The sequence below is a fragment of the Nicotiana tomentosiformis genome, chromosome 8 (assembly GCF_000390325.3).
Source record: "Nicotiana tomentosiformis chromosome 8, ASM39032v3, whole genome shotgun sequence".
Taxonomy (NCBI): domain Eukaryota; kingdom Viridiplantae; phylum Streptophyta; class Magnoliopsida; order Solanales; family Solanaceae; genus Nicotiana; species Nicotiana tomentosiformis.
Window position 1 is genome coordinate 23,281,859 of NC_090819.1, and position 52,053 is coordinate 23,333,911.

A 52,053-nucleotide genomic window follows, 5' to 3' on the forward strand; every position below is an offset into this window, starting at 1 on the left:
TGCTTAAGATTATTCGAATTGATAAAGGAAAAGCTTGTAAGTGCTCATATTATGGTGACACCTGATTGGAGCCAGCCATTTGACATAATATATGATACCAGTGATATAGCTGTGGTGGCAGTTCTAGGGCAAAGAAAAGAGAAAATGTTTAGGCCCATTTACTATGCCAGCAGAAAGTTGAATGATGCTCAAGTCAACTATGCCACTACTGAGAAAGAGTTCTTTGCTGTGGTCTTTTCTTTTGACAAGTTTAGATCATACCTAGTGGGGAGCAAAGTGATTGTACACATGGATTACTCAGCCTTGAAATATATGTTGAGTAAGAAGGAGTCCAAGCCACGTCTGACGCGGTAGGTGTTGTTGCTCCAAGAATTTGACTTGGAGATCAAAGATAGGAAGGGCACAAAAAATTAAGTCGTCGATAATCTATCTCGACTTGAGAGACCTATGGTTGAAATAGTTGACGTAAAAGAAGAAGAGTTCCCCGATGAGAAGATTTTCTCCATTGTTGTGGTCTAAGAAAGACTGCCTTGGTATGATGATGTAGCCAACTTTTTGGCTAGTGGATGGTTGCCGCGTGACCTCTCTCGTGATCAAAGAAGGAAGCTTCAAGGTGAGGTAAAAAGTTATTTTTGGAATAACCCTCTCTTGTTAAACTGTATGCAGGTGGTGTGATTCGAAGGTGTGTGCCTGAAGGAGAGATGGCAAGCATTCTGTTTCACTGCCATGATAGAGCAGCTGGAGGACACTATGGTAGAAATTGCACTACAGCAAAGGTCATGGAAGCCGGTTTCTATTGGCCTACTTTGTACAAAGACTCACGAGCGTATGTAGCTGCATGTGACAAGTGTCAAAGGGTAGGTAATATTAGCAAGAGGGATGAAATGCCTCTCAACTCCATTCTGGTATGTGAATTTTTGACGTTTGGGGCATTGACTTCATGGGCCCGTTCCCATCGTCACATTCTTATAAGTATATCCTAGTAGCCATTGACTACGTCTCTAAATGGGTCGAAACAATCCCTACTAGGACCAATGATGCTTGGATGGTGTATGAGTTCTTATGGAAGAATATCTTTACCCGATTTACGACACCTCGAGTGATTATCAGTGACAATGGGTCTCACTTTGTGAACAAGCATTTTGCTGCACTGCTGTCCAAGTATGGGGTCACACACAAAACATGAACCCCATACCATGCCCAAACTAGTGGGCAAGTTGAAATGGCTAACCGTGAACTTAAACGAATTCTTGAAAATATAGTTAGTGCTTCTCGTAAGGATTGGTCTGTAAAGTTAGATGAAGCTCTATGGGCATATAGAACTGCGTTCAAAACAACCATATGGACTTCACCATTCAATTAGTGTACGAAAAATCGTGTCATCTACCTGTTTAGATAGAACATAAAGCTTATTAGGAAATTAAGTTGCTTAATCTTGATCTTAGTCTTGCAGGTAAACACAGGTTGGCGCAGATGAACGAATTGGAGGAGTTTAGACTGGACGCGTATGAAAATGCACGAATCTTTAAGGAAAAGACAAAGAGATGGCATGATCGTCTGATTAAGCTAAAGGATTTTCATGAAGGGGACAAAGTCTTACTATACAATAGTAGACCTAGGTTGTTACCCGAAAAATTCAAATCAAGTTGGACAGGTCAGTATATGGTAAAATACGTCTCACCGTATGGGGCAATTGAAATACAGGATGAAGAAGCGAATGGAAGTTTTAAGGTGAATGGGCACATGTTGAAACAGTACCTTGTTGAAGGATTTGACAGGCAATCCTCCACCATCGTGATCAAATGAGCCTAAATGACGGAGTCAAGCTGACGACTATAACTCAGAACTACTACTAACCCTCTTTATTTATTTTGTAAGCTAGTTAGATAATAGTAGTTTAAGATTATTAGAGTTTAGGAGTTTTGATAATTGTTTGAATAGGTGTGAGCATGAATCGAACACATAATAAGTACAAAAAAGAGTCGGGGTGCGACCCATAGGCTAAAAAGTGAAAAACAAATCAGGACTCTAAGAAACGTGGCCTACCACGCCGCATACTGCGCCGTATGGGGCGCCGCGCTAGGACAAATGGGAAAAATCTGTCAGAATCGACTCTCTGAAAAACTCCACTACCATGCCGCATGGGGCGTCGCACCCAACGACGCGGCGGTACAAATTTTGCAAAAAACAAAAATAATATTTTTTTAATGTGAAACTCTAACACCCCCAACCCCTTTCCTTCTTTTCCCATTCTTTCATTTTACTGCTTCCCAACTATTCCCTCTCTCTCACCCCAAATCCCTTTCTTTTTCTTCAATTTACTTCCACTCCAACTCCCCACCTTTACCACTCCAATTTCAAGGTAAGTTCTCCTTCTCTTTCTTTTAGTATTTAATTGTAGATTTTAGTTAATTTTAGTTTAAGTTCTCTAACCCTAGGTAGTTTATTTTGTGCTAATCTTTTAGCTATTTTTTCTTCTATTTTGGCCGAATTTCTTGCATAAATTTGTGGGATTTTCAGTGTTCTTATTATTATGGGTGATTTTTGGTATGTTTTGATGGGTTGTAATTAATTTGTGTTGAAGCTTGGTGAGGGTGCCCAAGTGGCCGAAAATTAGTGAAGTTTGTATAAAATTTGTGCACTTGGTGCTATTGTGAAGATGTGGTTGTGGTGCATGGTGTTTTTGATGTGGTTGCATGATGATTCTAACCCACTTTGAATTGAAATAAGAAGGTGAAAGGTATGCCCACAATATATTTGTTGAAGTGCCTTAGTGACATAAAATTTTGTAATGTTGATAATTTTGAAGGGAAGTGCTTTGTGGGATGTGATGCTAGATGATAAGTGTGGGGTGGGAGGTCATGTCCGTATGTTGTGAAACTTTAATTTGTTAGTCTCGAGTGCTAATTGATTGACCATCCCATACTAATGTGTTGCTAGGTGCAAAATGGGGTATCCGATTCACGCTATGTGCTTGTGTAGTATTGTATTGTATCTTAATTTTGATAGTAGTGAATTGGACTAACTTTTTTTTTCTTTTCTTAATTACTAGTTTAGCTTCATAATTTTGTCTTTTACACTAGTGTAGTCCGTGGTTATGTTGTTGTAATATTATATTGGTGGTTGGGTGGGTTGTTGATTACTCGTGGTGTGCTTTCAATGGGGTGTTTGAGTCCCCGATATACATTGTACTTATGAACTTGCCAATAACATAAGTGCGGGGTGGTTACCCCGTTTGGTCCTGTTTATGTTTTAAGTGTTGTGGCTAATATTGTTCGTCTTGTGCAGGTACAATGTCTCATCGTCCTAGCAAACGTTCTAACACGGGTACCTCAGAGGCTGCCTCTAGTAGCCGTCGAGGAGGTAGGAGGGAACTTCCCTCTGCCCCAGTGGAGAAGGAAGAGGAGTGCATTGATCCTGATGCAGATGTAGTGCCAGGATGCAAGTATGGCATTCGGGCTGTGCCAGCTCATGCTAGGATGTGGTACCGGACCTTTGTTCCGGTGGTGAGTCCCGACCCGGAAGTTGGCATTGATGATGGTAAGCTAGCCAGGAAACACTCGGGGATTTACAACAACATCAGATACAGGGGTTTTGAAAGCTTGTTCCGTCCCGGTGAGTCGGTGAACGTGAACATGGTTAAGGAGTTTTATGTCAACTGGAAACCTGAGGCCAGTTTACATGCAGTGTATGAAGTGGAGGTGCGAGGCAAGATGATTCCATTTTCTTCCAAGGTAATAAATCAGATCATGGGATTCACGGAGAATTTGCATAAGTTGTTCTTGAGGTTACTGCATCGGCCCCCTATCCTGATATTAGACGCCAACTGTGTGGCACGGGATCTCTTGCCACATGGACGCGAGATGCTAATGAGTTCCACAAGGACATGAAGAAGTTCCATTTCCAGCGTCTCGCCAGAGTCGTTCTCCGTTTGATTAAGGCAAAGATCATGCCTACCTAGAACGACACTGATGTCTCCCGGTTGAAGGTGTGTCTCATTTATGCTATTTTGACTTGGATGAAGTTTGATCTGGGTAATATTATGCTTAATCACATGTCTCGAGTACGACCACTTGAGGCCCGCCGCCTATATTTCCCGAGTATGATCACGCGTCTTTTGAGGACTCACCATGTGGAGGAGGAGTTCCAATATGATCGGGAGATTCCGGTTTTGCGGCCTCTTAAGCATTTTAATGTCACAGCTGTAACAGACCCCTCTGTTGTTGTTGTTCTTGTAGATAAGAGATTTGTTCATGTTGATGAGACACTGCAGTTGCTATTTGTTGATATGCGCCTTCTCGCTGCTCGAGGGGAGGTTGACTTGGCAGAGCTGCAGGAGGACCATCCACTCTTCGCGGTCACGCAACAATGGTTAGGTTTAGCTGTTGGAGTACAGATGCCACCAGATGAGGACACCAACTTTGTTCCCTCTGATGATGAAGAGTACCTACACACTTTTGAGGGTATTTGATGAGGAGTAGGCCACGGGCCTCAGGGAGTTACCTTTTCACTCTTGTTTTACTGTTTTGCATTGGGGACAATGCAATTTCTTAAGTGTGGGGTGCTTCTATTTGATTGTATTTGTACTTGTTTTCTATTTGCCAGTTGGTTTTGTTTGATTTGTTTCTTGTTTTTTTTAGATAATATGGTATGTAATCATAACTCTGAATTCTATCGGCATGTAATAGCTAGTAATTAACTGTTTAGTTTCGACTTTTCCCGACCATGGATTTTGTCGACTGGCTTCTTAAGGGGATTTGAAGTCGAACGAGAAAAATACAAAATAAAATAAAAAAATTGAAAATCCAAAAATATGTCCTTTGTTTTATTTTATTATATTTTATTTTTCTTTCTTAGGCAGTATAGTAATTCTCCCTTGATATTTCTTTGTATCGCGATTCTTTTCAAAGGGTTTTACTTGAATCATGTGTAGTTAGTTTTTTGTTTTATAGGAATAAAGAATCTTGAGTCATAGTGCTAATTTGAAGCAATTTTCCTTGACTGTATATGCCTTGAGAGTGGTGAGTGCCTTAGTCGTGACGCCTAGGCTCAGTTCTTGACTTTTAGATAAGTGCCTTAAATTGCTTGATCGTAACTCTGCTTAACTACTTTGACTAGAGAGTCGGGAAAGATCCGATCCTGAGTGAGTTATGTGCCAATGTGTGAGTGAGTTTTTCGTTGATATTATATGCATGTCAGTTAATGTCTAGAACTTGCCCTGTGTGTTTGCAAAGCGAAATAACAGTCTTGTTCAGTCTAGGAAGTGATATAGGCATTTCTTTGTTGAGCTAGATATATGCTTTTTCTCACCTAATTAATGTTTATCTCAGTTAGCCCCTTTGAGCCTCTAATCCTATTTCTTTGGCAACTACACTACAAGCCTGACCCCTTTGTTTGAATTGACTATCTATTTGAACCGTTGACCTCTCTTGAGCACTTGAGTTTGTTATGAGCTTGTAAAATCTAGGTGGAGGTATGGTTGGTTTTGAGTGTAACTATAGAAAAGGGAAAGGTGCACTGTTGAAAAGATTTTTTTTATGAGAACCACTTGTAGGGAGTTGAAAAAAGAAGAAGAGAAAATCAGAATCTAGAAAAAGAAAAAATGTTGGTGTTTGTATATATTATAAAGAAAACTATTCCTTGCTAGTGGTAAATCTTGCTTTGTCTGTGCTTAAGGAAATTGGGAGCTCGGTGTTAATATGATGTGAAGGTTGGGGTTTAGTTCAACACAAGTATGGATTTTATATTGTGAAATCGTATGTATTAAAGTGCTCAGGGAGGTGTAGTCACTATATCCAATTATATTCTACCCGTCCCGCAACCTACATTAAAACCAATTAAAATCCTACTTGATCCTTGACTGAATGAGCTAAATTAGTAGAGTATTACACTACGGGAAAACATATGGTACGTCTTCTGTGGCGCATAAATTTTATTTTGGAGAGTGAGTGAATTCTATCTGTCTTGAGTCCTAATTGCTCTTGAAATTTATTGTATATGAAACTACTCTCTATTATTTGTGTGAGGGAATATGACTTGTGAAGGTAAGGTAAAGTCTTTGACCTCTGTGTTAGAGTAAGTGAACAGGCTGTCAAAAATGCGTGGTACTTTTGAGTCGAGTCTCGAGGTCAGGATGTTATGATATGGTGCTTAGTTGATTTTAAACATTCTTGGCATGATGTGTTAGGGATGTTGTTTAATGAAAAGGTCGTCCCTAGGTGAAATGCTGTTTGATTGCTCGATGACGAGCAATAGTCTAAGTGTGGGGTGTTGATGGTAGGCTAGAAACACGTATTTTAGTCGTAGTATTGCACTATAATTATTGCATTTTACGTGTATTTGAGCTTAATTGATAGTAAATTATACTTGTTACATGCTTTATGCCTTGTAGGAAGTGATTCTGAGCTATTTAGGTAATTTGGAGCAAAATAGAACAAGTTGGAGCTTTGATGTCTGAGTAGAAGCCCAAGAAATTAAGCCAGGATCACGTTCGGGAGTCGAGGACCAAGTCCGGATATCAAAAAGTTAACACATGAATTTATTCTGAGAAAAAGCGCATAGGGCGCCGCGAGGCGCAATGCGACAGTGCAAAATTGCCTGACAAGCAAAATGCGAGCTCTCTGAATTTCCTCACTAGCGGGCAGCGCGGCTGTGCAAAATTGTCAAAGTGATTTCCAAGTTCGGCTAGGAAAGTGTAGTTTCATCCGGACTTGTTTCTACACGGTATAAATATACCAAAAATACGATTTTGAAGGGACTTTTGACCTACGAAAGATTGGAGAACCAACCAAGGCAAGAAGACTCAAGAATTCATCAATATCACAACCTGCAATCGGTGCAATACGAGAGTTTGTATCGAAATCATTAGCTTTGATGTTTTCTTTGTTCTTAAACTTATTTGAGATGTATTACTCCATTGTTATGGAGTAATTTCCATTAGGGTGTTGCCAGATACAATGTTTCGATAACGTGATTAGAGATTCGATTCTTGATAATTGTTAGAATTAATTGTTGGAGCTTTAATTTGTATTGTGAGTTATTTATTGTTTTGCTTAATCGAAAGAGGAGTTTGATATTGAATTTCTTCACATCTTATGCTCTAGTTTAAATTCGTGATTCAAATAGGTAATCGAAAGAGCCTCTTGAATTGTTAATCGAATTAGAAAATAGGAAAATATTCGTGAGAAGTTACCCTTTAGATCATAACCATCATTTGGTTGTTGCAATTGTTTACCGTGTTTCAATTGGATTAATTATTGAATTAACGTTTAATCGAAAGAGGAACAGTAACTTCAAGTTCAATCTGATTATCGGTTGAATTCGTGAGAATCAACCATATTATAAAGTGAATTAACTCAAGAATTGGATCCCGAGTCGGTTATCTTTCACCTATCTAGTCAAATACCCTTATCCCTCTCATTGATATTTCTTTATTGCTCATTTGCTGTCTTTTGTGATCAATTGTTATTTGCTTAATTTTTAGTAGTTCACCGTAGTAACAGTTATCAAATCAAGTATTAATTTTCCTGGATAGTAATCAACTGGAGATTATTCGAACATTGTATAAATCCAATCTCTGTGGAGACGATAATAAATCTACACTATCATTGACTAGCGAGCAATAATTTTATGTTTTTTTGCTCGTCAGTTGTGCAAGAGAAGGTTTTTCGTATATATATCTCAAGAAAAAAACTTTCAACTACTATGAACATACTAAATTTTGTTTGCCAATTTAATATTCCTAAGGTTTCTTGAAGAAGCTTGTAACCAAGCAAGTAGCTTATGCAGATAACTTACAAGCAACTTCCTAAAGAGCTTTGCAATTAAGCACGTAACTTGCAAATAACTTATGTAGATAGTTTACAAGAAGCTCCTTGAAGTGATTGCAATCAAGTAAGTAGTTTGCAAGGAACTCGAGGAGACAATTTTCATGCAGCTCCCTAAAGAGTCTTGTAATAGGGTTGTTCAAAACCGAGCCGAAACCGTTAACCAAGCCGAACCGATGGCTTATTGGCTTATTGGTATCGGATTGTCGGGGTAATGGATGGTGAACAGATTGAGTTTTATAATTAACGGCTTAACGGTTTGGGGGCGAATTACTCAATTTTCTTATTGGGTAAGCCATTAACCCATTAAGAATTTTTATATTTATACTTTTACCCCTATATATATAAAGTACTATTGAAATCATAAATGACTAAATCTCTAATTTCTAATTCTCAATAGAACTGTCGTCTGTCTGTAGCTAACATCATTGGTAGTCGTCTTTGGCTTTTCATCAAGAAAAGCTACTACAACTGATAGAGACAGTTTGAACTATGCATTTGGCCGTTTGATATTAATTGTTCAAAAATTTTCTATTTGGTTTAGCCAATAAACCACCTGGTAATCGTTAATCCGATACCAATCCGCCCGTTGTCTTATTGGATGACTAACAGATTACTATATTTATAATCCGATAACCGATAAACGAAACCGTTAAGCGTAATTATTCACCCAATCCGCTCGATAAGCACCCATACTCGCGAGTAATTATGTAAATAGCTTGCAAGTAGTGGCTGAGCCAACTTATAGCAAGAGATGTCAACTAACACCCTTTCGTGAAAAAATAAATTGTGTAGGTAGGTAAAATTATTTTTTATATGTATATATAATATATGTTGAGTCTCTTTGATTTTTTCGTTTGTTTACTTTTATATATTTTGACACCCCTTAATAAAAATTCTGACTCCGCGAATGCTCGCAAGTAGCTCACTAAAGAAGCTTGCAATTAATTTTTTTTTCTTTTACAAATAGGAAGTTAAGTTAATGCATTTTATACAGTTTTAAGTGAAATAATATATCAGTCTTGCTCTATTTTTCAATGCTTTAGTTAGCTTCCCGGTTTTATTTATAACATCAATCTAATTTTGTAAAATGTACATTGACTTACATATTTAAGTACTCAAAACCTCTTCTTTTACATCAACTTGTGATAAGTCAAAGAAAATTATTTAGTTGAGGAAACATAATAGTAAGCAACAAATACGTGGTATAAAAGAGGAAAGTTACCAAATTATTGGGCGGCGGGGTGTGAAGGGCTTGGGCTTCACGTGGGAATAACAGAGAGGACCTTCAGTAGCACACGTGATTATGATAAATCTAACCCATATATTTACCGGGCCGAGCCCACGCCGGCCCTTTTTGCGGCTGACTTTAGAATAACACCATTTTTTGACGATTTGTCTCTCTTCATAGTCACGAGTCACGACATATTATTTGATGTAATTTGTACATTACTAGATTATATATATAAATAATACGATTCAAATGTCAGTATATTTAGTCGTACCATCTGCATGTGTTCGGATGCCTAGATTTTTGAGCACTCAACGGCTGTATATTTAAAGTTATGAGTTTTATATTATATATTTATTGAAGAAATAAGTACGTGGTGAAATAACTCAAATAAATACGGTAAAGTATTATGATCATAATTCAGTGAAGCAGTATTCTTTCATTCTATTTTATGTTAAAAAGCCGGTAAGAAGAAGAATACTTTTTTATATTTAAAATTAATTAAATTAAATTTATTATTTTATTTTTATAAGATAATTTATAATCAATTTTTGAACCGAATATTTTTTGAAAACAGTCTCTATATCCCTCCGGGGCATGGAGTGTTGTTGATGTTGTAAGACAATTTATAACCAAAAAAATTTGTAAAACTTATTAGACCATAAATTTAATTTTTTTTTTGCAAAAGAAGGGACGGAGAAGTAGTAAAAAGGAACAAATATCCGTGGTTCCTTTTTTCCAACTTCCAAGAAAAAAAACAATTGCAAGAAAAAGATAGTTGACCCCTGACTAAGACCTGTCCCTTTTAATTCTCCCTCCACTATTGACAATCATCATTTCGCAAAACAACACTCCATAACAGAAATATCTGTGATTCTTCTTCTCCTACAAATTTTCTCGGAGTTATACTGATTAGATACCATATCTATGAAAAGTAATGTACAAAGAATTATTTCTGGTTGTGGTAATAAAAAGTTACCTATTGGTTTTAGAATCTTGAGTTACTGTTGAGCTACACAGATTTTTACTGCTGTAGAAATGGTGAACGATAACGGAATCCAATACTAGGGAAAAGTACCCTTTTTCAGCCATTTCTATTTCAGGCAAGTCTTTTGATATCTCTGTTATTGTTATTTGAGCTGTGGGTTTTGGGGAAAAGCTGAACTTTGTTGCTTATTCTGGTCAGGGCGGCCCGATCAATTTCGTTTGGCCTAAAGCAAAATTTTAATAGGGCTTTAATTTTTTTATTAATAAAAAATATTTTATTTTTATTTGAAGTCTATTTTTTTAACTTTTTTAGATGCAAAGTTATTATTAATTTTTTTTAATCAATTTCTTTTTATAAGTCTTTCTCAATTGACAATATAATTAATTTATTTAATATCTTTGAAATATTGTTGATTAAGTTTTTATTAATTTTAATTTTGAAATACTTTTTTTCGCCGAAGCAACAGTAATAGGAGTTATTAATATTATTCTATAAGTAATATAGACATTTGGAAAATAATCAAACCTTTTTATTTGATTGAGTATATCAATTAAATTGTTATCTTCTAATTGTACTATTTTTTTAAATATTTTTTATTCAGAAAATAAATCTAAACTATCAATATCGGGTTGATTATTATGATTTAAGGATCTTTCAAGATGAAGGCAATATTTTTTAAATTTTCATCAACTAGTGATCTCATTTTTTACCACTAAATAGAAAATCAACAATATTTTCATATGCCTCTAATTGTTCAAATCTATTTTAACGTGAAAAAATAACCTTGCCTACTAGGTCCATAATAAGTTATTTTTTTGGCTTTTATTTTGGTCCAAAATAAGTGTCCTTTTATATAATCGAGAAGGAATTAACTTTATTTTTTCAAAATTTGCCCTTATTTACATATCTCAATGTGTCAAGTTAACAACATATAAATTTTAATTAAGGATAATTCCGTCAAAATACATTTTTGTTCTAGGAGTCAGTATTTTCTTAAGGGGCACAACAAAGGTTAAAAAGTCATGGACTAGAGGGAGTATGTATATTTGAGATTTCACTATTAACATTCTCATCAAATTGTTTTTTCCTATATATTACACTTTTCTTATGAAATTTGGGTTCGATATTAATTTCAAATGCAATTTCCTTGGCAGAAATTAAAGTAGTTGCAAATCCTTCATCTCTTTATTTGTTAAATAATGAAATCAAACATTTTCACTTCACATAACTTTTAAAAAAAATTTATACTAAAAAAAAATGGGGCCTCCACAAATGTGGGGCCTAAAGCAGTTGCTTTACCTGCTTTATGGACGGGCCGCCCCTGATTCTGGTTGTTTCATCTGGACCGCACATTTACTCCCTCTCCCGTTTTATGTGACACACTGCATATATCTCTATCTCATTTTATATGACACACTTTCCTTTGCTCTAATAAAGGGTACATTTTTATGTTTAAAAATAATTTAACATTAAACGTCCAATTTTACCTTAATGAGTTTTTTTATAGTCATATGAATGTTTATGACTTGTATTAGCTGCTATTTTCTTGTATACTGGTATAAAGGATTCAACTTTATGTGCCAGGGTATCTGGATTTTAGTTTGTGTTTCTTGAATTTCTTTGCTTGGTTGAGTTTTTCACCTTCTTGAGTTTATTTTCTCCAATGTGATAATTTACACTATTGCATAATTGGTTATTGCCAGACATATAGTGAAGAATCATATAGCCGACCCAATAAGCTTAGGTATAGTTGCTGTTCTTGTTGTATATTGGGTATTGAGTCCTTGATTTTAGTTTCCCTTGATAGATATTTAAAGATAATTTTATCCCCTTGCCCTTAGACCTTATTTCAAATCTCAGTACCTCAAAATTCTGCTTGATAGGAATGTTGCCCCAATTTAATGTAAAGTACTTTTATTTCAGTCAGTCCCTCGAGGATTAATCAATGCCGAATGCAGCTGGTATTTAATTGAAAGAGTCCATTTAATTTGATTCTTTGAAACATTTCTGAGAAATGAAAGATTGGTTAGAGAAAAAAAGAGTACTCTGAGTTTGGAGTGGTATGGAACAGTCAAAGGAGGAAGTAGAGGCAAATGATGTAGCTGCGAGTGCGCTACTTAAAACGAGGGAATGTGATATTTCCGTTGAACCATCGATTGGAACGTGCATAACTACCAGTCATGAGTTGGCGGAGGGATCAACTTCTGCTAGTTTGGCGATGATGGAGGATGATGGTACAAACAGATATGCAATGTCCGTGAAGGATCCTCAGCCTGCCGGTACAAGCTCTTATTCGATGAGTAGTTCAAGGCTCACCATTGAAGAGTTAGTTAGGAGTAATTACAATATTCCTGAACCAGTTACTCTTAGTAATTACTCTGATAATCGAGAAAAAAATCACAAGCCGCAAATTCAGTGGCAATGTTCCTATCAATTGGGGGGTGGCTCTAGAAATGCGAAGGACGATGTAGATCCTTCTTCCACAGACAAGAATTTGCTAGGGCTGAAAGAGCTGAAGCATGCATCCGATAAAGATATCAATGTAGGCTCTAATGCAGTCTCTTCCCAATCAAAAGAAGACCATAACCTAACCATTCCAAGCAGTAGATTACTTCCGGGAAATAGTGGATCGAAACTTTTATCTACATCTGGCTTTTCTAAGTTTTTCGCTAACCGATCTCTTAAAGGCAAAGATGTTGATGCACCAAAAGGCACTGCACTTCATAAAGAAGTTCATAGTGCCTCAATTCCGCAGAATAAGTATGAGTATGAGAAAGCTTCCATAAGAATGGTATCATCTGATGCATCGTTTAAGCCAGGCGCTAACTCTAATCAAGCACCGCTTAGTTGTAACAATCAGGAAAGAGAAAAACCAACTTCAACTCACAATGGAGTTACATTGAGAGAGTGGATAAACTTAATGGGATCACGGATAAAGAAAGCTGAGAGGATTCACATTTTCCGGCAGATTGTGAAGTTAATCGATATTGCACATTCCCAAGGAATTGCTTTCCAGGATTTACGGCCATCCTGTTTCATTTTACTTTCACCAAATGGTGTTAAATATGTCGGTCCATCTATCCAAATAGACTCCATGTATGTCGTAAATCAGAATACAAATGGGAAAAGGCCATCCAACCTGGAAATGCATGCTCAAAACAACTTGGGTGCAAAGCAGCGGAAAGTCAGTGATTACGTGGACTTGATGAGAGAGAAGCCTGAGTATGTTTCTGGGTATGTCGTTAGAGATATTTATGGTGAAACCAAGGGACTGGAGTCTGACATTAATCACTTGGAAAAGAAGTGGTACACTTGTCCTGAAGAACTCAACTACAGAAGCCTAGTATCATCTAATATCTACAGTCTCGGGGTTCTTCTTTTTGAGGTGGGTAATCAATTTATCATACAGTAGATGCTGAATTTATGAATTCTCCTTTGTTGTTAATGATTTTTTTTCCTCTTGATTCATTTAAATTGACGGTGGGTACAAGGGATGTTTTGTTCCACAATGTGCTTTGCTGAAGGGTTAAGATAAATTATCTTTCCTCTTACTAATGCCTGTTGTTTCTATTAGTTGCTCTGCTGTTTCGAATCACCAGCGGCACATTCTGCAGCAATGTTGAATTTGCATAGTCGAATTCTCCCACCAAATTTCCTTTCTCAGAATCCCAAGGAAGTTGGCTTTTGCTTCTTGCTGCTTCATCCTGAACCTTCTTCTCGTCCTACAGCAAGGTATTATTATGTTTCCTAATTCCATGCGCAGTATAATTTTCTGCTACTTGGACTTTGCTTAAACCATTCATTGTTAAAGTACCCTAGATTTTGGTTATTTTGATAACATTGTGATGTGCTGAGTAAACTCATAGCATTTTCCGCTTTTGCCAATCATAGATTCCTTGTAGTTTGTTATATTGTCTATTATGCTCCTTTTTCCTTTCGGGTGAGAAGCTTGTTTGGTGTTCAAGACTAATGTTTCTATAATCAGAAAGAGGAGCTCTTTAGGGCTTGAGGCATCTTAGCCTCTTCTTTTGTTCTTTTATATTATATACTCCCCTCGTTCCAGTTTATGTAAACCTTTTTGGAGTACGAGGGTCAAACTGACTAATTTTCTGTGTGAATTTAGACATAGAATTTTCAAATTTTTTGAAAAAAAATATACATATTTAGAAACTATATAAAAAGTAATATAAGTAGGATAGCTTTCAGACGAAAAAGAGTTGAGTTTCTGCGATGGTGGAAAATAAATAGCAAAATATTTGCCACTCGGTAGGATTGAGGGAATAGACTTTTTTTAAAGTGTTATTTGTTCTTTGCTAGTTGTCTTCTAACCTGCCGTTTATCGGTCTGATCTGATAGATATGTCTGCTTTTGTGCTGGTAACCTTGTGGCTTTATCCTATTCAGTTTTAACTTCTCTAACTGGTAGAAAGCTCAGGCACCCCAATTTTGTGAATTTCCTCAAGTAAAATTGTTTTACTTGTAATCACATTCACAATTCTACTTATCATCTTTGCAGGGAAATCCTGCAGTCTGAATTAATTTATGGAACTGAAGAAATCTGTAAAATAGATGGTGTGCCATCAATTATTGAGAAGGATGATGACCCTGATTCAGACATCTTGCTCTATTTCCTAGTTTCACTGCAGGAGGAAAATCAGAATAATACCTCCAAGTTATTACAAAGAATAGAGTGCTTAGAAGCTGATATCAAGGAGGTCGAGAAAAAAGATGGCTTTAGAATTTCAAATTTGGTGGACACAGACTTCCATAATACGCGGCAGGGATCCTACTTTAAACATCTCAAGTCTAATGACCGTCTTTCTATGAAAAACATGACCAATGAAAAGCTGATTAAAAATTTTTCTCAGCTTGAAAGTGCTTACTTCTGCATGAGATCCCAAATCCAGCTTGTGGAAAATGATACGATAGGTCGACCAGACAAGGATTTGTTGACATGTCGTGACAGGTTGTCCCAGGTTTCAACAAAAGTTGTGGAGCCAACTCTTAAATCTGTCGATCGTGTTGGAGCCTTTTTTGAAGGTGTTTGTAAATATGCTCGCTACAGCAAGTTTGAGGAATACGGGACATTAAGAAATGGCGATCTTCTCAACTCTATAAATGTGATCTGCTCCCTTTGTTTTGATCGTGAAGAGGACTATATAGCTGCAGCTGGTGTTTCAAAGAAAATCAAAATCTTTGAATTTGCTTCACTTTTGAATGACTCTGTCGATCTTCAATATCCTGTGGTTGAGATGTCAAACAAATCTAGGCTTAGCTGTCTTTCCTGGAATAGTTATATGAAAAACTATCTCGCTTCAACAGATTATGATGGCGTAGTCAAGGTATGTACCTTTTTTTACTGAAATTGTTAGAGATTTTGACAATATTTTTAATTCTTACCCCTTATCTGACTAGCCTATAAATACTCGAAAAGTATTCTTTCTGGCATGACTTTTTCTTGGCAATGTAAGAGAACATGTCTCCTCGCTATTAAGTGCATTAATTTATAATTGAAAAGGTACATCAACTACCCAACACATACTTGCAGTTGAAGCGGAAAGTATTTCATTCATTTTGTTAACTTAATTTTTACAACTTGTTCTGTCACTCCGTAATTCGGTGTGTCTATTTTGAATCTAGATGTGGGATCCAAGCACAGGTCAAGGATTTTCACAATATGTAGAGCACCAGAAGAGGGCTTGGTCGGTCAATTTTTGTCAAGTAGATCCCACAAAGTTTGCCACTGGAAGTGATGATTGTTCCGTAAAAGTGTGGAATATTAATGAGGTAAGGTACTTTACCTGATCCTAGCTTGTAACTTTAATGAAGTTGGTAGCTTCATTGAGATTTAATCTGCGGAAACAAACATGGAATTTAATTCATTTCTTTCGGCAGAGGAGTTCTGTGGATACAATCTGGAATCCTGCCAACATATGCTGTGTGCAGTTCTCCGCTTACTCCTCTCATCTGTTGGCTTTTGGATCTGCTGACTACAAAATCTACTGCTATGATCTTCGCCATACTAGGATTCCGTGGTGCACTTTATCAGGACATGAGAAGGCTGTTAGCTATGTAAAATTTGTAGATTATGGTACCATGGCTTCTGCATCCACTGATAACACATTAAAGCTATGGGACCTTAAGACAACAAGTTCGGAAGGACTGTCCTCAAATGCTTGCAGCTTGACTTTCAAGGGGCACACCAATGAGAAGGTATACCGAGGATATTTTCTTTATAATGAACATCTGAATGCAATAAGTTCAATTTCATTTACTGTTCTTTTTGCTTTCTACAGAATTTTGTCGGGTTATCAGTATTGGATGGATACATTGCATGTGGTTCCGAATCTAATGAGGTAACACCGTATCTCATCATTTTTATTAGGGATATGTGGTTTTGATTTAGACCACTCAACTACTGGTGTCCCTTACCATTCCCAACATCTAAAGGTTGTTGGTTTCCAGCTGAAGCATCATTCTCTTTCTTTAATTTAACATTTTTGTGCAGGTATATGCGTATCATAGATCTCTACCGATGCCAATTACCTCGTATAATTTTGGATCTGTTGATCCTAGCTCTGGCAATGAAGGTGAGAGTAATGGGCAATTTGTTTCAAGTGTTTGCTGGAGAAGAAAATCTAATATGGTAGTTGCGGCAAACTCAACTGGATGTATAAAGCTGTTGCGTTTGGTATGAATTAAAGCTCATTATCCTCTGAATCTGAGCCATGCTGTCAGATGTGTTCTGCAATTAGCTTCAGGTAAATTGTTGAATTTAGTTCATTTCACATATTACAAAATTGGTCAAAGTACACAAATAGTATTTTTTTATGAATACAATGTTTTGAACATTTCAGGACTAATGAATCTAGGTGTGGAAGATTGAAGCTGAAATTTGTAGTTGTGGGCTAAATGGAATGGACTTTAAAATAGGAATACAACTTTTTTAGGAGCCAAAAGTATTCAACTCTGATGATGGAAATGGAGATGCAGCAGTTCTGGCCTCCTTCGGTGCTTCTTTTGCGAAAAGATGACATCAGCAATGTTGAGAAATTTTGCTTTGCGTGATTAGTTTTCTGAAGCCGAGGTACGGATTATAAATTTTGGAAGAAATATCTTCTTTACTTCAATGTGGCGTGAGCGGTCTAAATTTCGACCCCTATTTCTTTCTTCATATTGTAAAGGGGAAAAACACCCTTTTTACGACTAGTCTATAGAAATATAGTTACTTGTTGAACAGCAAAGAATCAAATTTAGGGTGTGTTTGGTATGATTGCTGATGGCGCGTGACACTATTTGGATCTGCTTGCGGCTGGGCGCCGGCGCTTGGCATTGGATCTGCGCGTGGGGACCAAAGAATTCAAACATTCAAGCATTCAAACAATTCTCTGTACTGGTGTCTCTCCCCCCGACTCCGCATAGCATTTTGTAATAGATTTCATCATCATCAATACAATCATCAGCTTTCATCATCAATTGCTCATTTCCGCTGCTCAATTGCTCACGACATTAGTTTTTCCGTACGACACTGACAATCTAGTCTAGCGTACGGAGGGGACCTCAGTTGGCGCATAACAACCGCACTGACATCAGTTGCTTAGCCTTACGTCGCCCTTCCAAGGAACTTCAGGAAGGCGTCACGTAACAGTTGGTTTTCTAATTTTTCCATGTTTGGTTGGCTTAAATGTTTTGAAAAACATTTTCCTTGTGAACGCGAATGTTTTCCTTATCAAGAGAAGGGAAAATATTTTCCAAAACTACTTCTCAACTTTCTCCAATTGGAGGAAAATGTTTCATTATCAAGAGAAGGAAAAATATTTTCCAAAATCCCTTCTCAACCTTTCAAATTTCAGTTTTTTTTTTCGTCACCACCCACCCTACACACCCCCGTAAAAAATAATTACTTTTTTTGTCCCCGCCCTCCTCTACCCCCCTCCCCCCAAATAAAATATATATATTTTTTTATATATTTTCAGTTTTAGTTTTTTCATCTTTCGGTTTACAGGTTCGAAATTTTACAAGTTCCAAAGTTATGAGTTCAGAGGTTTATGTGTTTGGAAGTTTACGGGTTTAGAAATTATAAAGTTTATGGGTTCGAAATTTCGTGGTTTCGAAAGTTTAGCGGTTCGGAAATTTATGAAATTTGTGGGTTCAAAAGTTTATGACTTTATGTTTATTGTATCTAAATTATTTATGAATACTCTTGAGAAGTTATTTTCCTTAATTTGCGTACCAAACACCGGAAAATGAATAAGATTACTACTTGTTTTCCAAGAAAACATTTTCTTGGAAAATATTTTCCACGGAAAACATTTTCTGTTATACCAAACACACCCTTAATCTGGTTAAATATTTCGTAATGGGTGTCGAATTGTTCTAGTTATTTCTGCATATCTTAGCAATTGTTGCTTCACCGCAAAGTGAAGCCATTACAACTTAAAAGGTTAATTCATCAGTGAAACGTTTCTCTGTCATTATCTTCTTTGCTTATCATGCTTTAGGCTTCTTTTCTTAAAGGTGAGTAATTTTACAGTGTTCCATACTAACCTTTAGCTGCTGACGACCTTGCTTTTGTTATTTTTATAATTTCATTGCACGACCTTTGTGCTCAAATCCATGTTAAGTTCTTGGCCTGGTGTAGCAGAGCTCGCTCTAGTTCCAGGTAGCTGCAGCAATACCTACATAATATTCATTAATGGTATTTAGAATGAATCTTGAGCTGAGGGTCTTTCGGAAACAGCCTCTCTACTCACTCGGGGTAGGGGTAAGGTCTGCGTTCCAGACCCCACTTGTGGGAATTCACTGGGTGGTTGTTGTTGGTATTTAGAATGAAATTTTATCCCAAAACATTTTTAATTTAAAGATGTAGTAGGCATCTAAATATCTGCGTAAAACTCAATTAACTCCTTCGACTAAGTAGGATATTGAATTTTAGTTAATGAAGCAAGAGCTTATCACCTGCTCCCTCCGATTTAATTTATGTAAATCCATTTGACATGACACGGAGTTTAAGAAAGAAATAAAGAGTTTTGAAACTTGTCGTGCTAAACAAGCTATAACATTTGTGTGGATATAGTTCTTTTAAAACTTGTAGTCTTAAACATGTCATAGTGTTTGTGTGGCTGTAAAAGCTTCTCCTTAAGGGTAAAATGGAAAATTTAGGTTAAATTTTTTCTAAATTTAGGAAAAGATCATTCCTTTTGAAACGGAGGAAATAGGTTCACATAAACTGAGGGAGTAAAAGATAAGGATGATAAATATAAAATAAGATTGACAAGCCGCTGAATCATCATATCATAAGCTGCTACATCAGCACGTGATAAGCTGCTACATTAGCACGTGATAAGCTGCTGCATCATTAGGTGATAAGCTCCTGCGTCACATGCCACTGTTCGATCATTTGGATAGATTATCAGATATGTCAACTTATGAAGTGTAGCAGATAATCTAGATAGTTGAAATTTAATTACTCCAGCTCCTTTCTACATATGATGCTATCAACAAAAAATGCATCTTCCAATGGCCATTGATCCCCTTCTTCTTAGTGCTTAATCCAGACACATGTGAACTCAAACTGGACTCTTTCTTCTAGCCAATCTCCTGAACCCCACAAAAACGAAAAGATAAAAAAGAAGAAAGAAGAAAAAAGAAAAATTGAAAGAGGAAATGTATACTGTTACCTTCCTTTAAAAAAGAAAGACGAAATGTATGTCCATTTCTTTTTTCCTGGTTAAAGTTTTAAGTAGTGAATCCTTTATGCTCTAGCATTTTCTCAACTTTTGTGCATAAATGATAGTATCACTTTGTTGAATTCACCTTGGTGTCACTAAAATATGCGGGATTTCGAGTTTGCAATACTGTAAAAGAATTCAAGAAAATTTGATTGAGGAGCAAAAGAATAGGAGTCTGTTCCACTTCCCTTCATATCTTACTTGACCTTAGGATTAAACATCTAATATGACATATCAGGTCCAACGGGAGCTTCTTGATGTCACGATGTGAGCTGTTCTAAACTACTAACAAATTATAGAATATTTAGCAGTAGCCTGATAATAAAGGTGATTCAATAGAGATACGAAGTAGATGGTGCAGTGGCTTTGATTTTTGATTTAGCATGATTTAAGTAAGACCCCTACTTTTAGAATCTTGATCGGTGCCAAGTGCCAACACAACGTAATAAAGTTATTTTTGTCAATATTTCATATAGGGAAAGGCTAGGCAATTACTGAATCATTCAATGGTGATGTCAATTCTTTTAATTCAACTCTTTCAGTGAGTTTGATTCTTATTAGTTGCACCAAAGCTACTTTATTATGTTGAGAGACAAAGGTATTGTTATCTGTGGAACATATAATCCAACAGATCAAATCAAGCTATTTGCAAAAAAAGGTTATTACAGCTACATTAGCTCAAATAAGACAATCTTGTAATACTCTTCTGCTGGGTCAAATTTCTGCTTGGAAGTTGGAACATACTTCGTTTATTTTATTGATGAGTTTTCTGCTTGGAATATGTAATATGATTACTCTAGATCAACTGTTATTAAGTTTTATTATGATATCTGCTCGGAGCAAATATTAATAAAAATAGGGTTCATACTAGTGTCTAATAAACTAAAAGTTCCTATATGCATTATTGCTTGCGGACATTTTGAGCAATGTAAAGTGACCTTTAATCTAACAAATATAGCTTTAATGCTGCATGTAATATCTCTAGACCAAAAAAGCTTAGTTGTTCTTGTTTTTACATCTGCAGATCTCGTAAAATTGACAATCTCTTCTTCAAAGTCTGTAGATACAATCCACTTCTTTTCAGTTGGTGATCTGCCGTTCCACAGTCTGAAGCTGCATTGCGTCCTGATTCAGGAGACTCATGCTTTGTTTTCTTTCTCAATCACCTTGTGAGCAAACATTTGGAAAAGTATATATGTGTGACATAAAAGGATCGAAACAGAATTTTTGGGGAGGAAAAGCTCCATAGGATCCCAGCTTTATGACACTATAGTCAACTGGTGGTGATGGTGAATCCATTTGGCTGTACTCATAGTTACTTTCGTTACTGAGAACCTCTTTATATAGCGGAGAATTCTGAAGATGAATGAGAAACTTGTCCGTTGATTTGGATGAGTGTGCCAAGACTCCTTTGTCAAGCTTGTATACTTGCCATGTTAGCTGTATATGGATTCATATGAGTTAGTGGAAAAACAGTTAGAAAAGCTTGTATACATGCCATGTTAGCTGCTTGTCTGCTCTTTGTTCCCTATGGATTCATTTGATAATTTATTGATATTGCTTAGGCGTAAATGCCGTGTCGAGCGTTCTCCCTATGTCTTCTAAGTTCGATAGCATCAGTGTTAGCATGATATCTCTTTATTCTTAGTTCTACCTAGTGTTTACCTGCTTTATTGGCTTCGATCTTCTAGTTTTATCTAGTTGTTGTTACTTCTTGTTGCCGTTACTTCTTTTTATTCTTTCTTTAGCCGGGGTCTATCGGAAACAGCCTCTCTACCCTTCAGGGTAGGGGTAAAGTTACGTACATCTTATCCTCCTCAGATCCCACTCATTGGAATTCACTGGGCTTCTTGTTGTTGTTGCTGCTTTGGTGCAAATGTCGGAACTGGAGTGTAACTGTTGTTGTTGAATGATACCTGTCACATTCACATTATTGGCAGCATTTGAAGTGTTGGCCCAAGAGGCGTATCTAGGATTTGAAGGTGGCGGGTGTCACAATTATTTTTAATGTACACCTTAAAATAACTAATATAGAGTTTGTTTGGAACGTTTGTCCGATTTATTTATTTTTTAGTTTATTCAGGCAATTAATAGGCATTTTTTATTTAAAATTAGAAAATCACATCTCTTTCCCAAAATATATTTGTGAGATTTCACTGGGTATGTTGTTGTTGTACAAAAATTACATCTCAGACATCAAGAAGCAAATATAATTAGCATTTTAAAGAAGGAATCACACCTTTATTATTAACAATATAAGTAAAATCAATATTTTTTTTTACAAGGAACTACATCTTTTTTTGTATGCTAAAAGTAAATTTGCACAAGTAAAATAACATCTTTAATAAGGAAATTCCGCCAATCAAAATAAGAAAAATAAAAAAATATCTTTAATAGATAAATTATACACCATAAGTAAGTGCAGAATCAGATAAACTACAAGATCCCAAAAATTAAAATAAAAAATCTCATGTTTTTCTAAGCAATACTTGCAAAATATTCATCATAATTTAATAGTAAAAACAGTTAAATTGTATTTAACAATCATAGAATAACACAATTTTTTATGTTATAATAAAAAATAAATTATAAAAATTAATTCCGAAATTTCTATCAAGACCCAAGTTTTTTGATTTTGCAAAAAAAATAAAAAATTAAAAGATTTGAATTAAGAGAAATTGTTATTTTACGGTATTTTAAATATAGGAGGATCTTTTTTGAGTGTCTTTGCTAAAGATCAGAGATAAAATAATAGAATAGAGGAAAACATATAAAAAATAATAAACGACAAATAGAAAATTGGGAGGTAGCCAAAAAGGAAAATGACTGGGACAAAGGAAATAAAAAGCACAACAAAAAGGAAAAGTTAGACAAAGTTCAAGATAAATTCGAACTTGAATTTTGCACACGAGAAACGCTTTCACAAAGGTCTACCAGACATGGCACCTTTGTCTAGTTTGCGATTGAGAATGACAAGATCAAATATTTAACCTAGTTTAAGAAAATTTTTACATAAATATATGATAATTTTACCAATCTAGCGGGTGCTGTACCACCCCACCCTAAAGGGCTGGATCCGCCCCTGTTGGCCCCATGTAGTTATAATTGGTATTTCCAATGTAATTGTTGTTCCTATTATTTCTTCTCTTATTGAACTTGAATCCATGAGAGTAACCAACAAGCTTGTAACAACTCTCTTTCTAATAATGTCCCTTCAAGTCACAGAATTTCATAGTACTCAAAAGTTCCTCTTCACTCTTGAGTTTATATTGGACATGTGAGCACCTAATTTTTGATCGTGCTTGAATATTTTTTGCTTCTCACGCGTGTCCCCACTTAACTTTTCTTTGTCCCCCATACTTGTCCCCATGCTTTGTCCCGCATGCTTGTCCCACATGCTTTGTCCCACATGCTAGTCCTCCACACACAACCCCCACATATCTCCATTTTCTTTCTTCACGTGAAGGGGCAAAAAATATCACTCATAAAATACCATCTTCTTCCCTCTATTGTTTGAGCAAAAAAAAGGCAGTCGCAAACCCAAAAAATAACCTCCAAAGCCACCCCATTTCAGCTCCAAAAACGAACTGAAAACTGTCCATAAACCAGCCCTTGAACCACCTCAAAGGGAGCTGTAAAAACATCCAAAAATAGTCCGAATCGCCCCAAAATACCATCGTTTTTATCCCCGAAATCCAACCAAAACAGGGCCCGAAAACATTCAAAAATAGCAACTCAAATTGCTGCCTTTTTCGCTGAAAAACCAGTGCAGAAACACCATGAAAACAGTCCCAAAACCAGTCCAAAATTCCAGTCAAACACTGCTGAAAAACAGCCACTAAATCACTATTAAAACCTGACAGTTTCCTCCCAAATCGCTTGAAAAATTCGAGGCAAAACCCATTCGAAAGGTCTGGTTGCTGTCGAGTGCGAGGTCGTCCGAGCTCCGTCCGTTTAACTCCGCTTCAGTTTTCTCTGTTTTCTCATTGGGTTTGACATTTGCAACTGTACCAGCTAGTTTATTCGAATTTTCTTATCAATACATTGGAAAAGTTTCATTGCTCAAGGTCCGGTTCTTTCTTTCTTTTACTACTCTATTTCATTTCTCTATGATTCAAATATTTTAGATACATGTTACTGATGCTTTACTTCTTCACTTCTCATGTGTGTTTGCTTTTGAATTCTTAATGTTATTAGTGGAAGTGAGTTTTATGAGATATATGTACTAATATTTTTATAGTAGAATGTATAAAGGTTTTATAAAGACTTTTAGGAGTAGACCGAATTTGTTGAGTTGATGAACTAAGAATTCTGTTGGATTTAAGGTTTTTTTTGTCACTTTTGTTTACTGTGAATGTTATGGGAAGTGGCACCCAGTTTGATTAGATGAAATAAGTAACTAGGTCACAGCCTAAGAAGAAAGATGAAATGGATTTTAGAATAATTAGTGTGACGTGAGGGTTTGACTAACATTAATAATGCCTGGGCCTTAGATTTGCATGAGAGTTGGCCCAAAGTAAATAAATCAAAATCGGGCTCATTCATTTCATAACCGAGTAGTTGTTATACTTAGTCCACAAAGCTAAGCTACTTTTCTTCCATAACTCTTGCCTCACAACAATCTCAAATTAGTTTAGGAAGATAATAACTCACAAATTGCTAGTATGTTTTAGGCGTGCAGTAATAAATCAATTATTGTAATTGTGTACACGTTCGCGTGACATAGGTATATTTCCCAAATTAAAGGCAAAGTACGCGTACTTTGACAAAATAATCTTAATATTAATAAAGCGTGATTAACCATGTACACGTACGCGTGACATGATTTTAGCGCCCCAAATAAAATAAATTCACGCACACGTGATCCGTATCAAAGATAATTCTATATTTTAATAATTAAAAGCGGATAGATAAAACATGAAAACCAATAAATCACAGTTTATCCAAAATTAATTCAAGCCAAGTTGTAGTCAATAAAGCGGCCGTGTTAGAACCGCGGGACTCGGGGAATGCCTTACACCTTCTCCCCGGTCAACAGAATTCCTTACCCGGACTTTGTTTTGCAGACCAATAATAAAAGAGTCAAATATTCCTTTGACTAGGGATTCAAACAAAAGGTGACTTGGAGCACCCAAAAACTCAATTCCAAGTGGCGACTCTGTAAATAAAATAATTTCTACTCAAATTTGTCACTTTAATTGAAAAAATACTTTAATCCACTTTATTTATCTTTGGGTGATAAAAAGGGGTGTGACAGGACACAAAGGCTGTTGGTTCGCCCTTGTCGTCTCTGCTGAGGGAACACTGAATGATCAAGTAGAAATGATTGAGTTACTCATTGCTTAGCCAAATTGACCCAAAAAACTAGCTTTGGACGTGTTATGACCAACTCAATTCAACCCGCTTTGAACCATCATATTTAATCTAACATGTTCATTTGTCACCTCTGATATTGACTAAGCAAACAATCTAGTTACTTACGCAATCCAAAATTCACCCAACTTTTAAATGAATTAACTTGGGTGGTGTTCAAATTGACTGCTAATTAATTTTTTTCCCAGCCTTAAATGCCCTAATTTAAGTAGATCCTATTTTTATGAGCTAAATTTAACACTTTGGAAAGTATAGGGTTGCCTATTCATAGAGATGTAACAGGCAGAGAGAAGATACCATGAGAGCCTTTTTTAGACCCAATAAAATTTACTCTCCCTAAACAGTTAAAATGGATCAAGTAAAATATTTGTATGCTCTCTAATTGACTATTGAATTAGTATTCACCAACAACATCCTTTAACTACATATTTCGGGTTTCAGCATTGGGTATGTAGTCTCCTTTATTAGAGAGCGCTTTACCCCCATCCCCCTAATGTGAAATTTTCTGAGACGAATTCGGATATGACGGGAGCCCCAATATGGATATCGGACATCGGGTGAAAAACCAAAAAAGAATTAGTTTTCTCATTCTGTGAACCTATCTCTCTATAACTAGTCATTATATTGTCATTGTGATTCAATTGTGCTCTCTTATTTCCAAAACCTTTGGTAGCACTTATTGCCCCCAAAATAAAATATAATGAAGTAGAAGAGAGCGGTAATAATTTTTTTACACTAATAATTAACTATATACAGGAGGAGGAGCAAGAGGAGGAGGAGATGATGATAGGTAGTATTCATCTCAAAGTATTGTGCATGAGTGCATGCATAGGCTATAAATTGGAAATTTGTGGACTAGGTGGATGATGGATATATATATATATATATGGCATTAATGAATTTAACTATATATTTACAGTGTAAGTTTTTTTTACACTTTAATGTAATTTTACTTGTGATGTCAGAATAGTGATCTTTTTAATCAAGTTATAATTAGTGTTTGTCATTGAGATTTATCACTAATTACTTTATAAATGAGTTGAGCATGTAAATATTTTTTATGCATTAACTGTGTAGCCCTATTAGGAAATGACATAAAATAAGCAATTATAATTTGAATAGAAGAAAATGGGTTATAAAAATATTTTTCGCTATGTTTTAGCGAGGAAATATCCTTTGCTAATTTTAGTGAGGAACATTTTCTCGCTAATTTCCTTGCTAAATTTTATTAAATAATTCATAGCGAGGTAAAGATCAATTCCTCATAAATTATGTCGCTGTTATCCTTTTTAAATAGGGATTTTATATTTCCCGCTAAAATTTCTCGCAAATTCACATTTTTCTTGTAATATTTTCTACTTCTTAATATAAAAATTTCTTGTAAAATAGACCGTATAACTAAAAAAAAGTGTATTGCTTGAAGTCGGTTCTTCTTCGCCTTCAAAAGCGAGTTCGTCTTTCGTCAGACTTATATATACCGAAAATTCGATTAGAGCTAGCAGCTGACGCTTCCTAGCTCTTTTTGGCCTTTTTGAAGTGCGGCCCACACACAGCCAGGAGTAAAAGAAGAGGGGAGGGACGACTTTGTATGGTCTTCCTCATCTTAGGCATACTCAAAATTTGTTATTTGGCATGATCGAACAACATATGAATATGTCTGAAAAGAGAAAAAGAGTGAAGATTGTGAATACCTAATTTTTGTAATATTTTAACACCTCCTAAAGTCATTAGTATTTTGTTGCTTTAATTATATTTCCCAATTTTTGTGTCTTTGATTGCATATTTCCTATTATAAAAATACCAAAAAAAAATAGTTCTTTCTTTATTTGTGCATTTTAGGAATTAACTAACTATTCAATTGGTGAATTAATCTAGTTAATTGATCATTTGAATAAGTTACTTAATTAATTTATTTGTTTGTGTAAATTTAGTTTAATAAGTAGGATTAAGAAAGAAATTGGGCCAAATTTGAAAGAGAAAATGGCTAAAAGTGCAAGATAAGGGGCTGCCTTTGAAAGGGTTCGGAACGACGTAGTTTTGAGGAGCCTCAAAACTACGTCGTTTCATTAAGTGACCCAAGATCAAATCTCACCCATTGATCACCCCTTGATCTAATGGTCCATATTTGATCTCTCAAGAGGTATTTAAAGCCTCAAAAATCTGAAAAATTCTCTCATTTCTCCCATAACTCTTTCTCTCTCTCTCTCTCTCTCTTCTCTCTCTTCTCTCCTCCGCCGCCGCCGCCGGAAATTACCCACCGGCGGCGGACCACCTCCAAACACCTCCAAATTAACACCATATAATCTCCACAACCTCCTCTTCCCATATCTCCAAACCAATTCCTTCAAAAAACCCTCAAACTCCTTGAATTTTAGATCTAAGAAACTTTAGCCGCCACTTTTTGGTCCAAATTCTTGAAGCTCCGGCCAACACCACCCTACAACACATACATGAATGGATAGAGCTCCACGAGACCTATCTTTTCCTACCCATTTCACCCCCAAAATCCCCGTCGCCGCCGGCCCGCTCCTCGCCGCCGCCACGGCTCCACCGCCTCACCACCGCCAAAATGCCCCGAACCCCCATTTTAGCTATTTTTCGACTCAAAGGCACTCGTTTCTTTTGGCGAGATACTGAAACGCATTTCGTTCTAGCATCTACCCGAAAGAAACATGCGTTTCGGAGTCGGGTAGTCGCCTTTTAGCATCTCCGGCGTCTTCTTGTGGCTCGAACGACTTCAAGCATACTTGTTAGGTATAATCGTCATCTCTTTAATTAATTTCTGATTTTTTTTTATTTAGTAGATTAGTTTCTGATTTTTTATTTTTTTTTATTTTTCTGTTTTGGTTATTTCTTGTTAATTAGAGTTTCAAGTTAGGTTTATTTAATTAGCTATCTCTATTTAGTTTAGTGGTTTGTTAGATTCGTTATTGATTTAAACATGATCTTTAGTGTATTAGTTAAATCGTTCACTTAGTTAGTCGATTATTTAGTTGTTGTTAGTCGTTGTCCGATTGTTAACGATGCTCGTTCTGTTTTGAGCATTAGTTTGTGAATTTAGTTGTTTGTTTAGTAATTAGTTTGCACAAATCGAATTCATTCCCATCAAGTTGGTTTTAATACTTAGTTCAATTACGTTTTTAGTCTCGTCTATGCTTTGTCATTTCATAGTTGTCCAAGTTTGATTTGTGTTGAGCAATTAGTTTGTTGTTGATGGTTAAAATCTGAAGTTTAGTTTATTTTATCATAAAATAGGGTAATAGTAGCTTACTTTTACTAGTAGGGTGGTTGAAAGGACATTTTTTCTCCTTGCTTCTGACATAACAAATTTTCAGGTTGTCTTTTCACCTTTGGGACAAACCTTGAACAGTGTTTAGCACACAAAGTCAGTCTTTTGGACAGATTTTTGGTGAACCAAAATCTGTCCAAAAAATCTAACTTTATTTGCCTATTGAAAGTGCTGCTTTTCTCCTATAAAAGGGACTCTCTTACACTTAGAATGCAGAGGCCTACTGACTGAAAAAGGGGACACTCTATTACACACTCTATCTTATACTGAGACACATCTTGGAGAGTTGCTTAAAGACATATATCTTTGGGAAAAATCAGCAGCTTAATACATATAACAAGGTGAAATTTCAGAGTTTTGTGAGGATTATTTGAGTGCAAAAACCTCGAGAAAAATAGAAAGAACCCTTAGACAATTTGTGAAGTTGATAGCTACCAGTTTCAAGCATCTTTGTTGAGTTTTCTGGGTTGTCTTAACACTTGAGTTGCTGCTGTTTCTACTGTATTTGCTGCTGAGTTTTTTTGTTGCTGCACTGCTGTATTTTATTATTCCACAAACCAGGTAACTTTCAAATTCTTATATTGCAGATTCTTGATGATAATAAGAAGGATTTGATCCCGGTTTGGTTGATGGAACATATTAGATCTGATTTTGTTTCAAGATGAATGTTATATTAGTGTTATCATCATGTAAATCTGTTAAAAATTAGTTAAATTATCGTTTTCTTCTTTATATATGTGATTGAAATTACATTCTGTTAAGATTACTTAGTTTAAGGAAAAGATAAAGACCCCACTTTTAACCATGTTTGTTTAGTTTGGGCTCTTTTTCATGAGTTACTTTCATGGTTCATGTATAATTATCTAAGAAAGACTTCTAGCTTCAAATGTTTTGATGCTTTGAATTATAGTCAACATAATGTTATACTTAATATAGTTCTTCTCTTTAGCATTGAAGTATTACCGTTTTTTGTAGTTTTTATATTTAGTCGTGGTTTCTATGTTGTTAATGAGTGTAGTTTGATTAGTGCCATGATTGGTGTAGATGAGTAGAAATATTATGTTAGTCCTTAAGAAATAGTTGGTTAAGAAGATAAAAGATAATAATTGGCATGTAAGTTTCTTTTATGAAAAAAAAAAATAATTTTTAGTTTGGACATCAATGTAAGAAGCAATTTGGGCGTAGAAGAATACTTGTTATTTTGTGTTGTCTTGGTCATCAAGGCTCTTAAGCAACATGAGCCAAATAAGCTAAAATTTATAGGCCCAATGACAATAGAAAGCAAGATGGGCATTTTCTTTAAAACCAATAAATTATCTTTTGTTAAATAAAATAAGTGGCCCAATACCATGAAAGTTTAACATAAGCTTACCCGGGTTTAATGTCTTGCATTAGTGAAAAAATTGTTTTTAATAATAATATTTTTTTTCCAGTCGAACAAGTAATAAATAAAAAAGAAGCGCCTTTTAATTAATTTAAGCGATAGGCAATTTTAGGCACGTTTGAGATGTAGACCATGTGTTCATACACGGTCCTTGGTCAATTTTTTTTTTTAATAAAGTAGTCATGTATGCATTCCCGCTCCTTGACTTTTCAATATTAGTTGTATTTAAACCATGTGTACCGACACGTTCTTTGTTTTAATTCATATAATCAAATAAGGATTTTGTGTGCTTGCACGCTTCTAGGCCAAAATTATTAATTATTAAGCAGCACTAGACAATAGTAACTTAAGGCAAATAATACACACCTTATCCAAAAATAATTCAAGCCAAATTTTAGTCAATAAAAGCGACCGTGCTAGAACCACGGGATTCAGGGAATGCCTTACACCTTCTCCCCGGTTAACAGAATTCCTTACCCGGACTTTATTTTCGCAGACCAATAATAATAGAGTCAAATCTTCCTTTGATTAGGGATTCAAATAAAAGGTGACTTGGAACACCAACAAAATCAATTCCAAGTGGCGACTCTGTAAATAAAATAATCCCTACTCAATTTTGTCACTTTAATTGAAAAAACTCTTTAATCCACATAATATTATTTTGCGGGTAGAAAAAGGGGTGTGACAGCTCTGGCGACTCTGCTGGGAACATTAAGAATTCGAGCTTGTATATTGACTTTATTTGGCTTTATTAATTTTTGTATATATTGTGATTTATTTGGGCCTAATCTGTTACTTGTCCACTTTATACTGTTTTAATATTGTTGAACTGTACATATAAATTGTATCCTCTCTCGCACCCCTCTGAGTCTTCTTATAGTTAGTTATGTTGTGTTTGCCTACCAGCATCACAAAATTTCTGTCTTGAGATAAAGCCAGTTAGCCTACCAGCTTCTGGTGAAGGATTTAGTCACGCATGCTTAGGCGAGAGAGTCGTTAGCTAGCCAGTGCTGTTCTACTACTGGTGACGCTTGACGCTCCTCGGCTCGGGTTGTCCGCTCGAGTAAGCTAGTCTAGACACCTTCTCCATCAGGATTTAAACCTAGAAGAACATACCTCATGCCGGATATCCCTAGTAGGTTCTCTTTATTTGCATCACGTGCATTTGACTTAGCGAAACTCGGCACAGGAGCCGGGTCCGTATAAGACAGGCATCCTCTTTGAGACCATAACGTTCACTTATGTGCTACATGTTACTTTATTTGGGAGGCTTGCATGTCGACCGGCTTTAGGGTGGATTAATTGAATAAGCAGAAAAAAATAAAAAAAAATAAAAACATGCTCCCGATTTCTATACAAATGTTCGTTTTTTTAAAAATAAAATAAAAAAAAAATCCCGAAGTGATTTGGTGCGTTTGGTGTCCATGATTAATTTTTCATAAAGAGAGAAAATATAGTTAGTTTCATTCGAAATTTTATCACCGAAATATGCGAGTTTGATTCTCACCGGATGTGAGATACGTAGGCAACCTCCATCGGGTTCAGCCCACATTTTTCAAAAAAAAAAAGCATAAAAATTACGCATGTGCATAATATTTTCAAAAAACAAATTTGCTATTTTTGGTCACCTTTTACTGTTTGGCCCTCGTGTCTGGACGTTTTGCCGAGACACCCTTAAAACCTTCAAGGGAAGTACCGAAGGGCCATTTTCGAAAAAACAGTCATTTTCTTTATTTTTGTCTACCTTTTATTGTTTTGTCCCTATGGTCGTAGTATTTGCCTAGACAACCTTTAAGCCTCTCTCGAGAGTATCGAAGGGCCGTTTTCGTAAAAATAACCATTTTATTTATTTTGTCAACTTTTTATCATTTTGTCCCTATGTTCGGCTATTTTACTGCGACTGCCCCAAAAGCTTCTTTGGAAGTGCGAAAGGTTCATTTTTGTAAGAAGGCTTTGTAGTCCAGTTTTGTCTCTTGTACGAACTACGCGCACTCGATTCCTGACCCTATGTAAAATACGTAAGCAACCCTTTTATGGTTTGGTGCCCCGTCCAAATCGGTCAAGTCTTACCATTATGGTTACAATTGAATGATCTTTCGAAATTGTATCATCTCCCAACGAGAGTGTCCGCTCAATTTCAGTAAACCCTCACTTCAAAACACGGTTAGGGTCAGTTACTTGAGTCCCACATTGCCATTTCTAACTTTCATGAGTCAAACCCCAAGGCATCAGAGATTTTTGTATTATCTAAGCTTGCATCGGTCCTAACCTCATGTTCTACTACTTAGGAGCGATATGGATACAATAAAAAGAAGATCTGACAAAAGACCGAAAGATGACGAGCCCTCACAGATTTGGCTTGTGCATAAAACACCCCGGTTGTTGAGACAATGGTGGAAAAATATGGGCATTTGTGGGCAGGAAAAGATAAAGGACCATCTGGGTCACTTTATGAACATTATGGAGATCAACCCAAGGAGGGACTTAATCGAGGCATTGGTGCATTTCTGGGATCCTAATTACAACATATTCCGTTTTAATGGTTTTGAAATGACTCCCACTTTGGAGGAGTTAGCTGGATACACAAGGTTAGGTGATGAGCTTCGGAATAAGAGACCTTTAGCCTCAAGGGATGTCACTAGCAGTGAGTTCCTTGAGCAGATGACAATCAACCAAAATAAAATAGCAAGTGTGGAACGAGGGCATGTCCGATTGATAAGGAGCTTGGTAATAAAATTGGATACAAAGCTTGGCAAAGCCATGGGCGGAAAGCATTCCTAGTGGCATTTCTAGGTACAATGGTTTTCCCGAGGCATGACAAAAATATTGATATTCGATTATCTGGCATAGTCACCACTTTATTGCATCGAAAGGACGTCACTATCATTCCTATGGTATTGTCTGATATTTACCGTGCCCTGGCCAAGTGTCGGGAAGGAAAATATTTCTTTGAAGGCTATAACATCATACTCCAAATATGGTTTTTAGAGCACCTTCTCAGTCATCCAACACGGGTAAATTTTAGTATTCATTGGAGCCACAATGAGCTTGGAGATGAGTTTGAAGATTTGACTGAAGACAGTAGCTTCCCCAAGGGAGTCGAAGCATGGAGAGGGCATCTTCAAAAGTTGACCGCTACTGAAATCACATGGAACTACCACTGGTTCTCACCAAAAGAAGTCATATACAGATCTTACCACCATTCATTTTTGATTTTGATGGGTCTTCGGGGTTTTCAACCGTATGTGCCTATCAGAGCCCGACGCCAGTTAGGTCGAAAACAAGTAATGCCCACAGTGGAGCACATGCAAAGATTCACATAGGAGGTAATATCAGAGGATCTTGTTCATGAGGCTTATGCTCAACATGTTTGGGATGAAATTAAGGTGCTTGAATCTCACACTATGGTGGAAGATCAGGATCGAGGAGAGTTAGACCCGGCATATTTAGAGTGGTTCTATGACCAAGATGCTTTTAGCCAGGCAAGAGACAGTTCTGAAGAGCACGACAGAATGGGAGACTGAAATCAGAACAAGAGTAGGGCATGCCAAGGAAGAAATAACAAGAGATTATGAATCCATCATCCGGGCTCTACGTAAGGATATAAGTATCGTCAACGTGAATATGGATTTGCAGTGCATTGAGTTTGAAGAGGAGAAAATCAGACTGACACATGAGGTTCAAGCGCTTCAAGCACAACTTTGGCAAACGAGAATAAGGGTTGTTGCTCAGCAACATGCAGCCATTCCAAAGCACGAAGAAATGCATCACAACCTTATCATTCATGATCTAAGGGCTCGGGCCAAGGCTGCAGAATCAGGTAAGAACCGGGTAGAGAATGAGCTAGCAAAGGTCCAGAACCAGCTAAATCTAGCGTTACAATGCGAGGCGAATATATCGTACATAGCCAATAACCATGAGCGACAGATCTAGTTTTTAAGTCAGAGCCAGGAGCATGTTAGAAGGAGGGTCTATGAAGTGGCTACTTATACCGCTCGAGGGTGTGTGACTTGTCAAGGTTTGACCCGAGAGCAATTTGCTATGGTAGCGCCCAACTTCGCACGCCACATTGCCAGAGACTTGAAGCGCATATACCATGATATGGGAGATCAGCCGCAGGAATAAACACTTTGACTACAATGATGCTGGTGGATTCTCATGCAGAGATTAGAGTCTTCTTTTAGTTGGCAGTCCACTTTGATTGTTCATTTGTAGTCATCGAAACTGTAAAAGTCTTTTGGTGTTTTGAGCCTTGTTGTTTTGCCTTTTATTTTTTTTTTTAAAAAGTTTGTTTTGAGTCGGGTCTGGTCTTATTTAAATATTTGTCTTTTAGGTTGTATCTTTATATAATTTTCCTTTGTCTTGTATCAAAAAGAAAAAAAAAGAGAAGAAAAATTCGAAAATGAAACAAAAAGATGTTGTTTTTTGTACAAAAAAAAAAGAGAGGAAGAGAGGAAAACTTTGTTTTGTAAAAAATAAAAAAAAATAAAAATCATCATGTCCCTGAACTACGTAACGATCTGATTCATGCAGCGACATGATACGTAGGCAACCCCCAAAAGGTTCGATCGAAATATTTCTCAATAATTCCAAAATAAAGGGAAGAAGATAAAAAGGAGTAAAAAAAAAAAGAGAGAAGAAGAAGAAGAAGAAAAGAGAAGAAAGAGAGAAAATAATATGCATCAATCTTATAAGCCGGAATGAAACATGAAGCCTTCCAAAAGCATGTTAGAAGTGGTGATATTGTTAGGATCATGGCATATTACGTCTGATTCATATCTGTAAAATGCTTAACCCTAACACGTTTATTGTTTCTTATCTAGTAAGTTTAAGGTGGTTGGTTTGTTGTGAAACTGGCAATACATCATTACTTTACCTGATCTAAGAAGAAGGTCGCAATAGCTAACAATGATGAAATCGAGGTGGTTAGTGACGACCCTCAGGGTCAATCAGTTGAGCAAGAGTCGGAGGAAATAAGAAGATTGAAACGACAACTATCTGACGTGTATCAGGCTTGGGTCTCTGGTCAGCCTCCGCCTCAGGGTCCCTCAGAGGGAACTTACACCGTACCCCAGGATACTCAACCACCGCTCCCCACAATGAGTGATCACATTCTGCCTCCGGGGTATGTGCCAAATTACAATTTCCCTGCCGCCCCTGGTACTTCCAATGTACGACCTCCTGCCGCACCAGTTAGGAACACCCCTCTCGTTATGTCTGGCGCGCCAGTGTATACAATCCCGCCACCAAATCCTATGATGAGACCAAACATCGAGCCATTATATCATGCTTATGATGGCCAGTGCTACTCTCCAGATATGGCTTTTAAGGTTTCGACTCCACACAATCAGACCCTACAGTATGAGTCACCTACAGAAAATGAAAAGGCTCTCAAGACAGGAGAGCCAGATGAGATGGTCAGGAAAATGAAAAGTCTTGAGCAGAACATAAAGAACATACAAGGACTAGGTGGTCACAAAAGTGTCTCATTCAGTAATTTATGCTTGTTTCCTCACATCCATTTTCCACCAGGGTTCAAGACCCCAAAATTTGAGAAATATGATGGACACGGTGACCCTATCGCCCACTTGAAAAAGTATTGCAACTAGCTGAGGGGCGCGAGAGGAAAAGAAGAGTTGTTGATGGCTTATTTTGGGGAGAGCCTTATGGGGGTAGCCTCTAAATGGTTCATTGACCAAGATGTCTCTCACTGGCACATTTGGGATGACATGGCCCAAGCCTTCATCAAACAATTTCAGTACAACATTGACATTGCGTCAGATCGCAATTCCCTATCCAATATGAAGAAAAGACTGACTGAAAGATTCAGGGAGTATGCCGTTAGGTGGAGAGAGCAAGCATCTAGAGTTAAGACACCCATGTATGACAATGAGTTAATCACTATCTTCCTTCAGGCTCAGGATCTTGATTATTTTCAAAATATGATGTCCGCAATGGGCAGACCTTTTGCTGACGCAATCAAGATAGGAGAAATGATCGAGAATGGCCTCAATACTGGCCGAATTATAAGTCAAGTAGCTCTCAAAGCAGCCACCCAAGAAATCCAGAATAGACCGGACAACCTTGTTAATCAAAAGAAGAAAGATGAGGAGGCCATGATGGCATCACGGGCAAAAAGAGGCCAAAGGGGAACATCTCAACCCCCGGATCCACGATACTCAGTTGCTCCACAATATGCAACATTCAATGCTCAGTCTTATGCCAAGCCATCCAATCGCCAACATATGCGAGCCCCGGCTTTAACATACTTTCGTCCTCGTCCAAAACAAGAGTGTGAAAGGGAACATAAGTAGAAGGACAATTTCACGCCAATCGTAGAATCCTACATAAGTTTGTTTGAAAGGCTAAAACATTGTGGCATGATTGAGCCGCTTCAAGGGTATGTTCCTGATCCATATGCAAAAGGTTTTGACCCTGATGTACGGTGCATGTACCATTCTAATGTCCGGGGGCATAGCATTGAGGATTGTCGGGCTTTGAAAAAGGAAATAGAAATGATGATTCAAGAAGGAATGATCGTGGTTCAAGATAATGGCATCCTAAACGTCATGACCAAGCACGCACTGTTCATATGATTTACAATGATAAAGAATATGGGTACGGTTTGGTGAAAAATGTCAAGAACCTGTCTGCTGAATGCAAGGCAATCAAAATTGTTGAAGGTCCTATTTGATGCTGATGCGCAAATTCGTAGCTAAGATGTTTGAGCTTGATAATTGGAAAGACACTCTCCACCTTGCCGGGAAGGAGTCTTGGTAGCTTATTTTGTCATAATTTCTATCATCCGTATTATTTCGAGGTTGTGATCCAGATGTTGTTTGATTGTCCTGTCATCAAACCTCTCTATCCTTTAATCAATAAAATGCAACTTTTTGCTTTGTCTCATTTTAATCCACTATGTATGGTTCTTTTGCATATATAGTTCTTTTCACGCCAATTTTAGTGACATGACATGCATGCAGAGTTTTCGACTAGATTTTAGAAAGCCTGTCTAATCTTGAATTGAATCGAGAAAAAAATACTCGAAGGATAAATAAGAAGTTGAAGAACTTTGATGATAAGCCTGTGTCACAAGGAACCAATATAGTCATATCCGTAGAGATTAAAGATGTTTATCTCAAACCTATCATGAATACCGGCTTAAGGATAATTAAAAGTTTTGAAGCCTAGTCGGAGTAATCGATGAAAGGCTCTTTGGCCACGACATGCCATAATCTAATCATATCAGGGAAGATGACCCAAATCTCTAAAGAAGGTGCATTCCAGGGAATTTAAAATAGATTAGTTGATACTGAAATGTATCATTTCACATCAAGGCAAAGACCAATAAAATATGGTTCCAATTTGTGAAAGATCATTTGTTGCGAATAAGATATTGACTACGGAGCTGTACAACTGACAAAACCAAGAAGACATTCATGTCTATCAATGCCGAACCTGAGAAGAGATAGTATGTTTGGCATTCTTGAGGCGGGAGGCCATTTTTCTGCTACCTAAATACTTATACCCTTCGTCACCCCTTTTGAGCTTGTTTTATTTTTCTTTGACCCCTCTCTTTTGGAATCAACTATAGAGTCAAAGTTCAAAAAAAAAGAGAAAGAAATGCCACCTGAAAATAGGAGCTAGGTCAATTTGTTGGTTAAAAAAAAGAGAAGAGAAGAAAAGGAAAGGAGAAAAGAAAAATGAAAAAAATGAAAAGAAAAAAAAGACAACAAAGAAATCTTTCGTATTAGTTTGAACTACGTTTGACTTGATTCCTTTAAAGGATACGTAGGCAGCTCTATACTAGGGTTCAGTCCAACCAAATCAAAAATATAAATTCCCCAGTATCTGAAACTGGGGCGGGAGTTTTTATTTTTATTTTTTATTATTATTTTATTTTTATTTTTTATTTATGTTTTTATGAAGAGTCGATTCTAAGAGTTGTAAGTATACAACCCCATCATCTTAAGTCTATTTTGAGCCTTCATACAACCCTTTCTTTTTAACCCTATCCAAAATCCATACAAATAAAGACCTCCCAATTAATCTCTAAAAATGCCAAACGAAGCACGTAATAAGCAACAGTTGTCACACGACATAGAACAATGTCAAGTTGCTCACACAAAAAAGCAAAAAAAAAAAAAGAAAAACAAATAAAAAAATGATAGGGTCTTACTAGTGAAAACCCTCATGGGCACTGTAAGGTGATGGTAAGTAGAGATAAATAAATGAGAGAGATCGGTTAGTGAAAATCTTCCGGGGCACTACCAGTCGAAGGTGAGCTATGATTTTATGCAAATGATTGGCACAAAGAGGCCAACTTCAAAGACGAAAGGGAACAATAAGTAGAAAGGGTAGATTGGCTGGATAGATTTGGCCGCTCAATCCAAAATGCATGTCATGATCATTAAAGCTTGACTACCATATTCAAAAGAGCCCATTCTATGTTTCTCTCCTCGTAAAGTGTCATTTTTCAGTTAAATACTATTCTTTCTCATTTTCACATCGCGTCATTTTATTCATTTGCATTATTATTTTGAGTCAGTTTTTATAAAAACAAAAGAGAAATGATTTCAAAATCTGTTACCAGCTTTCTAACTATACAAAACGAGTTCTATCCTAGCACATCAAAGAGAAAATATCCAGAAGGCAACATGCACAATAAGTTGTTGAGATTAAACGAGATCTGAGGTTTCATGCAGACGAAAGTTCCAAAGAGAAAACTTTGCTGGTCTATTTGCTTAGAAGCCAACAAAGAAAGGGACACAAAATTGGTCACCGTTCCCCGTAAGTGCAAAACAAATGATGTAAGGCATACACGGTATTGACAAAGTCACAAATCCAACTCTGATTTCCTCTGATAAGTCGAACAAAGTGTTTCAAAGAAATCGAAAAGGTTACTAAGTAAGACTTGCTTCATGGGCAAAGCTGATAGCACCACAGACATAAACTGATATCGAGTGCAAGATAATCAAGTTTGTTTTTTAAAGGAAAAAACCTCCAAAGTGAAGACTTGCTTTATAGACAAGGTTCAACATCACCTTAGACATTCGGGTACGAAAATAGTCGAGGGCAACGATTGAAAACCAAGATTTCCAGAAAGCAATATAGAGTATCCGAGCAACTCAGTATCGCGCCGAAAGAATCAGTTCTTTTTCAGCAAGGTGGCCGCAAATTCAAACTACTCAGGGCATCAAGGCCACAAACCGACCACCACTGTTAAACTCACAAATCTTTCTTTGTTTGAAGCAGGAAACAAAGTAGCGTTGAAATGAAGTTCTCAAAGTACGAATGTACCAAATGTAAGTTCTTCAAAGACTCTACTTCTGCTTTCTAGGCATGCCTATAATTACTTCATCAACCACTGCATTTTCCAGCATAAGGTACATCAGTCCTTAGTTGAGGTCCCATTTTGATATAGGGCACACCACACCCTAGTCGCATGTTCAGTATAGGATAGACCAATTCCTAGATGTATTTTCCAACCTAAGGTACACTAATCCTTAGTGAGGTTCCACTTTAATACAAGGTATCCTATCCCTAGTTACTTTCTCTCTAAGTGATACAATGCGCCATCCCTTGGTTATATTCTCTCAGCGATAAAGGGTGCCAATCCCTGGCTATATTCTCTCTTAGTAATACAAGGTGCCAACCCCTGGTTACATTCTTTCTCACTGATACAGGGTGCCAACCCTTGATTATATTCCTCCTTAGTGATACAGGGCGCCAACCCCTGGTTATATTCTTTGTTAGTGATACAGGGCGCCAACCCCTGGTTATATTGATTCTCAATGACACAGGGCGCCAACCCCTGGTTACATTCCCTCCAAGTCTTTCAACCTCACTCATAGGAGACGCACTTCCTAGTTTGGGCGACAAACCTTGATTATATTCCCCTTTAGTGATACAGGGCGCCAACCCCTGGTTACATTCTTTGTTAGTGATACAGGGTGCCAACCCTTGGTTACATTCATTCTCAGTGATACAGGGCTCCAACCCCTGGTTACATTCCCTCTAAGTCTTTCAACCTCACTCGTAGGAGACACACTTCCTAGTTTGGGCGCCAACCCTTGATTATATTCCCCCTTAGTGATACAGGGCGCTAACCCCTGGTTACATTCTTTATTAGTGATACAGGGCGCCAACCCTTGGTTACATTCATTCTCAGTGACACAGGGCGCCAACCCCTGGTTACATTCCCTCCAAGTCTTTCAACCTCACTCGTAGGAGACGTACTTCCTAGTTTGGGCGCCAACCCTTGATTATATTCCCCTTTAGTGATACATGGCGCCAACCCCTGGTTACATTCTTTGTTAGTGATACAGGGCGCCAATCCCTGGTTACATTCATTCTCAGTGACACAGGGCGCCAACCCCTGGTTACATTCCCTCCAAGTCTTTCAACCTCACTCGTAGGAGACGCACTTCCTAGTTTGGGCGCCAACCCTTGATTATATTCCCCCTTAGTGATACAGGGCGCCAACCCCTGGTTATATTCTTTGTTAGTGATACGGGGCGCCAACCCCTGGTTACATTCATTCTCAGTGACACAGGGCGCCAACCCCTGGTTACATTCCCTCCAAGTCTTTCAACCTCACTCGTAGGAGACGCACTTCCTAGTTTGGGCGCCAACCCTTGATTATATTCCCCTTTAGTGATACAGGGCGCCAACCCCTGGTTACATTCTTTGTTAGTGATACAGGGCGCCAACCCCTGGTTACATTCATTCTCAGTGACACAGGGCGCCAACCCCTGGTTACATTCCCTCCAAGTCTTTCAACCTCACTTGTAGGAGACGCACTTTCTAGTTTGGGAGCCAACCCTTGATTATATTCCCCTTTAGTGATACATGGCGCCAACCCCTGGTTACATTCTTTGTTAGTGATATAAGGTGCCAATCCTTGGTTACATTCATTCTCAGTGATACAGGGCGCCAACCCCTGGTTACATTCCCTCCAAGTCTTTCAACCTCATTCGTAGGAGACGCGCTTCCTAGTTTGGGCGCCAACCCTTGATTATATTCCCCCTTAGTGATACAGGGCGGCAACCCCTGGTTACATTCTTCGTTAGTGATACGGGGCGCCAACCCCTGGTTACATTTATTCTCAGTGATACAGGGTGCCAACCCCTGGTTACATTCCCTCCAAGTCTTTCAACCTCACTCGTAGGAGACGCGCTTCCTAGTTTGGGCGCCAACCCTTGATTATATTCCCCCTTATTGATACAGGGCGTGCCAACTCCTGGTTACATTCTTTCTTAGTGATACAGGGTGCCAACCCCTAGTTACATTCTTTCTTAGTGATACAGGGTGCCAACCCCCGGTTACATTCCCTCCAAGTGTTTCAACCTCACTCGTAGGAGACACACTTCCTAGCTTGAGTCATTCTAATAGGAGACACACTTCCTAATATGAACCATTAATCCTAGGAGATGCACTTCCTAGTCTGAGTCTTTCAACCTCACTCGTAGGAGACACGCTTCCTAGCTTGGGTCAACCGTATTCATTTTAATAGGAGATGCACTCCCTAATATGAGTCATTATTCCAAGGAGATGCAATTCCTAGTCGAGTCCTTCAATCTCACAGCCATTCCAATGATACCCATGGGACACGCACCTCCTAAGTCCAAGTTATATCAATTTTATACCTAAGATAAGAACATCATTTTCGGAGCCTTTAGTTTCATTTTTGGATCTTTCAACTAAAATAAGTTGACCTGCAGTTTTACCCAATAACTCGCAAAATTTTCTCAGTGCCAAACTGGGGCAGAAAATTTTGTTTGTTTTGTTTGTCTTTGATGGCTTTGCAGGCCCTGCCGTAGAGCACATGTTGTGACGATTAAAGCTTGCAGTTTCAGCTTTCTCATCATAATAAAGAAGTTTTTCGATCACAAGATAGTTGGAGTTAGCTTGGATAATGTGTCAGCAGCCCAGCTTCTCGAGTTTTATTTTCCCGAACTCTGATCCGGAAAGCAAGCAATCGAGAATGAGCCATGATCCTTTCCTCAAAGAGCATCAAGATCCAACCTAAGGTCAACACAAGCGAGCAGGTCAAGAATCAAGATTTGATTCCACAAGACACATAAATTAGGAATTTTGTAACTCTTAGTTTCCAGACATATGTAGTTCTTTCTCTTTTCCTTTTGATGCAAGCAGCAAGTAACAGTAACATCAACAACAGCAGCAACAACAGTCTTAAATCTAGTGTCTGGTAGTCCCAGCTGCCAAATTTTTCCAGAACTACACTGACCTGATTCCTCTAAACAAGGATATGTAGGCTACCTCGGAAGCAGGATTCGGTCACCATTTAAAAAAAATGCTTTCATTGGAGTAATATGTGAGCAAAAATTAGCCATGACATTCACTTTTCTTTGCACGAAAACTCTTCATGTTCTCGAGCAAAGAGGGCAGCTGTGAATACCTAATTTTTGTACTATTTTAACACCTCCTAAAGTCATTAGTGTTTTGTTGCTTTAATTATATTTCTCAATTTTTGTGTCTTTGATTGCATATTTCCTATCATAAAAATACCAAAAAAAATAGTTCTTTCTTTATTTGTGCATTTTAGGAATTAACTAACTATTCAATTGGTGAATTAATCTAGTTAATTGATCATTTGAATAAGTTACTTAATTAATTTATTTGTTTGTGTAAATTTAGTTTAATAAGTAGGATTAAGAAAGAAATTGGGCCAAATTTGAAAGAGAAGGTGGCCAAAAGTGCAAGATAAGGGGCTGCCTTTGAAAGGGTCCTGAACGACGTAGTTTTGCCTCAAAACTACATCGTTTCATTAAGTGACCCAAGATCAAATCTCACCCATTAATCACCCCTTGATCTAATGGTCCGTATTTGATCTCTCAAGAGGTATTTAAAGCCTCAAAAATCTGAAAAATTCCCTCATTTCCCCCATAACTCTTTCTCTCTTCTCTATCTCTCTTCTCTCTCTTCTCTCCGCCGCCGCCGCCGGAAATCACCCACCGGCGGCGGACCACCTCCAAACACCTCCAAATTAACACCATATAATCTTCACAACATCCTCTTCCCATATCTCCAAACCAATTCCTTCAAAAAACCCTCAAACTCCTTGAATTTTAGATCTAAGAAACTTTAGCCGCCACTTTTTGGTCCAAATTCTTGAAGCTCCGGCCAACACCACCCTACAACACATACATGAATAGATAGAGCTCCACGAGACCTATCTTTTCCTACCCATTTCACCCCCAAAATCTCCGTCGCCGCCGGCCCGCTCCTCGCCGCCGCCACGGCTCCACCGCCTCACCACCGCCAAAATGCTCCGAACCCCCATTTTAGCCAAAATCTGTCCAAAAAATTTACTTTTTTTGCCTATTGAAAGGGCTGCTTTTCTCCTATAAAAGGGACTCTCTTACACTTAGAATGCAGAGGCCTACTGACTGAAAAAAGGGAAACTCTATTACACACTCTATCGTATACTGAGACACATCTTGGAGAGCTGCTTAAAGACATATATCTTTGAGAAAAATCAGCAGCTTAATACATATAACAAAGTGAAATTTCAGAGTTTTATGAGGATTATTTGAGTGCAAAAACCTCGAGAAAAATAGAAAGAACCCTTAGGCAATTTGTGAAGTTGATAGCTACCAGTTTCAAGTATCTTTGTTGAGTTTTCTGGGTTGTCTTAACACTTGAGTTACTGCTGTTTCTACTGTATTTGCTGCTGAGTTTTTTTGTTGCTGCACTGCTGTATTTTATTATTCCACAAACCAGGTAACTTTCAAATTCTTATATTGCAGATTCTTGATGATAATAAGAAGGATTTGATCCCGGTTTGGTTGATGGAACATATTAAATCTGATTTTGTTTCAAGATGAATGTTATATTAGTGTTATCATCATGTAAATCTGTTAAAAATTAGTTAAATTATCGTTTTCTTCTTTATATATGTGATTCAAATTGCATTCTGTTAAGATTACTTAGTTTAAGGAAAAAATAAAGACCCCACTTTTAACCATGTTTGTTTAGTTTGGGCTCTTTTCCGTGAGTTACTTTCATGGTTCATATATAATTATCTAAGAAAGACTTCTAGCTTCAAATATTTTGATGCTTTGAATTATAGTCAACATAATGTTATACTTAATATAGTTCTTCTCTTTCGCATTGAAGTATTACCGTTTTTTGTAGTTTTTATATTTGGTCGTGATTTCTATGTTGTTAATGAGTATAGTTTGATTAGTGCCATGATTGGTGTAAATGAGTAGAAATATTATGTTAGTCCTTAAGAAATAGTTGGTTAAGAAGATAAAAGATAATAATTGACATGTAAGTTTCTTTTATGAAAAAAAAAGTAACTTTTAGTTTGGACATCAATGTAAGAAGCAATTTGGGCGTAGAAGAATACTTGTTATTTTGTGTTGTCTTGGTCATCAAGGCTCTTAAGCAACATGAGCCAAATAAGCAAAAATTTGTAGGCCCAATGACAATAGAAAGCAAGATGAGTATTTTCTTTAAAACCAATAAATTGTCTTTTGTTAAATAAAATAAGTGGCCCAATACCTTGAAAGTTTAATATAAGCTTACCTGGGTTTAATGTCTTGCATTAGTGAAAAAATTATTTTTAATAATAATATTTTTTTTTCCAGTCGAACAAGAAATAAATAAAAAAGAAGCACTTTTTAATTAATTTAAGCGATAGGCAATTTTAGGCACGTTTGAGATGTAGACCATGTGTTCATACACGGTCCTTGGTCGATATTTTTTTTAAAAAATAAAGTAGTCATGTGTGCATTCCCACTCCTTGACTTTTCAATATTAATTATATTTAAACCATGTGTACCGACACGTTCTTTGTTTTAATACATATAATCAAATAAGGACTTTGTGCGCTTGCACGCTTCTAGGCCAAAATTATTAATTATTAAGCAGCACTAGACAATAGTAACTTAAGGCAAATAATACGCACCTTATCCAAAAATAATTCAAGCCAAATTTTAGTCAATAAAAGCGACCGTGCTAGAACCACGAGATTCGGGGAATGCCTTACACCTTCTCCCCGGTTAACAGAATTTCTTACCCGGACTTTGTTTTCGCAGACCAATAATAATAGAGTCAAATCTTCCTTTGATTAGGGATTCAAATAAAAGGTGACTTGGAACACCAACAAAATCAATTCCAAGTGGCGACTCTGTAAATAAAATAATCCATACTCAATTTTGTCACTTTAATTGGAAAAACTCTTTAATCCACACAATATTATTTTGCGGGTAGAAAAAGGGGTGTGACAAAGATGTGCGGAAAAATATCACTCCTAACCAACCAGTCAAGTGAAAGGTTCTATCTATGGGGGGCTAAAGCTTAAAGTATGGCATGGCGCACTAAGTTGGCCTAGTCTTCGAGTCAACCCTCTTTTTTTTCGAACTTTATTTTTGGGCTTAAACTTATGTGACTCATAAACTCTTTGTATCTAAAGATAGATGGCTAAAAGGCGAGGACTCTATCCCTACGTCGGACATTTGTTATGAGCTATAATCAGGGGTGTACAAATGAAACCGACAAACCACCAACCCGATAATTCGAGTCAAATCGAGAAAAAAAAACCCCGATTATGGTTTGGTTTGATTGGTTTGGTGTTGAAAAATAAAATCCGACGATATTTGGTTTGGTTTGATTTTAACTAAAAAAAGTCAAACCGAAACCAAACCAACCCGATATTATAATTTATATGTATAGAAGTTTTAAATATATTTAATATATGAAATTTTTTATTGTAGTGTAGTTTATAAATATTTCTTAAATTTTTTTATAATTTATCTTTTAACTTATTATTTCAAGCTTGGACTTATAATTTTTGGATGCTCCAATAAGTTTTATAGTCCATAAATGTTAGTAACTCAAATAAATCCTAAACCAAAATTAAATCAATACTAATGATAATAAAAGACATTCAATTCAATTTAACTATGAATGAAAATAATGTTGGATATCTATTTTTTAATTTTTCCATGGGTTAGATAAAATGCATAACTTATTTTTTTTTAGTGTTTAGTCATGTAAATAATAGTACTTATTAGTCGTACTTATTTTAGCAACTTATTAGTAATTTTAAAATATATTTATTTTCATTATGGCTTATTAATAATATTTATTTTATGCGATTTTCTCATCTTAATTTATTGTTGAATATTTTAGTACAATTCCATGAATCATCTCATATTTATGTTATTTTATTAAAAAACACCTTATATAGTTCTGCCGTACTAGGATTAAAGAAATATTTGGAGCACAAATTCTATGTTTTGTGCTATGAAGACTTTATGAAAAAAAAAATCGAAACAACCCGAAAACCCGAGAAAAATCGAAATTTAAAAATCCGACTTTTATTGGTTTGGTTTGATCTTTAGATTTAATAACCTGATATAATTGGTTTGGTTTGATCATTAAAAAATTCGAACTAACCCGATCTATTTACACCCGTAAATGTAACGCCGCCGCGAAATGACGAACAAGGGCCAAATGCGAGGAGGTGGTAATTGGGTTCAATGGGGGCATATATATAATAAAATATATGATCAATTGCGTCATTGTTCATATGTCGAATACTGGAATACATGTTGGGTCGGTCAGCATACTCGTAATTGCATTTGCATGTGCATGTCGTAAGGTTCCCTATTAATTCCAAGTCTTCTTTTCCTTTTCCAATGGCCCATCCTCGGACAGATCTACCGTGTAATCTATAGGTTTACGTAAATTCGATATCTTTTGCTTATTAGAGTTATATATGTATTAAAAAATTAATTATATATTTATAATTATGAATTCAGTAAACACAAACTTCTAATCCTAAATCCATATATGCATATCCCATCTTTTCCTCCTGCACTCTGTACCTCTTTTATCTCTTCAACGTACGTAAATAAAGCCAAAGAAGAAAAGAGAATCTTTTTTGGTCCCTTAGAGCCCTTTCTCTTTAATTCCTATTTATCTTTACACCTTCTTTAAGTGAGGGACAGAGAACAAGGAACAAGGAACAAGGAAACAAAGAGTATAAAGGAGAAGGAATTTTACAACACATAAAAGTCTTCTAAATTCTCTTTATTCAATTTTTCGTAGGAAAAAAAGGAAGAGAAATTTAAGAAAACTATATATGTTAATAAAACTTCTTGACAATATACGTAAAAGTTTTTCTTCTAACTATTTGCTAATAAACGAGAAAGACGTGAAATTGATACACCAAAAATATTGAAGTCAAAGAATATGTCACTATTACTTGAATGTGAGTTGCAAAATTCAAATTAAAGTTCAAATTATAGCTTGATAAGATCTACAAATACACTTTGTTGGTTGTCAACCCCTTTATTTCAAGTATTGAAATATGTAAAGTTGATTACGCTAATCATTTAGTACTTAACATTGAGCCTTTCTCAATCATTTGAATAGAGCAATCATTTATTATTATTATTATTATTATTATTATTATTATTATTATTATTATTATTATTATTATTATTATTATTATTATTATTATTATTATTATGTAACAGCTATATAATAGCTAATGAAACTTTTAAATGTAACATTTTAAAATTCGAATTAGGCTAATGTTTTTTTGGTATCAGTCGGCATTTGTAATGGACTCTCTATTTAAAAATATTTATATCCGTTAATCCCAACTGTATTGCTTTTAGCTGTTAGCCTGTCATAAAGGGCAAAAAGTGACAAGAATTGGAATCTCTTGAATTAATTTACCAACAACAAAAAAAAGGAATATCTTGAATTGTTTTCTTAAAAAATTCATGTTGAAAATAGTAAAAAGATCCTGGCTAGTCTCTGAAGAGATTGTTCAATAATCAAGAAATTACATGTAACTTCAAACAGTAGTGGGAAAATCGTTAAATTAGTGGAATTTTAATTATTGATGATTTTTTATTGAATTAACTTCAATCATTACTTTTAAAAGTTATCTTTACATCTTGTTTGGATGGTTGTTACCGGTTGTTACTGATACCACCGTTATAAATTTTGTGTTTAATCAATCTGTCTGTGACAAACTTTTATTTTAAAATTATTTTGTTCAAAAATGGTGTAATTTGTTCAAAAACAACACCATTCTCTAATTTAAAATTATTTGAAGTTTGACGTTTTTGTTTTATCCTTAATAACATGACTTATTTTAATCCACTTAATATAAACATTCACTCTTATATTAGGAAATAAAAACGGAAAAGATATATTGAGCTCTGACTATCACTCATTTAATTATTGCTAGCAAGGATAATTTCAGTACCTTGTATATATTTAACGGAAAAGGTCCAAATATGCCTTTATATTATACGAAATTGAGCACATTTGCCCTTTGTTAATACTTTAGCTCAAATATGCCCTTACCGTCACATAGTTGGTCCATATATGCCCTTAGAGTTACACAGTTGGCCCATATATGCCCTTTTCGAAACGGAATCCACCCAAACTAATTAGTTCTTTCGTTAATTATATTAAAATATATTACAAACACTATTTCTTTTTTATTAGTACTTTTTATTCTCTACCTTTCTCTTTTCTTTCTTCTTTTTTATTTTCTTCTCTTTTTTTCCCTTTTTCTTTCTGCCTTATCCGATTTCCTCCATTACTGACGTCTTCTCCATTTTCATCACCAATTTCACTTGACAAAATTCAAAAATTCTAATTATTAAGAAAATTCTCCCATAAGAATATTTTTATAGATCATATATTTTTCAATTTTTTAATTTTTACTGAACATATATTTAGTTCTAAAAAATTTAATAAAGTAAGATTGAAATAATATTTATGTAACAAAAAATTCGAAAATCCAACAAAACCGAATAATCCAAACCGATATAATTAGTTTGGTTTGATTTTGATAAAAATTGAACCAGCCCATTCCATATACACCCCCTAATTTATATAGTTAATAAAAAAATAGAAAATGTCCAGCTGAATAAAGACTAACAACTCAAGTTTATAACACTACAACTTAAACTCTAAGCTTTTAATCATTAAATTATCTTTCTGGAAATAATTTAAATATTTTAGTCTTTTGAGTATTGTTAAAGGTTGAGATATTTTTATTATTTTAAAGTTTAAATCATGATTTTTGGAACAATTTAATTTTATTTATTTAGAGGGCCAGTGAAATTGGAACTTGATTACCTTATGGGAGAATTTTCTTAGTAATTGGAATTCATGAGTTTTGTCAAGTGAAATTGGTGACGAAAATGAAAAAGACATCAGTAATGGAGGAAACGGATAAGGGAGAAAGAAAAAGGAAAAAAAAGAGAGAAGAAAATAAAAAAGAAGAAAGAAAAGAGAAAGGTAAGAAAAAAAAAATACTAATAAAAAGAAAATAGTATTTGTAATACACTTTAATACAATTAACGAAAAAACTAATTAGTTTGCGTGGATGCCGTTTCGAAAAGGGCATATTATGGGTCAACTGTGTAACTCTAAGGGCATATATGGACCAACTATGTGACGGTAAAGCATATTTGAGCTAAAGTATTAACGAAAGACAAATATCTTCGATTTCCTATAATACAAGGGCATATTTGGACATTGGCCCTATATTAATTTATACGTCAAAAATTTTCGTTTTTCAAAAGAATTATATCCGATCAAATACATTCACAAAAAAATATCTATCATATAAAATGGAAAGCTGAATAAATAGTAAGAGGGACATATTTATGAAAAAGGAATCAAAACGATAAAGTTTGACAGAGTGGAGAGGAGGCGGTGGCACATGGCTTGCAAAGCATCATAGTAATATCAAATATGATAGACCCCATAATTCAAGAATGGACCGCCGGTACCGCATAGTAATTATATAGTACTAATATAATTACACAATATATTTCCTCTGTCACCATTTATATGATGAAATTTGACTAGACACGAAATTTTAAAAAAAATAATTAAAATTTATAGTCTAAATAAGCAATAGAGGATCTCATTAAAGAAATTTAAAATTAATTTATTTCTAAATAAAAAAAATATAACATTCTTTTTGGGACAAACTAAAAAAAATATAACACAAGTTAGAGAGAGTACATCACATATGTACGTGTATATAAACCGCAGTGTTTCTAACTTCAAAGCCTCTGCAATATCAGTTCCAATCTCTTTTAAATTTCTTAGGTGCCAAGATCATTAAGGGTCAATTTTGAGTTTGAATTTCTGATATTTGTGAGAATGGCAATGTCTAGAGTTGCTGTGTTGGCCATCTTTGTTGTGGCATTGGCCACTGTCATCCCCTTTGCACAAGCTCAGGAATTTGCACCTGCTCCTGCACCTGCCAATGATGGTATATATGTTCCATTTTTTTCCTTTCTTCAATCTTCATACAAATACTTTTTTTATTATAAAAAATTTTCATACAAATACTAATCCTCCATTCCTCCTTACACATCTTTGTGCTACACTTAGTATTTAGAATCAGTTTTTTTGGGGTTTCCCACTGGTGTTTAGTGTCCATATCGGGGCTTAATTCAGATTTGCGTAAGGCCCATTAAAGGGGAATTCTCTCCCTTTCTTCTATACCAAAGGGTCGAACCGAGAGCTCTAGTTTATGGTGGATGGATTCTATTCATCCCATCATAATTTTTGATGGTAAATTTAGAATTGGTTGATTAAGAGTGAGTGTGATATTGCTATATATATATATATATATATATATATATATATATAAATATTTGCTAGTAGTGTTAGAGAGGTCAAATTTGTGTTTTCTCGGTTCTAATTAAGTTGTTGAACCATGAAATTCTTTGTTTTTTTCTTGATTTTTTTCCTGTCCCAATTTCTTCTGATATTTACTTGTTTTGATAACTCACTTTAATCAAATTTTCCTAATAAATTTGGAAGTAATTGTTTCCCCTGTAAAATAAAACTTGATAACTTAGAAACCAAGTCAAGATTGTCCAATTTTTATCATTTAAGAATCTGATGTTTAAAAAGTTACTACTCCTATTATGGAACAATAGTGGGAGGACATGTATTGTAAACTATAATACTCCTAATTAACATGTCAATTTCCCTGTAATTTTTCTTCCTATCAAACTTTTGTGGGTGAGAATTGATGGGGAAGGGTGAATAGTGGAAGAGGATACAAGAAGTGTTGATGACCCTAGATGAGATTTGGACCTGGATTCGAACTTATTTATGCTGGCAGTATAAAGAATTTATATATTATTACTGTAATTTAACATGTTGCTGCACAGACCGGAGCTAGTATTGACGGTACGGGTTCAACCGAATTCAGGCACTTTGACATAAATTATTACTTTAAAAAGTACTAGAATTTCAAACACATAAATTTCAAATCTTATAGCTCTACATTATTTTCCTAGCTAGTTACGAAAATCACGTATTATAATTTAATCTGTTACTTATAATTACGTTTTAGGTGACTTGACAATATAAAGATGGTAAATGCAATTTGCAGGAACAACAATTGATCAAGGAATTGCATATGTGCTGATGCTGGTGGCTTTAGTTCTGACTTATCTCATCCACCCTATGGATGCTTCTGCTTACAGCTTTTTCTAAATTCTTCACAGAATATTATATAGAATTAGGTCTATGTTTATTTCTTTTTTTGTTAATCTTTTAGTTTGTAATGTGAGAGGGAATTAGACAATTTAAACAGGCGTTGTGTTCACACTTCATTTGGATCTTTTAACCAATTCATTCTATCTTTTTGGTACTTTATTAAGATAATGCCATATATTGGGGTTGCATCTTTCATTTAACTTGTAATTTTTTTTCCTCATTCTCCCTTTTTATTTTTGGGTTAAAATCTTACGTTTGTCTATTTTTCTAAGACGTGATTGGATTGAAGTTAAGAAATATGTGGTATGTACATGCCTCTTTTTGGACATATTGGAAGAAATAAAGATGAAAAGAACAAATGAAGAAACCAGATGAGGTTAAAACTATATCTTTCCCTCCTTTTAATTGATAATTACTCCTGAAAATTTGCAAAATTAGTGCTACAAAACAATAGTTTGATTCTGACTCTTTTCTTTATCAAAACAATATATTCTTGTCATTTCTTTTGTTTATCATCATATTATACTAAAAGTAGGAAGCTCACAAGTGCAAAATTAAATTACCAAAATGACCAATAAAAGCTAGATGACCATTTTCTCCTTTTACTTGAACACTACTTCTATAATATATTTTGTACCAAAAAGTAAAATTATTTTCCAATAAATAATAAGGTTGTACTACAATTAATCAGGTGA

General features: G+C 36.0%; 1 protein-coding gene and 1 long non-coding RNA gene across 3 annotated transcripts; both read left to right on the forward strand.

Moving 5' to 3' along the window:
• The first annotated feature begins 9,832 nt into the window (after positions 1-9,832).
• Positions 9,833-21,347, forward strand: LOC104109864 (protein SUPPRESSOR OF PHYA-105 1-like). Of its 2 annotated transcripts, XM_018775491.3 has the most exons (10): positions 9,838-10,164; positions 11,973-13,430; positions 13,620-13,777; positions 14,561-15,386; positions 15,685-15,831; positions 15,940-16,257; positions 16,341-16,400; positions 16,553-16,805; positions 16,902-17,131; positions 20,800-21,347. In XM_018775491.3, the coding sequence occupies exons 2-8, from the start codon at positions 12,108-12,110 to the stop codon at positions 16,739-16,741; spliced, it is 3,021 nt and encodes a 1,006-aa protein (XP_018631007.1). In that variant the 5' UTR covers positions 9,838-10,164; positions 11,973-12,107; the 3' UTR covers positions 16,742-16,805; positions 16,902-17,131; positions 20,800-21,347. The 2 variants fall into 2 exon arrangements, with proteins under 2 accessions (XP_018631011.1, XP_018631007.1); XM_018775495.3 differs by lacking the exons at positions 16,341-16,400; positions 16,553-16,805; positions 16,902-17,131; positions 20,800-21,347 and having other exon boundaries at positions 9,833-10,164; positions 15,685-15,836; positions 15,940-16,252.
• A 5,911-nt stretch (positions 21,348-27,258) lies between these two features.
• On the forward strand, positions 27,259-29,368 carry LOC138896629 (uncharacterized). The gene is made up of 2 exons (XR_011409999.1): positions 27,259-27,902; positions 29,025-29,368. It is a non-coding gene; the product is annotated as an uncharacterized lncRNA (long non-coding RNA).
• The last annotated feature ends 22,685 nt before the right edge of the window (positions 29,369-52,053 follow it).

Coding starts and splice junctions, on each gene's coding strand:
- LOC104109864 (XM_018775491.3), top strand. CDS start 12,108: ATGGAACAGTCAAAGGAGGAAGTAGAGGCAAATGATGTAGCTGCGAGT. Junction 13,778..14,560: donor TCTTCTCGTCCTACAGCAAG/GTATTATTATGT, acceptor TCATCTTTGCAG/GGAAATCCTGCAGTCTGAAT. Junction 16,258..16,340: donor AGGGGCACACCAATGAGAAG/GTATACCGAGGA, acceptor TGCTTTCTACAG/AATTTTGTCGGGTTATCAGT.